This window comes from Medicago sativa, chromosome 2 (genome assembly GCF_051527215.1).
Source record: "Medicago sativa cultivar Bolivia chromosome 2, Bolivia_mono, whole genome shotgun sequence".
Classification (NCBI taxonomy): domain Eukaryota; kingdom Viridiplantae; phylum Streptophyta; class Magnoliopsida; order Fabales; family Fabaceae; genus Medicago; species Medicago sativa.
Genome location: NC_140750.1, coordinates 64,152,758 through 64,224,846, shown reverse-complemented (window position 1 = coordinate 64,224,846; position 72,089 = coordinate 64,152,758). Strand labels below are relative to the sequence as shown.

Genomic DNA, 72,089 nt, shown 5'->3' with positions numbered 1-72,089 from the left:
TGTATTGCAGGTGATTTTTAGCCTAAAACCGAACCACATCGTACTGCGAACACCCCTCCCCCTCCCCCTAAATAGGTGTCATGAGCATGTTGTGCTTGGTGAAGGGATATCTCCTTATTGAGGCTTAGTCTTGGATCATAGTCTAATTGGTTTTTAGAGGACATTGTGGAAGATCTTGGGAATGGGGAGTTGACTTCCTTTTGGCATGATGTGTGGTTAGGGGGAGGATCTGCCTTCAACTTCCTAAGCTTTTTCTGATTGCAAAATATCAAAAGAAGGTTATGGGAGATTTAGGAAATCGAGCTCGTGACACTTGTGTCAGGGTAATAGAAAATCGTTATTTTTTTGGGAAAGTGTGTTATGTAGGTCTAGGCAAGATTTGGCAAGACATCTTAATGGTGACTTTGTAATTTCTTGCACCAAATATGTAGAGTATTTACATGGGTTGGGTGGAAGTTGACAATGCCACCGACCTATTTGTTTTATTCTCATTTTTCTTCTCTTGTGGGAGGAAGGGTAAGACTCAAAGTGTATTAATTAGATTTGGTTTAGCATTCCGTTGTTTGGTGATTTTGAAGTCACTTAATGATGTTATTTTCTCAACCAAGATTCTATGTATCGAAGAAGTGGTGCCGAATTCAGTTATCCTTTGAAAGTAGTTTTTGGTTAAGACATCATATTTTACCTGTTCTTTTTACGAGTTGTCAGTGGATCCCTAGTTATGTTTACCTTGTTAGGAGGTATTCGATATATTTCCCTAATCTCATCTCAATTTGATCGTATCTCTTATAAGGCTTCCTTTTGTTGGGGTTTTCTCTTCCCAATCCCAATTAGTCTATTTATGTTGTTGTTACATTAGGTTATGTTTATTTACATTTTTTGTTGTCTCTTTTGTGTTTTTGTGTGTTTGGACTATTATTGTAATAGGTTTGAGTACCCTTTGTACTTTATATTTATAAAATCTTCTAGACTTTCGAAAAAAATCGAAATATTTTACAAATGGATAAATATGTTATTCGTCCTTATAAATATAACAAGTTTTATCTTTAGTCCCTATAAAAATTTCTTCAAACATTCAACCCCAAAAAAAAATTCGGGCACCAATTTTAGTTCTCGCTTTTTAACAGAAGTCCAAATGGCAAGTGCGTCAACAATTTTTGAATGACGTGACATTGTTAATACATTTTAAACAAATTATTTAATAATTTAAAAATTTGGGAAATGCTAACCGGTGCCTCTGGAGCATTTGCTAAGGATACCAAAAAAGAAAGTTATATAGTAGTTTTTGCATAAAATTGTGTAATCAATCCAAAAAGGAAACTTTTTTGACTTTTTTTTTGTCAAAAAAAAGTCAAAAAAATTTCCTTTTCAATTTATAACTTCATTTTTTGGTATCCTTAACCAGTGCTCCAGAGCACCGATTAACACGACCCTTTAAATTTTTATTCTTTAATTAATGTCAAATCTTTATCAACTAATTTATAGCCTCAAATTAAAATTAAATAGTTAAATTAAGACTTAGTTATTAAATTAATGATATTTTAATATCTCAATAATGTCAGCTCATAAGAAAAATTCTTTTGACACTTGAAACATGGATTTCCATAAAGAAGCAAAGACTATAATCAATAACAAAAAAACATTTGTGTTAAGAGAGAACGAGTGAACGAGAGAGACCGAAGAAATAACGTAGCAATGAATATGTTATATATCAAGTTCAAAATTAAAAAATATGTACTGATTAAAACGATATTGAACAGTGTAACATTATATCGGTATAATTTTATTCCTCCTCAAATATATATAACCCACGTAGCAATAATAAAATATTGGTTTAATTTCATTTTAGGTCCCTTATGTTTATTTTAGATTTCAAGTTGATCTCTTTCATTTTAAAAGTTTAAAGTTATTCTTACTATTACTCACATTACAATAAAGTTAGTCATTTCCGTCACTTGGTTGACTAACTCCGTTTGAAATTCACATGTGACTAACATAATCCACATGTGGACACACACTTGTATAAGAGTAATGATATTTTGACATCCATTTGATGACAACTTTGTTGACAACCTTGTTTTTCTCACTTCTTATTGGTCAAAAACAATGGAGAGAGAAAAATGAAGAGAGAGGATAACAACATCATGTGAGTATGAGAGAGAAAGTTGTCCAAAAGTTGTCAAAAAGTGGTTGTCAAAATATCATTTCTCCTTGTATAATTATTATTTTTTCAAAATTCCACCTAATATTTAGTTTTTTTTTGTTACAATGCTAAAGATAAAACAGAAACGAAAAAACAGACAAGAAGGAAAGAAAAAACAAGGCTAGTGCCTTAGAAAACAGGTTCGTAATTCATCTGTCTTCAACAGAGGCTGCAGGTCCTCCGGTGGAGAAGAGTGGATGGTCAACTCAACATCATTCGAAGCTCCAAGCTTAGCCATGAAGTCTGCACACTGATTGCCTTCTCTGAGCGAATGGAGGAGAGAGTAAGGCCTTGAGCTCATGAGGTCTTTGATATTTTGTATAAGCACCGCATAGACATGAAAATGATTTAACTCCTCCTTAATGAGATTGACAGTGAGAATGGAATCCGAGTAGCAAGTCACTTCGCCAAAATTGAAACTAATAGCCAGCTTTAGACCTTGATAAAGCGCTGTAAGTTCCGCATAGAGGATGTCTTGAGAGTGGCTGATATATCCTGAAAAACCAGCTATGTAAGTCCCTGTATTGTTGCGTAAAACACCTCCAAAACCTGCACGAACCGGATCTCCGCAACAGCTGCCATCAACATTCAAAATAGTGCCCGTAACGTTGTTATTATTCCAACGAATTAGCCTAGGAGGGGGAGCAGCAACTGCTATTTTACGGAAGGCTGAACTGATGCTATCTGCCGTGTTGTAAATATTGATACTGAGCTGAGTTTCAGACATGTTTACGTTGCCGAGGCACATGCTGTTCCTGTGACGCCAAATCCACCATAAACCTGCCAGAAATGCTGCTGATCGCGGGCAGTTTACACCTTCTCTTAGCCAATCAATAATCGAAACAGCAGAGAAAAAATTCACAGAAAAGAAACCGATTTTTCTCCAAATGGCAGCAGAAAATTTGCAATCCCTCAGACAGTGAAATAAAGTTTCTTCTTGGTCACCGCATCTAGAACAAATCGCCGAGTTAATCATGTTCCTGTGATGGAGCAAGGTCAAAGTGGGGACAGCATTGTGACAAGCCAACCAAATCAAGAATTTGAATTTTTCGGGGACTTTTAATCTCCAAATCCAACCCCATGAGTTAGACGCTTGAATTTCAGAATCATGTTGAGCAATTAGCCAGCTGTAGTCGCTTTTTGCAGAGTAAATTCCATTTTTTTGGTGAGGCCAGATGTAAGCATCCACAAGTGACGAGTTAAAGCTTAATCGAACGTTGTTAATTGCATCTGCGATATCCGTCGGGAGGATGGTGTAGAGAGATTGCGTGTGCTGGCCATCATTTGTAATAACATCATGGACGGAGAGATGAATATCATGAATGTCGACAAAAGGAACCTGAATACCAAGGACACCGAGATTACTCCAATTGCTATACCAGAAGGAAGAATGACCTGAACCTGCTCTCCATATGTAGCCGGTTTTAAGGACATTTTTAGCACGGATTATAGAGGACCAAGTAGGCGAATTATTGTGATGGGCTGAAGCGTCGAAAAGGAACTTAGAACCATTAGAATAAATGCTGGAAAGAATGTTTACCCAAAGTTTGTCTGTGTTTTGCACCATATTCCATACCAGCTTCCCTAGAAGGGCAGTGTTTGCATCTCTAGCTGCTCTAATGCCTAGCCCCCCTGTTAGCTTTGGGCTTGCCACTTTTTTCCAATTAACTAGATGAACACCTCTACTAGTATTCCCTTTCCAAATAAAATTGCGAGTTGTCTGATCAATGTTATCGCAAATATTTTGGGGAAGCCAACTAAGTTGCATGTAGTAAGTTGGAATGGAAGATAAGACTGAAGAGGCGAGTGTTAGCCTTCCTGCTTTGTTGAGAAGTTTGCCTTTCCAAGACGCCAACCTGTTTTGCAATTTGTCGATGATAAATAAAAAATCACTTCTCTTAGGCCGCCCCTTAAGGATTGGGAAGCCGAGGTATTTATCAAGAGCGGTGGTGCTGCGGATACCAGAAATTGCGGTGAGCTTGTGAATTTTAGCTTGCGGAGTACCCGAAGAGAAGAAAGCTCTAGATTTAGAGAGATTTATTTTCAATCCTGATGCTTTACTGAAACCATCAAAGATCTCTGATACAACTTTGAATTGGGAGCTTTTAGCCTTGATGAAGAGAAGGACATCATCCGCAAAGAGGAGATGAGAGAGTTGAGGTCCAGTGTTATTGATTCTGATAGGTTCCCATTTCCTTTGACTAACTGCATTGTTGATAGCTGCTGAAAGTTTTTCCATACACAAGATGAAGAGATATGGCGAGAGAGGATCACCTTGGCGAAGACCATGAGTAGGCTTGAATTGCGGTAACTTGTTGCCATTCCATAAAACAGAGAAGTTGGAAGATGTCACACAGTGCATGATAAGTTTGATGGTGATGTCTGGGAAACCAAAATCAATAAGGCAGTTATGAAGGAACTCCCAGTTGACATTGTCAAAAGCCTTTTCTAGGTCCAGCTTAAAAGCCACATAACCTTTCTTTTTTTTTTTGTCCTTCTCATGAAATGAACAATTTCCTGCAAAACAATAGAGTTGTCAGTGGTGCCCCTACCAGGCAGAAAACTGCTTTGATAGGGACCAATAATAACATTAAGTATCGGTCTGAGACGGTGAACCAAGACTTTGGTGATTAGCTTGTAAACAACATTGCAGAGGCTAATTGGTCGGAAGTCTTTGTAGGTATTTGGTGGGTCAACTTTAGGGATAAGTGCAATGAGGGTGTCGGCAATTGTGGGGTCAAAAGCACCTGTTTGGAATGCCGTTTGCACCAAGTTGAAGATATCATCTCCAACGATGTGCCAGTACTGTTTGAAAAAGATGCATTGGAAGCCATCTGGGCCCGGAGCTTTGTAAGGTTTCATAGAGTTAAGGGCGGCTAGGACTTCAATTTTAGTGACGGGTTTAGTTAGGGAATTGATGCCTAGATCATCAATGAGGGGGTGATTGCCAAGGTTGAAAAGGCGGCTATGTTGTGGTTGGCTGCTGGTAAAGAAATTTTTGAAGTATTTGTGGGCTTCATCTTGAAGGATATCACTATCTGTGGTCCTAATGCCATTAGGGAGTTGGAGGGTGTGAATTTTATTCTTTTTTCTACGGATAATGGTTTGGGTATGGAAAAAGGCACTGTTTTTGTCACCGAATTTAACCCACATATCTCTGGATTTTTGGTACCAAAGCATCTCTTCTTGAAAAAGGATATGACTATATTCTTTCTGAAGCTCCTTTTCTAAAAGAGTGTGTCTAGTAGAATCCACTCTCTCAAGGTAATTTTGGATGCCTTTCAGCCTACTCTCCACATGCTTTTTTCTTTTAAAAATATTGCCAAAGACATCTTGATTGAAGGTGATGGAATTTTCTTTGACAATATTTAAAGCAGTGATGGTGTTATGATTGGAAGAGTTCCAAGAGTTTCTTACCAAATTCTCATAATCTTTGTGGTCTATCCAAGCAGCTTCAAAGCGGAAAGGTCTAGGTCCTCTAGCAAGAGGAAGGCCACCAAAGCGGAGAAGAAGAGGATTATGATCTGAGTGCAATCTACATAATACTTCAACAAAAGCTTCCGGAAAAGAAATTCGCCAATCAACATTGGAAAGACCTCTATCTAGCTTTTTGGAGAGGATTCTGATACCATTTTGATTGCGGTGCCAAGTGAAACGACCTCCGGTTGTAGTAATGTCAAGAAGGTTGCATCTGTCCATGAAGGTTGAAAATTGGGCTGCTCTATTGTGTTGGAAAATGCCACCTCTCTGATCACTTGGTAGAAGAGTTTCATTAAAATCACCAATAAGCATCCACGGTCCGGTAAAAGTATGACTGATAGTGGCTAGATAGCTCCAAAAATTGTTGCGCATAGTGTGGTTAGGGCTTGCATAAACGCAAGTACAAATGGTGGTAGCGTTGTTGCGGCTTATAGTGAAAGTGATAGAGTATTGGTTATGGTCAAGGACAGTTGTGGTGTTGGTAGCAGCAGTTTGTATCATAAGCCAAATGCCTCCCGAGTGGCCATTAGCTTCGATAACATGAACTGGAGTGTAACCATTGTTAATCCAAAAGGAGGAGAGGTTAGCAAAAGGGGTATGAGTTTCATAGATAGCAAAATAAGTAGGGCTATACTTTCTTATTAAATCCTTTAGTTGCCTTCTTGCATTGTTATTGTGAGCCCCTCTGATATTCCAAGAGAGGATTGAAGTATCAAGTAGAGCTTCCATAACAACGAAAGATGGAAAGGAAACTTTGGAAGAAAAGACTAAGTTACCATGTCCTCCTTACTGTCATTGGAGGTCTCAAGCTGCTCTTTAGTAGGCGCTGCATTCACTTGATTTGGATCAACAATATCTTGCCCAGACATAGTTTCATCATCCAGTTCAGTGATGGAGGGAGGTTCATTATTTTTACTGGTGTGTTCCTGGCGAGTAGGTGTACTGATGTTGGTAGTGGCAAATTTGTAAATAGCTTGTTGGGTGTGGTTTATAGTGAAACGCTGGTTTTCTTGAAGTGGGGTCTTGCTAATTTTTGATTGGTGGCTTTTTGTGGGTCTAGTTGCGGCTGTCATGACAGGCTCAATGATAGGTCCATGAATGGTTTTATGATTGAGGTACTTTGTGGGGCCGTGTTGATTGGTTTTGGGATTGGTGGTTGGACTTTTGAGGATTGGGTCATCATATTCAGTGTCCTGGCGGCGCCTTTTTGTATCAGAATTTGTTTTGCTTGCACGTGGGACCTCATGTGGATTGTGTTTTAAAGGGAAATTTGTTGGTTTACTTTGGTGGGTCATGTATAGGGGAGAGAAACGGTTTTTGTTAGTGTTTGACTGCTGACCATTGGAAGATTTTTTTCTCCTTGTAACCAAAAGCCATTCTCCATGTAGATCGGTGGGCCCTTCATTAATACTCAATATTCCCCCTTTATTGCTTGTCCCCTCGTGATTATTTGCAATAACATCATTTCCGTTACTGTTGGGAGGAATTGATTGGCTTTGATTGGCGGCTGAAACACGCTGAGCATCCTGGTGGCTGTGTTCATGGTGGTTGGTGGTGGCTTGATGTTGGTGATGCTTATCATTGTCCGTCTTGGATGGGATTTGAGTGCAGCTTCGTCCCAAATGACCGTAGCAACCACAGTTAGTACAAATTAAATGTAGCCCTTCGTATTGAATCTTGTACCAGTGGCCATTCACCCATATCTTTCCGACAACTGGCACTGTTAAATCAACTTCGACACAAACCCGAGCAAATTTCCCTCTTTCAACTTTTAGCGTATTTGTGTCAACTTTAATGGGACGACCAATCGCCGAAGCCATGGCTAGAAGAAAGCTTTCGTCGTAATATACAAGATTTAAGCCAGGAAAACGTACCCAAACCACTGTGCGTTCAACCTTGGCTTCTGGTGATGCAAATTCCGGAGACCAGTGTTTGACCGCTAAGCAATGATCAAAAATCATCCAAGGCCCTCGAGTGATAACTTTTTCCTTGTCTGCTTCTTGATCGAACTTAACCATATAGAAGCCATTATCATTATCCATAATTTCGAATCCACTTTGAAGCTTCCAAACTTTTTGAAGGCGATCTTTCATCGTGTTATAGCCGAGGTTTTTCCCCAACAATTTGACTACCAGAGCATCTTTCCATGGGGTGCATAACTCTTGGAAGATCGTAGGCTCCAAATAAACCTTAGGAAGGAGACGGTTACCATTCTCTAGCTCAATGCGGACGAGTTTTTTCTCGATCATATCTTCTTTCTCACGTACTGGACTTTCATTTGGGGATCCTAATAGCTTATCACGGAATGATATCTTGGTTTTGGGTGGGTCGGGTGGCTTTTTGGTATGTTGCAAGCTTGGTTCACCTTGAGCGGAGAAGACAAACTCAGAGCTCATCTCTCTAGTTTCTCTCTCTAAAAAAAATGTCAACAATATGCGCCTCTCTTTAAAACAAAACAAATATAGGAAAAATAATTGTAAATCTTATTTTGAAAAAGACATTCACAATATCTTTCAAGCATCAACATCATCATCTTCTCCAACAATTTATGAGACTTGAAGATTTTCACCAATCCAATACGTTTACAATGTTTCTAACTCAAGAATCTCATCCACATACCCTCTGCATTTAGCCTCTAAGGTTCCTAAAAGGTACTCATTTGATTTCACCGATTACACAAAAAAGAGTGAGAAAAAGCTTAAATAGAGATCCAAAACCCTTGTAACGAGCCTATCACAAAAATAACAAACGGCGTTGCGCATCGTGCATGAGACAAAATCAAAATTCTGTCAAACAAACACAAACAATCACCAGATAACGACCTTCCTTATAGTCCACCCACGTGTGTATTCCAATCGGGCATTTTTTAAAAAAAAAACTTAATTATACAAGTGTGTAACCACATATGTATTCTGTTAGTTTCATGTGAATTTAAACAGAGCTAGTCAACCAAGTGACTGAAATGTAGCTTATTGCAACATGAGTGACATTTTGGACTAACTTAAAATTTTTAAAACATAAGAGATCAACTTAAAATCTCAATTAAACATAATGGTAGCTTTCTACAAGATTTTGGTTGCTTAGGTGTTGGTGGTGTTGTTCGCAACCACGATGGAGATTGGAGAGCTGGTTTTTCTCACTATGAAGTTGGAGGTGATGCGTTATTAACTGAGTTACGTGTTATCCAGATATGTCTTGATTTTTGTAGTAAAAAAGGATATGTCAACATTATTTGTGAGAGTGATTGTTTGAAAGCAGTTGACTTGTTCTTGCTGGTCGTGATCATACCTTGCACACTTTTTCTACTGACATTCTTCATATTAGATATGCTTTATACAGGGCCGGCCCAACATGTCAAGAGGCCTAAAGCAAATTTTATAATGAGGTCTTTTAAAATTTTTAAAAAATAACGCAATGCTTATTAAAGCATAATAAATCAAGTTTTGTTAAATACGAGATTTGAACTTAAGACCAAAAGGATTTGAGGCCTCAAATTTGATCACCTAAGCTAAATAAATATTGATTATTAGTGTGTCATATTAGATATTTATAGCTAAATTGAATTATTTTAAGGCCTTTTTCTAACCCAAAATCTTGAGGCCTAAAGCCCTTGCTTGGGTGGCTTGGCCCTTAGGTCGGGCCTGACTTTATATAGAAATGAAAATACAACATTGATGCATGTACTTAGAGAATAGAACATGCGTGTAGATTTTATGGCTAATGAAGGATCACATGCAAGGTGCTCGGCTCACTGGATCTGCCCTCCGCCTGGCACGGAGTCTCTCATCCTGAGAGATAAGCTTGGAACTTAATTTCGTCTTCTCCCTTTTTTTCCTTTTTCTTTTTGCCTCGTTACATTGTATCACTATAAAAAAAATCTAAAATAAACATAAAAGATCAAACATACAATTAAACCTAAAATGTTAATAACTTAAAATTGGTAGGATTTTTTTATCGTCAAAAATTTTAATTGAACATTAAACAAATATGTCATTATAGATGAGGTAGTATTTACAATGAGAAATATATCAAATAAACCAATGTGTTTTAATTTTTATTCTCTTACAAACATTGCACTAATGTTAGTGAAATTGACTCCCGTCTTCTAGGGTGTGTTAGCGAGTTGATTTTTTAAGGACTTTCGAGAGTTAAATCTATATTTTGAGGTGGATTCTAGGGTGAGGGTCCAATTAAGTCCCTCACCAGTGTACCACTCATCTTGACCCTTAGATCAAATAAGCACATACTATCTGATTAACTGTTGCCACACATGATTAGCTTCTTTTTTCTATTTTTTAGCACTCTCGCTCGCTCTCCACAGCCTGGACAATATCCATGAATGCTTCAAATGTTCACCAGAAACATTCTTAGAAAACCAAACTAGACTGTTAAAAAAATCATTAAATGGGTGTTTCAGATTGATTCTTCTGTGGATAATTTGTGGGAAGAAAAAAAATGGGTTTTGAGAACCATCAGCCAAGAAATTACTTATGAATAACTTCCTTCCACTGCTTTAGTTCATTGTTCTGGTCATGTATATATAAAATTGAACCTTTTTAACTACAACCATGTTGACCTCAAAGCATTGTTTAAGTCACAATTGTTTCAACAAATTAAAACAATGAAATCTGTTCTCACGTCAAGATTTAGAAGAGCCCTAAATTTTATTTTACCATTTAAGCACCTTGCGAGTAAAATCAATGACAGGGACATGATGGAAAAAGTACAGTTGCAATTTTTTTAAAACATCCTTATCATTATTTTGTTGAAAAAAAAATCAACCCTATTATAACTTTGAATTTTCCTATGAAATCTTTAGGGTGTGTAATGTTGTAAATGCAATTCTCCGACGGACTTTTTTGGTGGCAGTGTCATGGATAGTGGTTGGTGGTAGTTCACTGGATAGTGGTGCATTTGGGTGAGGCTTTGAGACAGAAAACAAAGAGAGAAGAAAGATTGAATGTAGTGTTGTGCATAGTAAAATAGCTGGATGCGTTGGATCTAATGGTCAAGATGAGTGGTACACCGGTGAGGGATTTAATTGGACCCTCACCCTAGAATCCACCATATTTTGATATATATTTGATGTTTTTGAAAAAAAATTAAAAGAACAACATGATATTTGGATGCTCATGTATGTATCATGTCATTCTTTCATTTTTTTTAAATATCAAATATATATTAAATATAGATTTACCCCTTCAAATATTTCTTTATAAACCCTTTAAAATTAAACTCGCAAACTGAGTTGTAAATGTAGACTTAGCGCTTCAAATTTCCCCCTCCTAGGCCCCTCTATTCATTACACTCTCTTCTATTTAATTTTCTTCTTAATAGAAATACACATGAGATACCAATGTTCATGAAGTCAAACCTCTCCATTGGGATGGTCTAACATGCATGCCAACATAAAACTAGTTTTCTACCCTCCATAGAAAGGTTTTTCAACTCGAGAGTTTACCTCAACTTGTTTTACCTAGCTAAACTTCACTCGTAAACTCATATAGGTTTTACCTAAATCTTAAACTATATAAAAATTATTATATAGATTACATATATATACTAATATAATATTGACATTCAATCTTTCTTGTTGAAAACGCTAATGGTGACCTTTTTGTTTTGAATGTGAAATAAAAAAAACGTTGACCTTTTTGATGCTACAATCGCCTTTTTGGAGTCAAAATTCCCTTGGCGGCGTCAGAACCCATCCATTAGGGACTTGGGGTGTCAAATGGAAGCTCTGAGATGGAAGGAGAAGTGCAAACATTATGTTTGAGAAAAGTGCGGGCTAAAAATAATGGTTAAAAAAAAAAGCGCAATGCTATTTTTTCCGATGAAATTTGTCCCGAGCAGTTCACGATCACTCATTTAACCAATACAAATGCCTGCTCGCCAGAAAACAAGGGATGGCATACATGGCCCTAAAAAAAAGGGGGGTTTTTTTCTTTCTTTGTGAAATGGTAAAATCAGACTATTCATGTAAACTTGAGCGAATTTATGTGATTTTTTCGACTTTACTATGTTTTAACTCGCTTAAACTCAGCCGAAAATCCAATTTTACCAAAAAATATATTTTTACCTCATTTAATACTTTTTTTAGGAACCTCATTTAATACTTTTTTTTTGTGAACAAAGAGGGCCAAAGCCCAAAAGAAAAGAACACACTACAAAGTCACGCTAACACTCCTAGGCATGCAAGCCCCGGAAAAGTCGTCAAAGAGGAGATTCTGGAGCTCTCTAGGTGGAAACTCAAGAATGCTCACATCATACGAACTCTGGTTAAGACTATAACTAGCTAGCCAATCAGCGCATCTGTTTCCTTCACGCTAGTGTGCATAGAAATAACATGCCATTGTAACTTTGAGAGGTCTTGGATACGACGAACCAAAATAGGAGTACTGCTATTAAGCTTATAAGTCCCTGCTACCATATGAATCAAAAACTTAGAATCACTTTCAACTATAAGATTAGTGTGTCCTTGTCTTCTCGCCACTTGCATTCCTGTATACATTCCCCACATTTAAGCATGAAAGGCGTCACAAGCTCCAATCCTTTGCATATACCTCTGAAGCCATTGACCATCCGAGTCCCGAAAAAAGACCTCCACATCCTGCAATGTTCAATGAAACCTTGTAAGCTCCATCTTAGTTAAGCTTGATCCAATCCCTATGCGGATGCTTCCAACCGATGTAAATGGTCTCCTTTTGTTTACGTCTTCCAGTCAAACGAGTCTGCTCAAAAGTCTTAATCTCTTTCACCTTCCTCATGATCACCAAGAGTGGATCATTTGGGCGTCGGAAGCCCTCTTCAAAAATGGATTTGTTTCGCCAAGTCCAAAGGTACCAACATGTCACCATGAAAATAGATTGCCAACTTTCCTCTAGCCCCCCAAAGTCTCTGTTGTTCAGGTTTTTGAAGATCCAATCCCTGCAGTCAATAGAAGAAAAAAAGTTAGTAATTTGAATTGACCTAACTAACCTGACCCAGATACGGGTTGCATGGACGCAATCCCTAAGCATGTGAATAACAGTCTCATCCCCATTCCCACACATAGCGCAAGTAGGCGAAACACCCAATCCCCATTTATTTCTACGAACATTGGTTAGAAGACGACCATGAGCTGCAATCCACACGAAAGTTTGGATCCGATGAGGGCCCCTCCAAGCCCAAATCTGCTTCCAACCTCCATTAACATGATTCTCATTTCCGTGTTGCAGATTATACGCACTTTGGACAGTGAAATGACCGGTATTGGTTCCTTTCCAACCAATTGTGTCAGCTCCGTCAGTACCAATATGTGCCGGAATAGCCATTATTTAATACTTAATTTGACCCTTAAAAATGTAAACTCGAGTTTATGAGTTAAGATGCGATTCGTAAAATATTGCTGCATATGATGATTATACAGAGTAATGAATCTCTTGTACGGGTTCCAATGAGCATGTGAAAGCAAGAGGGCCTCGGCTAACATTGAAAGGTGCCACTATCCCACTTTTAAGTACTTGGACAAGACATAAGATGTCCAAGCCATAGTTAGCTATACCAATTTTCTTTTGTTATTTTTTTTCTTTTCAAGTAGCTTAGTGGTTAGAGCTCACACAATTTAATTGTGGAGAAGTGGAGTGTCCAGGGTTCAAACCCCGACCCCTGCATATGAAATACAATATTCCTACCAACTGAGCTAAGCTCATGGGAATTTTTTCTTTTGTTATTTAGCTATAGGTAAAAAGAAACGAGAGCTGTGTTATTTTGACACAAATCCGCATCAAATTTTGAAAATAAATTTGATTGTTCGCATAATTCAAATATATGATTAATTTTTTTTAAAGAACTATGTATAGTTAATGATTAACAAATATAATAGAGTGTTCTTGTCAAAAAATATATAATAGAGTGTTGTAGTTCATTTTTCAGCCACTTAACACAAATAAATACATTTTCCCTTTCTTGTACCAAAAATAAATAAAATTTTGAATGTCATTACTCATGTTTTTTAGACGTCCAAAATACATGATACCAATTATAACCGTTTAAATTGTGTCCAATGTATGATTAATTTCATACTTTTAAATATACATATCTATTAATCACAATTTCTATTCAAATATAATCTTAAAAATTATTGTAGTTATCTCTCTCACAGACACACATATTAAGAGATCTAAATGATATATATATTAATATTAATAGACTATCTTTCCAGCACAAGATGTACCAGAGAAGAAAGCCGAATAATTACAACAAGGGTTCAACAAACCAAAAAATCAATAGGCAACACCCAAGCAGAGAAAAGGGCTTTGGTACCAAGTATGGAACTGATATGGGAAAACAACAAATTTAGCTTTAAACCATCAAAAGGAAGGAAACTTAATATTCTCCAAAAGCTGAGCAGGAGCATTTTCTCTGCCTTTAAAAAACTTGTCATTCTCCAAATCCTATCACCCAAGAACTTGCAAACCAAATTAATAACATGAAAGAACGCTTTGATTTGGCATACCTGATAAGCTACCAAACTATAAAAAATGATCTGTAATACTCGACGGATCTGCTGAATGAACACCAAGCCAATTTCGAACAAGTTGCCAAATAGAACCAAAGAAACTGTAATCCAAGAATAAGTGATGAGATGTTTCCACCAACCCACAACCACAACCTCACACTTGGGACTCCTGAGAAACAATCCCGCGTCAAAATAAATTCCCCTTAGTTGAGCTACCGTCGACAATTTGTTTCCTGATAAATCAAATAAAAGACAAAACCTATCTCGAAGAGGAACATCACCCACCCACCTATCCAGCCAAAATAGAGTAGTAGCACCGTTACCGACATTATTACGTAAATTATCAACAAACCAACCACTCGCACCAGCACCTACTCCATCACGGATATATATATATATATATATATAAAATGTACAAGTTCAAATGCAAAGTTACAATTTTAAACTTCTTAGCATTTGCAAATTTGCACATGATAGAAAAACCCTTAATCAAATTAATACATAATTATATTCATTGATTATCTACTAAATATAAAACCACATATTTAAATTTAAAATTTTATCAACTTTTAATAATTGTACACATAATAGAACTTAAAAGACTTATTCCAGCAAGTGTAGTTCGATGGCAGCTGCTAGAGACATTATTTGTAGATGTTGGAGTTCGAACTTCGATTTCTCCACTTCTCCGCACTTTAAAAAGTGTATGATTTTGACACTAAACTACTTGGAAAAAAAACTTAGAAGACCTATCTTTCTTGTATATTACATACTTGACCTTGAAGTTTTATGCCAAAATATCATTTATTTTCATTCCTCGACAAAGTTGGGGATGAATGCTTAATTATATATGATGTATAATACAATAATATTATGATGAGATGATATAATGGATGCCAAATGAAGAGGTCACATCTGCACGTGGTTGCCGATTCCTCTAGTTATTAAACTACACTGCCATTTTCCCACTAAAACCGTTGAGTCTTTCACCACCTAGCTGTTGCTAGCTGTCTCTAATATCCCTCCCCATGTGACCCTTCTTTCCACTCTCTCTCCAAAACCTTAGGACCTTATTAGAAAACAATACATACAATCAATAACATATTACATTACACACATATACCATAATCTAAGAAAAAAAAATAGAGGGTAAAGAAAAACATATCATCATCATAATTGTGTATTGTACATGACACAATATGGTGCAGGTGTTATTGCCTCTCATCATATCTCTTTAATATACTCCTCTCTCTTGTCTCCCACTACTTTTAGAAGCCCGAGAGAACAAGATTTTGAAGTAAAGATTTGCGGTTGTTTGTGTGTTGGTTAGGTTGTTGAGATTTCTCTCTCTTTTCTTTATCTATTTTTTCTCAAAAACACAAACACTTATAAGATACATAACACTACACAAACCAAAAATTTCGGTTAAACTTCCTCTATATTTGGGGTTCACACATACTCATTGGGATTAATGGCACAGTTACCTCCTAAAATACCAAGTACCATACCCCAAAATTGGCCATATTTTCCTCACCAAAGGGTATCATCAACATCATCCACAATGTCAAACATCACCTCCACCACCACGACCACAACCACCACCCAGAATAATACTTCTGACCATCAACAATCACCACCATCACAACAATTACCATCATGGATAGACGAATTCCTCGACTTCTCCTCGATAAGGCGTGGGGCTCACAGGCGGTCTGCCAGTGACTCTATTGCCTTCCTCGAGACATCATTTCTCGAGGAAGACTGCAGGAGTGGTGGTGGCGGTGGTGGAGGATTTGATAGACTGGATGATGACCAATTAATATCCATGTTCTCTGACAATGTTGCCGGCGTATCTTTCCCGCCTTTGCCGTTGTCATCAACGTCCAACCCATCGTCACCATCCTCCGACCAAAATAGCAATAACAATGAAGAAAAACCAATGGCAATGGTGTTGGATACACAACCTCAAGAGCATTATTTTCATCATGAAGTGAAGCCTAAGGATGAAGCCGTTGATGACGACGGCTCATGTAAAAACGAGGCGGCGGCGGCGGTGCCATCTTCCTCCGGAAACATCACCTGCACTGAAACCGTTGTAGATCCCAAGAGGGTCAAAAGGTAATCTTAGTATAATCTTAACAAATATTATTTTTATCTATGATATGATATAGTAAATGGTTTCACCAATCACCACCACCCATGCACGTTCTATTTATGATATTTCATATAATAAAATAAGGTCTTCATAGAATTTAGTTGCCACAAAATTCTTGCATGGATGGCCCAGTCTTACACGTTAAATTTTAAATTAAGAAAATGTCCATTGTTTTTTCTTGAAGAAAAAAATTCTCTGTTAATTGAGGGTACGTGGCTTGCTGTATGTTACATTTTTCAATGATAAATTAATAAATTATTATAAAACTGAGAAATTCATGAGTAGAATAAATTGAAAGTTTTTGCTGGATATAAAATTGTAGTATAGATATGCATGGTATATATAAGCAAAAGCAATTTATACACTAAATTGTTATAGTAAAAAAACCATAAAATTGTTTTGATAATTATTTAATTTATAAAATTAATGATCAAAACCATGGATATTAATTTGTTTAAGATTCATCAAATGTAAATAATTTTAACATTAGAGATACTTATCTTTGAAAACTTAAACAATTGAATGAAAACACTTGTAAATAATTTTTAGTACGTATTAAGTTTTCTCAACAAGATTTGAATGAAACTATAAAGAGTTTTTACACTTGTCAATCAATCACAACTATAATAACATAGTAAATATTTGACTTTTATGGTAAACACATTTAAAGTCACAGGGGGTACACACATGATTGTCAATTTGTCATTGAAGAACAATTAAACTAAAATATTATACTATATTATATAGAGGGGTAACCTTGGCGCAACTGGTAAAAGTTGTTGTCATGTGACTGAAAGGTCACGGGTTCAAGTCCTGGAAACAGCCTCTTGTGTAAAACAGGGTAAGGCTGCGTACAATACACCAAATGGTGGGACCCCTTCCCGGACCCTGCATATGCGGGAGCTCTAGTGCACCGGGTTGCCCTTTATTATACTATATTATATAATATATACGTATAAAATGAAATTATGTAGATGCCAAATCTAATTGCTTATTATCATTTGTATATATACCAGAATTTTGGCTAATAGGCAATCAGCTCAGAGGTCAAGGGTGAGAAAGTTACAATACATTTCTGAGCTTGAAAGGAGTGTAACATCTTTACAGGTGAATAAATAGTTTAACTATTTGTTTTTTCTTTTCATATTGTATGTAAAATTGGATTTATGCAAATTAGTAATTGTGAAAAATGTAAAAATGAATTGGATTTATGCAAATGAATTAATTGTGAAAAATGTGAAAATGAAGACGGAGGTTTCAGCACTGTCACCACGAGTTGCATTCTTGGACCATCAACGTATGATTCTTACTGTCGACAACAGTGCCATAAAGCAACGGATTGCAGCATTGGCCCAGGACAAGCTTTTCAAAGATGGTACAATACCTAATTTATTATATATATTTCTCCATCTTTATAAGCTTGATTAATTTTCAAACTTTATACACAAAATATCACTAATTAGTAATTTTTGTTAATTAGAAAGGTAAATGTTAAAGACTAATATGATTTTTTTAGTATAATTTTCACAGTAAATTCAAATTTTTAGTGAAATAATGAAGTCATATCCTAGAATTGTTTGTTGATCTTCATGAATAATTTTGATGTTGATAATCACTTAGATTTGGAATTTTTCATATGGAGAATGTCCCTACAAAAACACATTTTTGAAATAAATGAGTTTGAAACTCTTTTATTCGATCCTGTGAGAATTAGTCACTTTAGGAACTAATTCTTCATGCTAGGTGGAGTTTTGTTTGTGTTTTCCCTAAGTATCGTTTTGTAGTTGGATTGGGGTTGTAATTTTTTTTAATATATAAATATATATTTTGCTGTTAAAAAAATCACTTTAGGAACTTTTTATGATCATATTGAGATAGTGGGTGTACATGTATATTTTAAAAACTGAACCAAACCAATATGTTCAATTGAACGAACGAAAACCGTTCAATTCGACATTCTCAATTGTATTGTAGTCAGATTGAACTTAGTTTAAACCAAGATTAAACTAGGATAAACTAGTTGAACCATGGTTGAATCAAAGTTGGTTTAAGTAGTTTTTATTTTTTTTAGTTCAATTATAGTAAACCGGTTGATTCAATTAAACCATGACCCAGATGTCTCACTAGTTCGATCTCCCATTTTATTTCTAAAATATTGATATATACTTTTGAATTTATCAGCACATCAAGAAGCATTAAAGAAGGAAATAGAAAGGTTGAGGCAAATCTATCACCAACAAAACATACAAAAGATGGGAAATTCAGTTAATAGTAACATTAACAATGGTCATTCTCTTCAATCTCCAACACCAACATCACAGCCACAACAACAATCTTTCCATCAGCACAAGGAGCAAATCCTCAGTTAAGGGAAAGAGAAAAAGAAAAGAAAAAAAATAGAAAAAAGTGGATTATGTATTATGTTCCTTGGTCCTAACATGTGATGTGTTCCTTATCAAAGTTGATGTGGGGCCCATGACAAACAGTTATGAGTAATTGGAGGGTAGGAAGTTGACATGTGGATTGGTTTAATATAGATTGGTGATTTCTTTTTTTCAATTTTTCCTTTTTAAGGTGATTATTTGGGATTGGTTTGGAATTATAAGATATAATTTCTTATGATTACACTTTTTGTTTTTGTTTTTTTAACAAAATTATTCTCAATGATTTTCTTTTTGGGGGTGGAATAAGGAGGGACAAAATATAGTGGGTTTGTATTGGGATATATATGTATGGAAATGGAAATGGAAACTATTAGAGATTTATTTTCTCCTATTTTTTGTGGAGGAAGGTGGTGTTTGATTGATGTAATTTTCTTGTATTTTTCTTTACTTGGGACTAATTATCTATTAATTCATATTTCTTTATTTTTTTTGTTCATTTCAATATTGGAAAAATTGTACAAACATGTGCTGCTTTTAAAACCAAACAAAATTAACAACAGTCAACTTTTCTAGTCAAATACATTTTCCTTCAAGTTTTGATGATTATGAATTTTATTTGTTTATGACATGAAGGCTGAAGCTGTCACATTACAAAGTGGTGGTTGAAGAAGAAAAGCATGTAGTAACTTTTTCATGTATTTGGATAATTCCAACTCTGATAGAATAGTTGTAATGCGCTTTTATGTAAATTTTAAACTTTAATGACAGAAGTTAAAGTAGTAGTTGTGTTAGAGCTTTTGGATCCCCATAATTCATTCACCAAAGGTAATGATATTGGGACCTATGAATATTTGTAAAACATAACTATCATCATGACCACTATTATAATCCACATGATATTTGTAAAAGGCCTCATGAATAACCATGTTCTATAATATGCTTTTTATTTAAGTTGAAACAAGTGTTATTAGACGGGAAATACTTCTGTGACTTAGAAATGGTGTCATTTGTGCCATAGCAGAGATCCTGGCCATTGATGTGTGTGGGTCCGCGTGAGGATGTGTGTGTGATATGTGTGTGTGTGGTGGAGATGGAATTGGATGGTGCCATTGGTGCCATTAATGGCACCAAAGTGGAACCCTTGTTAGACGGCATTAAAAAGCTTATTAAAAAGCTTGGTTAATGCTAACAAGCAAGAGTATGCACAGTCGTGCTTTGCACACAAATCTTCAGAAAATTTTCTTTTCTCCTATTTACATTATTTTCCTCCAATCTACATAAAATATAACAATATCATATTATGTCATAATGTCAGTGCTTCAGTTACTCTAAAAATACCTCGAAAATATTCTTGAAAAGTGCATTAGAGGTACTTATATATTACTCACTAATGCTGACAAAGGGGCTCAAGTTTTTTGGAATTTGAGCTGAAAATATTCTTACAAATTGAACTAACTTATATTGTGTCAATCTCTATTATTTATCTCAATTTAATTTCAATCAAGGAATCAACTATCTCAGTTTCACCGGTCTCCGTTCGTCTTGAACAGAGATCTGGTTGTTTAATAAAATTTGTTGTTTAAAAAAAAAAAAAACAAAGATAGAATTCATATTAAGTATTTTGACTATGAAGGATCACACAATATATTATCCAATAAACCACATCTAGGGTTTTTTATTTCATTTTGTCTTGAAATCAAAATTAAGGACATTACATGTAATTGAGAACATCTTTAAGAACAAAAACCATAACCAATGATATTAGATACAAGAGGTATGTTGGGAAGGATGTCCACAGAGGAAAAGTGGAACGAAAACTAGTAGTGAGACCCATCACAATACAAACAATTGCCACCACCAATACATCAGCTGAAAATTCCCAAGTGATATCTCTCATATATATGAGAATAGATATCACCACAAAGCCAAGAATGTTGTTCATAAACACTGCTCCATAAATCTGCATTGACCCAAATCTTTACATAAGTATTTATTCATAGACTAAATGTTTAATAACTATAGAAACCTTCAAATTATTTTAGGATTTATAAATAAGTCTCTAAACTAAAGAAAATCGTAATTAGGTCCTTGAACTTTTTTTTCAAATGATTTGTAATTAGATTAGAGGTTAAGGATCCAAATATAAATTACTTAAAAGTGTAGAGACTAAAATTATAAACAATCAAGGATCCAATTAAAAACAATTTTAGTTTAAAGACCTATTTATAAATTATTGATAATTTTAAGAACTTAATTTTTTTTATAGTTATTAAACCTATTTAAAAATATTCAAATAATATAATTTAGGAAATTAAAAACAATTTTAGTTTAAAGACCTATTTATAAATTATTGATAATTTTAAGAACTTAATTTTTTTTATAGTTATTAAACCTATTTAAAAATATTCAAATAATATAATTTAGGAATCCTCGGAGTATTTAAACCAAGGATAAAATAGTGAAGAAGTTATTTCCACAGATAAATAATGTATTTGTTATTTTCATCATCAGTCAATTTTAGCTTCATGCAATCTTTAAATATCTTAATATATTAGTGATTGATCTACACTAGTTATTTACTCTCTAGAAATATTTATGCAAGCAGATTTAACTACAAATTAACTACTAAACATATATCATTTTTTAAATGGTACTGGAAATACTTTCAAGTGTTTCTAAAACTATTTAGCAACAATTTGTATACTCAATAACATTTTTCAAATATTACTAAGGTCCCGTTTGTTATAGCTTTTTTTAAAATAGATTTTGGCAGTGTAATGTATTTTTGTTATAATTTTTTTAACAAAGAAATTTTCAAGGAAAGCTTCAAATGAAAAATCAAATTTGAATAGTTTATCTTAAAATGCCATTCTAAGTATTTCATCATTTGGTTATAATTTTTTTGGATACTAAAATTTTGAAAAAATCTCTAAAAAAAAGCTATTTCAAATAGCTTTTCATAAAAATCATTTTTGAAAGATGCCATTTTGAAAAAATATGTGATTTTTACTATGTATAATCTCAAACAATGAATATTTAAGTTAGTGAATGACAAAATCTCTTTTTTAACCTGTATCAAATGAGTTTGAAATAACTTTTACTATTTTTGAGTAATTTTTTTTAAAAAAAAATCCATTTTAAAAAATACAAAGAAAAATCCATTTTTTAAAAATCTAAAACAAACGGGCTCTAAATCTCACATATGTTGTAGCGGACTGAGAGAGGAACATGACTAACCTCATACATTGTGTGAGAAGTATTACTACTTTTTTTGTGGCTAGCTTCTTTGATTGCTGAGGTTGCTTCTCTAAAATTTGTAGCCAAAGGGACTAAAATGAAAGAGATGAAAAATGATGAAATTCCTGCAGCTTCAGAGAATTTTTGAACACTTGCTATTAGAGGCTCTGCAAGAAGTGACAACATAGTAATTCCCAACACCACATATGCTATAGCTTCCAACCATGCAGTCACCCCTTTGGTATGTTTCTCTTCCATTACCTTCTCAACATCTTCCCATGTCTAATACACAATCATTTCATTAACCGTTGGTAAAAATAATAGAAAAATTGAAGACTCGTGTTATTTTTACAATAATTTGCATAGTTAATGCATTTCAAATGCATGGTTAATTGCTTTCAATGGATGGATAATTGATATAATAAAATGTCGTAACTCATTAACCATCAGTTGAGCATAATTAGCCATGATTTTGAATCTCATCAACCATGATTTTTAGGTGTATAACACAAATCTTGACTAATGAATGTTGTTTATATTTGTGCACCTGAAAATCATGTTTATTTAAACACAATTTGAATAGTTAATGGATATTACATATATGTAAACACTAGAAAATTGTGGTTAATGATGCTCAATATCGTAATTAAAGACGTTTAGTGGATGATCAATAATTTTTTGCACCTTTTAAATTCATTAACCATTCACTCAACACAATTAACCACATATGTAAACCGCGTTAACTATCCAATTTATTGTCAAATTGATGTGTCAAAACGCAGTTTGTAAAAATTGAATATGACAAGATATTTGAGTAAAGGAATAAGGGAAATACTTGATGAGTTTCATGATGAGAAGGAGATTCTGAGCTATCACCTTGTTTAAAATATGAGTTTATCAATTCAGTTATACCATCAACAAATTCATTCTCACTAATTTCATCGTCTCCGTTGGCATCAAGAACTTGAAGGAATTTTGTGACTGCTTCCTCTGCAGTCGTACCAAATTTAATCTTCTTTACTGCATTTTCTAACTCAGATCTCGAAACATGTTTATCGTCATTGCTATCAATTTCCTCAAAGAACCTATTGCATCATAGTTGCCAAGAGAACATGCATAAAAAACATTTAGATTTTTTTTTTCATTACTAGATCATTAAATATTTAATTTAATTCATATATAATGTAGTGTAAAAATGCAAACATGTAAACCTTTTGATAGCATCTTTATCAGGTGTACCATCATCTTTGAGCAGCCTACCAACCCTATCACTCTGAGCATGACTTAAGACTCCAGAAATAAGATGTTCTTTCAATTCGCGCTCTTTTCTCGTGTGTTCAATCCATGGTTTGATAAAACTCTGTTCATAAAACAATAAGTTTGAATTGGGTTATTTGAGTTTATCTACTAACATAAACACATGTGAGACTGTTTGAGATACCTTATAGAAAATAACTTATGACATCCACAATCTATTTTCAGCTTATTTCCATATGCTTTTTGAGATAGCTTATGAAAACAACTTGTAACTTACATAAAAATAATTTTATTTTATTTTATCTTTTCTTATGAAAATATCTTATACATCGACACTTATGTGATAAACACTTATGGTATAAGCGTTTAATTAAGTTGTTTATCCAAACAAGGTATAAGTATCCGCTTACTTAGAAAAGGATTAAAATCCTGTGTTATTTCAAATAGCAGTAGATTGTGCAAGGAGAATATGATTCATAATGTCTATCAATTATGTCACATTTTAAGTTACAATAAATACCTGATACATTCTGCTCATATTTTCTTTGGGAAGGTACTGTTTATCCAAAGCATGCTTTGTTTGCTTAAAGTATTCTGTTACGCCATTAACAAATTCTTCCTTGGTTATAATTTGGTCACCATCTTTGTCAAAAACTTTTAACATGTCTGTTATTTGTTCATCTCTTATATCTGGGTTTGTTAAATTGTTCCCAAGCAATAACTCTCTTACATCAGAAGGTGATAAGTGTTCTCTCCCATGTTGACTGAATTCATGGTATAGCCTGTATGATGAAATACACTATTTTGGTTATGTACATGAAAATTTAGGGAAATTGTTTTCCAATAGCGCTTATCATATAATTGGTTATATATAAGTTTTTCTATAGCAAACGATAAACTAAAATCAAACTATTTTCATATAAGATAAAATCAAATCAAATTTTCCATGAGATGTTAGCTCACACGTAAGAGTTTAAGCTTGTAACCTCAAGAGAATGAGTTCAAATTCCCTAAGAGCCAGTTGAAATTGGTGATTAGTGTCATTTAATTAATAACAATTTCCTCCTTAAAAAAAAGTGATAGCTATTTTCATAAACTACTCTAGAGAATAGTTTTTGGAAATAATTTGAAAAATACATATGAACATGTCATAAGTTATTTTTTTAAGTTCTCTTAAACTGTATCACAAGTGCTTATGCTAGAGGATGAATCAAAGAAACTAATCCGAACATACTTTAACATGTTGAGAAATGTTCCTTGAAATTTGACTCACCGATCTATGGCAGCTACATCAGGAGTTCCATCCTCGGTTAGGATCTTTTGTAGGGTTTGCTTTTCAACACGTTCAAAGATTCTTAAAATTAAATCATCATGCTTAATGTATTCTAATCTTGTTTTCTCTATCTGAGGTTTAAAGATCTGCACATTTCATTGGATAAAAGTAAGAAGGCAATTTGGCATTGAAAAATATCAATAAGTGAATCAAACTAGTCTATTCCAAAGTGGATAATTAATTGAGAGGGACATGCTTCATCTTCAATTCCAAATTATTGCACTGTATAGCTTGATACTAGTTTTTATAAAATAGTATACAACTGCGATATTTTGTGACATCAAGATTGGTATCATATAATGTTTCTGACACTGCGATTGAGATTGTACTAGTTGCATTTAAATGTGATTCCCTACAATATTATACGAAATGGCAATAGCCACTAAAAAATTCATACAAAGAGCTGAAGTTTGAACCCTAGTCATGGCATCCGACCTAGCAATTTCACCATTTTTACCAATGGAGCAAACACTTGTGGACTATTGTAATGGTATTTGAGAAATAGACAAAGTGAATTTTAGGATTAACTTATATGCAAATAGGAGTAAGTGGATGAAGAACCTGGTAAATGAAGTACGATACGAGAAAAGTGACAGCAATGATGAGAGAAATCATCAAGGTCACATTGTGTAATGTTGTAGAGAAGTGGAACAGTGTAGGAATCTGCATTATAAGGAGTGGTATAACAGAGAAAAGCATAATTCTTGCCATCTTTCTAGTGTCTACATCCATAGTAATACCATAACCTATAATAAATCCAATAAAGAAGCGTATACATTAATGATTCACATCAAACAACTAAAAAGGAGTCTAGGTTATCCTAATTGAATAATTTGAAACTTCAAGTATGAAATGCATATAGGTTTGTTTTGAGAATGCATGTAAAATTGTTTTACACATACGTCAAGTTTGAAATATGATTTAGTTCATATGCATCATCAATATAAAGTTATTTGACACTTTCAATCAATAGTAGTTGCCATATATTAAAACATTTGACTTTAATCGTAACTACTTATAAAGTCAAATATGTGATTTCTTGATAGTGTAAAATTTTACGTTTGCACTATATCAAAATTAAACTCTAGAAAATAATGTTGTGACATATTTACATAGTATGATTGGATTAGTGCATAAATATAAACATGTGATTGTTTAACTATTAAGGGATTTAAATATAGAGATAGAATTAAGAGCAAACCAGTCAAAGCTTGTTTTATTCTTCCTCTTGATGAATTTGAGGTATTAGAAGAATGGGAGTCATTTCTGAAGCTTTGCTTGCCAACAATAACACAGGTCCCCCAAACAACTGTGAGAAGCAGGATGGATGATCCAGCCAACAAACCAACTCCAGTGGAAGCATATTCTTGGGCACTCTCCTTATCACTTGAAAGTCCAGTAACTGACATATAACAAGCATACACATAATTAAGTTAGTGTGTGTATGTGTGTGTGTCTATACATATAGAATAAAGTCTGCTAATATAACTTAATATAAATAACTTGTGTGTATGTGTATGATATATTTAGAGTGATGTGTAGCTCACTTGGTTGAGCTAAGAGATTAAAAGTGTTAAAGGTTCATGGTTCAAATCCTTATAATTGATAAAATACTAACCTAACAATCAACATATTAACATTTGTCATTAAAAAAAACTTCCAATCCGACCTAATTTTATGCGGTTTAATTTGGATATATTTTTGGACATCCAAATTACAATTTTGTGGAAAAATCTATTAAAATTAATATTATAAGAGACAGTAAAATCTTAAGTTTGATGCAAAATATAACATACTAATATTAACAACTATGAATGAAAATAATCGATTATGTTTAAAACATGAAATAGTAACACATAGATTAAATTGAACTAATAAATATTATTAAAAAATTAGTAACCATAAAATAATAGATTAACACAATATATTATACCAATGATGAAATAAATAAGTATTAATATTTATGATTGTAGTTCGGGTTTGTTTGGTTCTGTTTTATAAAATGAATCTAAAATATGATCCGGTCGAAACAGTTGATACAAAAGCACACCTAATAAATTTTAGTTTTGTGCATTTTTTGTTTTTTTTTTTTGTGTGTTTTCAATTTGCGGTTTTATTTTCAATTGGTTTAGATGTGATCACCTCTACGGTCTACAAAGGAGATGGAATAAGCACATGGCCATGTCATGCCATTGTCATGAGTCTCTCCAATTTGGTACTCGTATAATTTTCTTGTGTATACTTTTTTTTTTGGGTACATATGAGGTATTCTTTGATTTATGAGAAACAATTTCAATTTTGGAGGGTCGAAAGTGATTATAGACGTTGTATATTTGATTTTACCATCTTTGAATGATTTAAAGGATAATTGATTTTGTTTGTAAACTTGATTCTAGTTGAAGTTAAAATTTGTAGTTTTCTGACTTCTACAGTTGATTTTAACCTTGAATTAATTTATAGTTTTCTGACTTCTACCATTGATTTTAACCTTCAATTAAATTTATTGTTTAATCCACGTTACATAAATACATCTAAACATAATCATTTTATTTAGATAGTAATGTATTTAACATGTAAAATATGAGACCAGCTTTATTTTTAGTACGAATAGTAACAATATAACGAGGTAATGTATTTAGCATGTAAAATTTATAATACAATATAAAGAATATTATTATAAAAATATATAAAGCAAATAGGAGATTTTGGGTTGGATTTTTCATTATTCAAATTATACTCTTAAAGAAATTTTCTTATATAAATGTTATATTTTTGGTGTCATTGAAAAGAAAAGGAGTTTATATTATATTTGCAATATTGTTCTATAACTAAAAAAGACAGACAAAAGTTATGGTGCATAAGTCATTTCCTTATGCACCGTGCATAAACACTTCACAACCATTGGATTCACATAAGAAAAGGCAGTATAAAAACAACTTCAAACAAAAAAAAAGTCATAAACCAACACTCTTTCTCTCTCTAAGTCTGAAACTTAGAGAGAGATGCTCTGCAAAAGAGTTTCTTCTCCGACCTCCTCTTCAAGCGCCGGCGCGGTGGCTGCCGACCCAACAGGGCGGCGGCGCCGCGCCGGAGATAGCAAAAACCTCCGTTTTCAAATTTTTTTCAAGAATCTGACATCCATTTTCTTTCTAAACTCAAATTCACCTTTAAAAATTTTGAAAACCAAACACATATGCCTAGATCTAGCTTCAAAGATTAAAAAAAAAAGGACACGGAAGAGAAGAATTCGTAATTGATAGAAGAGAAGAATTCGAAATTGATAGAAGAGAATAGAAGAATTTGAAATTTGTAGTGTGTTTGTGATTCTGATGATTGTTTGCTGGAAAAGTGTTTGATGGATTTGTAGTGAAAATTCAAAAAATGAATTGCTGGAAACCATTCCCACAACAAAAATTTCTGGAAACCATTCCCACAACAAAATGGTTTTGGAGTAGAACACACAGAAACCATTTCCACAGCAAAATGGTTTTGGAGTACAACTCACAGAAACCATTTCTTTCCTCCTCCTCCAATTGTGTCAGTCCAAAACTGAATGATGGCAATGACTCTAGGTCCTTAGTTTTTTTCACCCGCTGGAAACCATTAAGTACTTCTAATGGTTTTGGAGTACAACTCACAGAAACCATTTCCACAGCAAAATGGTTTTGGCATAATTTTATACAAAACATACTATAATAAGGACATTTGTGACTGTCATTGAACCAAATCAACACTCTGAAATCATCATTGAACTAAAATGATGATTTCCACGGTTGTAGTGTTGTTTCGTTTTGTTTCGTTTGGTTTCACTTGGGGGTGTAGGAAGCAATTATATTTCAAATGGGATTTATGCACGGTGCATAAGGATTTCCTTATGCAGCATAACCACTCCCAAAAAGACAAGCATAATTTGTTACAATAAGTCACAAACATCTATAAATATATTTTAATCAAAATCTAAATTTTACAATAAAATTATTTATAATTTACACACTTGTTCTATAACTAAAAAAGACAAGCATAATTTGTTACAATAAGTCACAAACATCTATAAATATATTTTAAACAAAATCTAAATTTTATAATAAAATTATTTAGGCCAAATGCATCTAAAGGTCCTTTAAGTTTTTCATTTTTCCCAAAGTAGTCCTTTAAGTTTCAAAAGACCCAAACAAGTCCTTTTAGTTTTTGAATCGTTCCAAACAAGTCCTATTGATAACATAGTTGGTAATTGCTTCCTTGAACTCATCTTTAGTACCAAATCTGCGTCCTAACACCCATTTAAAATTAGTCATCTTTTTAGGTATGACAAATGGTGGATAATGCTCTTTGTTGCTATAATCTGAATTATCACCACCATCCTCTAAAATGACTTGTTTGAAACGATTCAAAAACTAAAAGGACTTGTTTGAGACTTTTGAAACTTAAAGGACTTGTTTGGGACTTTTGAAACTTAAAGGATCACTTTGGGAAAAACGAAAAACTTAAAGGACCTTTAGATGCATTTGACCAATTATTTATAATTTACACACGTTAGCGCAATAAAAAAACAGATAGACGGGCACACGGTGCATGTCAACCGCTAATATGCATATCTATACTGTATATAAAGAAAATAATATGTTTCGGCTCTTTTGGGCTGACTTTTTCTCTTTCCTAAGTTACCATCAATTTTCAATACAAATAACACATATAACAAATAGATAATAGTAAATTCAAATATTAAAATAAAAGTATAACAACCACGATATGAGTATATATATGTCCAATTTTTTCCTTTATCCTTTAAAAAACGTAACAAACTAGATGGGTATATTTATGCTTACTTTTTCATTATCACAATTATATCGTTAAACAACTTTTTCTATAATAAAGATTGTTTTTTTAGGGAATAATAAAGATTGTTCTTTGTGTCGTTAAAAAATAAGAATTTAGATTATATTTTTTTTGTTTTATTGTTGGTGTCATTGAAATGGATAATCATGATTAGTTTGATTTGTTATAATTTAAAAGCCACAAACATTTATAGTTTTAGTTTTAATCAAAATTAAAAATTCATAAAAAAAAATATCGTTCATATTATTTCACGCGCAATAAAGAGCGGAAAGGCGGGCACGTGAGTGCCCGTCTTCTCGCTAGTATATATAACGCATATGTGATGAATTCCCCTAAAAAAAACCAAATGTAATAAAAAATGCTTTGAAATTGAAAGTAGGAAGCAACTAAAGAGATTTAATTTTAAATAAAAATAAAAAAGTATAGCACTGCTAGCATACCAAGAAGAATTAAGGATTCAGGAAGGGCATCAAGAATATCAAAAGCACTAGCACCAAAAACACCTGGACCAAGAATCTTGAAGATTTGTTCACCTCCAGCAGCCAAATATGATTCTCCATGGAACAACAAGTACTCATAAACCAAAATCAGAAATAAATGACCAAGAATGTTATTAGAACATGGCAAAAACCCATACATTTGTTTACAATACTCCTCTGGATTAGAAGAAGATTCAATAACAACCCCTTTGTCATTATCAATGTTAAGAAGTAGATAAGAATCTTCTTCTGCTTGAACATCATCAACTCCATTGGAAATCAATTTATTGGGAAGAAAACGACATTGGACATGAAGTGATACTATAGAAAAGAAGAGAATGAAGCATGATGCTTTTGTAATGTTTCTCATTTTGTTCTATCTATCTATGATGAACTGAGAAAGGAGAATACCGGTTGTAGAAATATATACCTCAATGTCTTCAAAAAAGAAATATATACCTCAAGCAAAACCCAAGAAACTTCATTAGGTCAACATGGCTAGATGTGAAATGAATATCTTAATATTTTTATGTAAAAATGATAAAATAAAAAGCACGTCGCATGATGATTTATTTAACTTATCCATATGCACATTAGAGAAGTAATATAGTATTGACTATTGACTTAACAACAGTTGCATTATGGCAGAGAACATATCATCAAAGATATCCTCATCGAGGCTAGGTCGTTTGACAACGTGTACCCTCTCTAATTATTATAGTGGTTGTAGAAATAAATACCTCAAGCAAAACTCAAGGCTTCGTTAGGTCAACATGGCTAGATGTGAAATGAACATCTAAATCTAATAGTTTTACATAAAATGATAAAATAAAAAGCACGTGGCTTAATAAATTATTTAAATTGACCCTAAAATTAAGGACCATACAAATCCTTCATAATATAAATACATGTTATTAAAACTGGCATGAGATTAGAGAAGTAATATAGTATTGAATATTGACTAAATTGCTGCATTATTTATGGCACGTCCAATTAGAGTGTGGCACGGTAGTTGATTAGTTAATTTTCTTATGTGTGGAAACTCATAGTAAGACTAAGACATATGAGATATTTCCTTCATTGCATGCTAGATGATCTATTTGATAATGTGCACTATTGACTTAACATACTTTGATCATATTTTTCTACTAATATATAAAGATAAAAAATATCATATAAGATGTTGGATTTGTCTCAATGAGTATTTTCAAAATATTAAATTTTCATATTTTTTCTAATATGTAATTAAAGATATTAAAAAAGATATTAGGTGGAGGTGTTTTCGTGAAGGAGTCTGTTTTTAGGTGGTGATGTTTATTTGGTGGGTGTTGTCCTCATGAGTGTTGACGGTAGGGTATGGCTAAGTGTTGTGTGTATGAGTGTCTTTTATGGTGTTTTGTTGTGTGTATGGTGTTTCTTTGATGTTAAAAATGTGTTATTTCTTGGAGATGTAGAGGAAGACGTGTGTATGGAGATTTCATCCGGATTTGGTTTCAGAGGTGGAACCAACAAGGCTTATTGATTGAAGAAGGCCTTGTATGGTCTAAAGAAATCCTTAGGAACATGGTTTGGAAGATTCAAAGGCAAAGGTGTGCTTGGGTTATAAACAAAGCTAAAGAGATCACACTATTTTCTTCAAACGTTCACAAGGAGGAAAATTTATTGTACTTCTTGTTTATGTTGATGATATTATTTTTATAGAAGATTTTTTTTAGACAACAACTCAAAGAGAAGTTATAAGCGGAGTTTGAAATTAAGGACCTTTAACGACTCAAGTATCTCTTGGGAATAGAGGTAGAGTACTCAAATAAAGGAATTTTTTTATCTCTCAGAGAAAGTGTGTGCTTGATCTGTTCCAGGAAACAGACAAGCTTGGACGCAAACTTATGAGTGTTTTCATTGAGCGAAATCAATGGATAATCTTTTTTATTATTCCAGTTATACAAAAAAATTTGGATGCAAACATGTGCTTGATCTTCAAGGATAGGACTATTGCTTAAAAAACGTGGAAACCTAACTATGGAGGCTTACACTGATGCTTATTAAGTAGGTTTGTTGACTGATAGAAGATGTTACTTTGGGCTATTGAACCTCCTTGTGTGGGAATTGTTTTGTTTGGAGTAAGAAGTAAAGTGTAGCTACTCAATTAAGCGCTGAGGTAGAATTTAAAGCTATGTCACTAGAATTGTCTTGCAAGTTGATAATGATAGATATCTATTCCTTAGTTTGTTGGGGTGTATTGTAAATATTGTAGACTGTAAATAGTAATATTAGTAATTACTTTTATTAATATGTGGTTTGTTAAGCAAGCCCAATAGATCTTGATATTTCTTTATTTATATAGAATAGCTATTAATATTGTAATTACACATTTGACGTAAACCAGTCTCTTTTCAACCGGTAGCAATTTAAAACCTCATTTCATACATAAGGATCATTTTCATAAAAATGTTAATAAATGTCTTAACCCATAAGTATACCTTCATATCTTAAATACTAAATCACATGAATGTCACTCCTTATTAGTGAGAGACATTCCCATTTTTGGGACCATGAATTTCATAAAGTTTCTGATACGAAATCAGTAGTTAGATTAACCTAGAGTACAAGCATGGACAACCTAACTAATGGGTCTGATGTCTCTTTTTTTTTTTTTGAGAGAATGGGTCTAATGTCTATTATTTTGAAGGAAAAAAAATCTATTGTTATTCATTCCCTTTAGTATATTTTAAGGCGAAATTAATCCAGGGGATGACCAAGGTCAAAGAAGCCTAAAGGCTTAGAGAACAAAGATCGAGGAGGGTTTCATTAGTATTAGTATTTTATTATTTCATCCCAATTTTATTATTTGTTTATTTTTATTTCAGTTTGTTATTTTCGATCCATTAGGGTTTTGTTATTTTTCTATTTAAGCTTAATAGTTGTAGCTAAGAGAAACTTTTATTAATTCAATAATATTTAAATATTTTAGAGAGTTTTCTCAATTTCTAGTAGATTTCGGAACCCTGTTTTCACAAGTTTGTCGCTTACAAATTTGTTTCTTATCATTTGTTTCTTATCATTTTAGGTTTAGCGCTTGCTAGCCTACGCTTCCTTACTGGGTCAGTTGATATCATAGCAGGTTTCTCCTGTTCTTTTCCTAACGTGATCAACCATGGAAGATCAACTGATGGCGAGACTCTTACCGCGACCATCAAGCTCTGTCAGATCAGATGGCGGCGTTGACAGCTAAGGTTGACGACCACATGAACAACAACAACAGAAATAATCCGAACAGGGGAGGTAGACCAATTAGGGTTCCACGTGGTGGAGACAAAATAGTGCAGAGCTGTGCCGTAGTCCTTATGGAATTTTACGCCGAACTAAACATATTGGTCTCCTAGATGACACCTCTTAATTTACTCAGGTACATAGTGTATGCGCAAGTCCTTCTTTGTCACTTTTAGAACTGATGACGAGGGCAGAGTTTACTGGCATAACTGCGACTCTTACCATGTATGTGCAAGTCCTTCTTTGTCACTTTTAGAACTGATGACGAGGGCAGAGTTTACTGGCATAACCGCGACTCTTACCATGACCATCAAAGCTCTGTCATATCAGATGGCGGTGTTGACAGCTAAGGTTGACGACCACATCAACAACAACAGAAACAATCCGAACAGGGGAGGTAGACCAATTAGGGTTCCACGTGGTGGAGACAAAAGAGTGCAGAGTTGTGTTGTAACGCCCACTTTTTCATAATTAATATTTAAGCGATTTATGGCTTTTTTTTTTATTAGAATATTATGTGAATTATTATATATATGTATATATATATATTGGTAGAAGATATGTTAATAATATAAGTATTTTCTTAAGTGGGGGAGAAATATTGTTATTAGTAGAAATAATTAAATTACTAGGGGAAAGAGTAAGTTGTGGTGAGAAGAGCAATTAGGGAAAGAATAAAAGTCTGTAATTGGGAGAGAAAATTAGAACGCGTACAACAGAGGAAAGAAGAGAGAAAGAAGAGAAAACCAGAGAGAACCCTAAAGAACGAAGAACGCGGCTGTTGGATTTCAGAATCATAATCTAAGGTAAGGGTGAGACTAACTCTCATTATTAACAAGTTTTAATTCATAGAAGTGATCAATTGTTGTAGGTTTAAGGGATTGGGATTAGGTCAAAAATCATTAAAAGTGGAAGAATTAGGTGAATTTTGATGTAGTTTGATGTAGACAGATGTTAATTAGTCATAGAACACGTTTAGATGCTGATTGGTGATGAATTAGAGGGCTGGGTAGTGAGAATTCGAGTGCTGAGATGTGTTGCAGAGCTCCGACAGAACCCTGTTCTGTCATCGCTCGCAACTACGAGCGTTCCTACTCGCACCTGCGAGTAACCCTTTTAGCTCGCCACTGCGAGCAATGTTGTACGCAACTGCGAGTTGCCCCGTTGAACTCGCCACTGCAAGTTGTTTAGCTCGCAACTGCGAGTTAGTGCAGTACAGACCTGATGTTGTGCGAAATTGTGTCCTTTCGCCCGTATCTTTGATGAATTAGTTCCTGATGTTTATATTATAGATGATGTTGCTAAACACGATGTTCCAGTGATGCTGTTTTGATGTAATGAACTGATGTGGATCAATTGCTAATTAAATTAACATTAAAAATGAGATTGTTGCATTTAGAGTCGAGTTGTTGCATAGTCGGCGATGGGGGCTTAATGCCTGACAGGTTTTTATGACCTTAGCGATGGGGGCTTAATGCCCGACGGTCCAAATATGACCTTAGCGATGGGGGCTTAATGCCCTGGTGGTACCACATGCATGTTGTTGTTGTCTAAGTTGTTGTTGATGTTGTTGTTGCATTGTAGAGTCATCATAACTAAAAATGAATGATGAATATTGTGATGATGTTGCCATTTTGATGCTGTTGTTGCTGTCCCATTATTTATAATGATGTAAATGGAGTGAATTAAGATGAATATGTTACCTTCGAATAACTATGAAGTTGTGGATTACTTAACCTCGTTAAATGATGGCTAAATGATGATATTAATGTTAGATATATGCTGTTGGTTATCTTTTATGAATTATTATTTGTTTTTAATGAATGTGAAATCTCACCCCTTCTGCGTATATGTTGCCTCGACCGTGGGTAATGTGCAGGTAATAAAGACTAGCTGTGTTCGTGAGTAGACTCCTCACTTCGTGTCGTCTAGGATGCTCTGATACGTAACGGGATGGGGGTGTCTGATGATTGTTTTCCTTGTTACGTATTTTGTTTAATAAATGTTGAACATTTTATGAAGACTATTTGAGATGTTAAGTTGTGGCCTTTTATGCCAAGATTTTATGTGACGTTGCGAACTAAATTTCCGCTGCATTTGATTATTGAATTTTATAAAGACAGGTTGCTTAAATAAATAGTATTTTCCCATTATTATATTGTTGTTAAATGGTGTATTGATGTATGTGATGCTCCGTTATGTTGATGAACTCTGATAATTTTAATGAATTTTTTAAGTTGGGAAAACGGGGTGTTACAATTGGTATCAGAGCAGGTCGGTCCGTCCGGCCAAGTAGTGAGTCAAGTTGTGTTATTTTAGCAATTGGAATACCATTATTATGTTATTCTAAACGTTGTGTGTTGTGCAGTAAAGAAGAGTAGATCTGGAGGCTGCAAACCTTATCTGTTACAAGAGGACTAGAATGGCTGGAAGAAATGATGCTGCGATTGCTGCTGCTTTGGAAGCTGTAGCCCAAGCTGTAGGACAACAACCAAATGCTGGTGTTGGTGTTAATGCTGATGTAAGGATGTTGGAGGCCTTTCTGAGAAATCATCCTCCCACTTTCAAAGGAAGGTACGACCCTGATGGAGCACAGGCATGGCTCAAGGAGATTGAGAGGGTGTTCAGGGTTATGCAATGTACTGATGATCAGAAGGTGCGTTTTGGTACGCATATGCTATCTGAGGAGGCTGATGACTGGTGGGTGGGTCTTTTACCTGAATTAGAGCAAGGTGGTGCGGCTATTACTTGGGCTGTGTTTAAGGGAGAGTTCCTAAACAGGTATTTTCCTGAAGATGTTCGTGGAAGGAAAGAGGTCGAGTTCCTTGAGCTGAAGCAAGGAAACATGTCGGTGACAGAGTATGCGGCAAAGTTTGTGGAGCTGGCTCAGTTCTATCCACACTATACTGGAGACAATGCTGAGTTTTCTAAATGTATCAAGTTTGAGAATGGTTTGCGTCCTGATATTAAGCGAGCCATTGGTTACCAACAGATCCGTGACTTTTCTGCATTGGTGAGCAGGTGCAGAATCTATGAAGATGATTCGAAGGCTCATTATAAGATTATGAATGAGAGAAGGGGTAAGCAGCAACAGAATCGTGGGAAGCCTTATAGTACTCCAGCTGATAAGGGCAAGCATAAAGTGAATGATGAGAGGAAGCCTAAGAAGAATGAGACTCCTGCTGGGATTGTTTGTTACAAATGTGGAGAAAAAGGTCACAAGAGTAATGCTTGTGGTGCTACTGGGACGAGAGGGTGCTACCGTTGTGGTGTCAAAGGGCATACAGTTGCAGAATGCAAGCACGATGACACTATTTGTTTCAATTGCGGTGGGAAAGGACATATTTCTGCTCAGTGTACTGAACCAAAGAAGGCCCCGGCCAGGGGTAAGGTTTTTGCTTTGACTGGTACTCAAACTGAGAATGAGGATCGTTTGATCAGAGGTACTTGCTACATTAATGATACTCCTTTAGTTGCTATTATTGATACTGGTGCTACACATTGTTTTGTTGCTTTTGATTGTGTTTCTAAGATGGGCCTTGCTATGTCTGATATGAATGGAGAAATGGTTGTCGAAACTCCAGCTAAGGGTTCGGTGACCACTTCTCTTGTCTGTTTACGTTGTCCCCTGTCTATGTTTGATCGTGATTTTGAGATTGATTTAGTATGTCTACCTTTGAGTGGAATGGATGTGATTCTTGGTATGAACTGGTTAGAGTACAACCATGTTCTCATTAATTGTTTTAGTAAGTCGGTGCGTTTCTCTTCTGCTGAAGAGGAAAGTGGCGCGGAGTTTTTGTCTACTAAGCAGTTGAAGCAGCTAGAACGCGATGGAATCCTAATGTTTTCCTTGATGGCATCCTTATCTTTGGAGAATCAAGCAGTGATCGATAAGTTACAAGTAGTGTGCGATTTCCCTGAAGTTTTTCCTGATGAAATTCCTGATGTGCCACCGGAAAGAGAAGTTGAATTTTCTATTGATCTTGTTCCAGGAACGAAGCCTGTGTCTATGCCACCTTACCGTATGTCAGCTTCTGAGTTGGCTGAGTTGAAGAAACAGTTAGAAGATCTACTCGACAAGAAGTTTATTAGACCAAGTGTTTCACCTTGGGGAGCTCCAGTGTTACTGGTTAAGAAGAAAGATGGCAGTATGAGGTTGTGTATTGATTATCGACAGTTGAACAAAGTAACTATAAAGAATAGGTATCCACTTCCAAGAATTGATGACTTGATGGATCAGTTAGTGGGTGCACGTGTGTTCAGCAAGATTGACTTGAGGTCGGGTTATCACCAGATTAAAGTAAGAGATGAAGATATGCAGAAAACGGCTTTTAGGACGTGATATGGACATTATGAATATAAGGTGATGCCTTTTGGTGTTAGTAATGCACCTGGTGTATTTATGGAGTATATGAATCGCATTTTTCATGCATTTTTGGATCGCTTCGTGGTTGTGTTCATTGATGATATTCTGATTTATTCTAAGACAGAGGAAGAACATGCTGAGCATTTGAAGATTGTCTTGCAAGTGCTGAAAGAAAAGAAGTTGTATGCTAAATTGTCTAAGTGCGAGTTCTGGTTGAAGGAAGTAAGTTTTCTTGGCCATGTTGTTTCTGGTAGTGGTATTGCAGTTGATCCATCTAAAGTTGAAGCGGTATCACAATGGGAGACTCCGAAGTCAGTTACAGAGATTAGAAGCTTTTTGGGTTCAGCGGGTTACTACCGACGATTTATTGAAGGATTTTCTAAGTTAGCACTTCCGTTAACGCAGTTGACGTGTAAAGGTAAAACTTTTGTGTGGGATATTCATTGCGAGAACAGTTTTAACGAATTGAAGAAGCGTTTGACGACGGCTCCGATTTTGATCTTGCCGAAACCTGATGAACCTTTTGTAGTGTATTGTGATGCGTCCAAGTTGGGTTTGGGAGGTGTACTTATGCAAGATGGTAAGGTGGTTGCGTATGCATCAAGACAATTGAGGACTCATGAACGAAACTACCCTACTCATGACCTTGAATTAGCTGCAGTTGTATTTGCACTTAAGATTTGGAGACATTACTTGTATGGTTCGAGATTTGAGGTGTTTAGTGATCACAAGAGCTTGAAGTATTTGTTTGATCAGAAGGAATTGAATATGAGACAGCGAAGGTGGCTCGAATTGTTGAAAGATTATGACTTTAGTTTGAATTATCATCCGGGTAAAGCTAATGTTGTTGCAGATGCCTTGAGTAGGAAGACTTTACACTTGTCGGCATTGATGGTTAAAGAGATGGAATTGCTTGAACAGTTCAGAGACTTGAGTTTGGTTTGCGAGATGTCGCCAAGGAGTGTGAAATTGGGGATGTTAAAGATCAACAATGAATTTCTGGATAGTATCAGAGAGGCGCAGAAAGTAGATGTGAAGTTGGTGGATTTAATGGTCGCAACCGATCCTGCTGTAGACAGTGACTTTAAGGTTGATGACCAAGGAGTGTTGAGGTTTCGAGGAAGAATTTGTATTCCTGATAATGATGAGATGAAGAAGATGATCCTTGAGGAAGGCCATAGAAGCAGTTTGAGTATTCATCCAGGAGCTGCTAAAATGTATCAAGATTTGAAGAAAATGTTTTGGTGGTCAGGTTTGAAGCGCGATGTGGCACAATTTGTGTATGCATGTTTGACTTGTCAGAAGTCAAAAGTTGAGCATCAGAAACCTGCTGGGTTATTGACACCGCTAGAGATTCCGGAATGGAAATGGGATAGTATATCCATGGATTTTGTGACGAGTTTGCCGAATACCAACAAAGGGAATGATGCAATTTGGGTGATCGTAGATAGATTGACGAAGTCGGCTCATTTCATTCCGATTAATATTACTTTTCCTGTGTCCCAGCTAGCAGAGATTTATGTTAGAGATGTCGTGAAGCTACATGGTGTCCCATCAAGCATTGTGTCGGATAGAGATCCGAGGTTTACATCGAGGTTCTGGAAGAGTTTGCATGAGGCCTTGGGCACTAATTTGAAGTTAAGTTCAGCATACCACCCGCAGACGGATGGACAATCGGAAAGGACAATTCAGTCGCTGGAAGATTTGTTGAGAGTTTGTGTGCTTGAGCAAGGTGGAACTTGGGATAGTTATCTACCCCTGATAGAATTCACGTACAACAACAGTTACCACGCTAGTATTGGAATGGCACCCTTCGAAGCATTGTATGGTCGGAGATGCAGAACTCCGTTGTGTTGGTTTGAATCCGGTGAGAGTGTGGTATTGGGACCAGAGATTGTCCAACAGACTACTGAGAAGGTGAAGTTAATCAGAGAAAAGATGAAAGAATCACAGGATAGACAGAAAAGTTATCATGATAAGCGCAGGAAGGATCTTGAGTTTCAAGAAGGAGACCATGTGTTTTTGAGAGTCACTCCGGTGACGGGTGTTGGACGTGCATTGAAGTCAAAGAAGTTGACTCCGAGGTTTATTGGCCCGTATCAGATTTCAGAAAGGGTCGGAATGGTTGCTTATAGGGTGGGTTTGCCACCACATCTTTCGAACTTGCATGATGTGTTTCATGTATCGCAACTTCGGAAGTATGTGCCGGATCCATCCCATGTGATTCCAAGAGATGATGTGCAGGTAAGGGATAACCTTACAATCGAGACCCTACCGGTGAGAATAGAGGATAGAGAAGTGAAGAGGCTTAGAGGCAAGGAGATACCTCTTGTGAAGGTTGTTTGGGAAGGAGCAGCCGGTGAAAGTTTGACTTGGGAGCTGGAGAGTAAGATGCGAGAATCTTACCCAGAGTTGTTTGAACAAGGTACGTTTACGAGGACGTAAATATTCTAAGTGGGGGAGAGTTGTAACGCCCACTTTTTCATAATTAATATTTAAGCGATTTATGGCTTTTTTTTTTATTAGAATATTATGTGAATTATTATATATATGTATATATATATATTGGTAGAAGATATGTTAATAATATAAGTATTTTCTTAAGTGGGGGAGAAATATTGTTATTAGTAGAAATAATTAAATTACTAGGGGAAAGAGTAAGTTGTGGTGAGAAGAGCAATTAGGGAAAGAATAAAAGTCTGTAATTGGGAGAGAAAATTAGAACGCGTACAACAGAGGAAAGAAGAGAGAAAGAAGAGAAAACCAGAGAGAACCCTAAAGAACGAAGAACGCGGCTGTTGGATTTCAGAATCATAATCTAAGGTAAGGGTGAGACTAACTCTCATTATTAACAAGTTTTAATTCATAGAAGTGATCAATTGTTGTAGGTTTAAGGGATTGGGATTAGGTCAAAAATCATTAAAAGTGGAAGAATTAGGTGAATTTTGATGTAGTTTGATGTAGACAGATGTTAATTAGTCATAGAACACGTTTAGATGCTGATTGGTGATGAATTAGAGGGCTGGGTAGTGAGAATTCGAGTGCTGAGATGTGTTGCAGAGCTCCGACAGAACCCTGTTCTGTCATCGCTCGCAACTGCGAGCGTTCCTACTCGCACCTGCGAGTAACCCTTTTAGCTCGCCACTGCGAGCAATGTTGTACGCAACTGCGAGTTGCCCCGTTGAACTCGCCACTGCAAGTTGTTTAGCTCGCAACTGCGAGTTAGTGCAGTACAGACCTGATGTTGTGCGAAATTGTGTCCTTTCGCCCGTATCTTTGATGAATTAGTTCCTGATGTTTATATTATAGATGATGTTGCTAAACACGATGTTCCAGTGATGCTGTTTTGATGTAATGAACTGATGTGGATCAATTGCTAATTAAATTAACATTAAAAATGAGATTGTTGCATTTAGAGTCGAGTTGTTGCATAGTCGGCGATGGGGGCTTAATGCCTGACAGGTTTTTATGACCTTAGCGATGGGGGCTTAATGCCCGACGGTCCAAATATGACCTTAGCGATGGGGGCTTAATGCCCTGGTGGTACCACATGCATGTTGTTGTTGTCTAAGTTGTTGTTGATGTTGTTGTTGCATTGTAGAGTCATCATAACTAAAAATGAATGATGAATATTGTGATGATGTTGCCATTTTGATGCTGTTGTTGCTGTCCCATTATTTATAATGATGTAAATGGAGTGAATTAAGATGAATATGTTACCTTCGAATAACTATGAAGTTGTGGATTACTTAACCTCGTTAAATGATGGCTAAATGATGATATTAATGTTAGATATATGCTGTTGGTTATCTTTTATGAATTATTATTTGTTTTTAATGAATGTGAAATCTCACCCCTTCTGCGTATATGTTGCCTCGACCGTGGGTAATGTGCAGGTAATAAAGACTAGCTGTGTTCGTGAGTAGACTCCTCACTTCGTGTCGTCTAGGATGCTCTGATACGTAACGGGATGGGGGTGTCTGATGATTGTTTTCCTTGTTACGTATTTTGTTTAATAAATGTTGAACATTTTATGAAGACTATTTGAGATGTTAAGTTGTGGCCTTTTATGCCAAGATTTTATGTGACGTTGCGAACTAAATTTCCGCTGCATTTGATTATTGAATTTTATAAAGACAGGTTGCTTAAATAAATAGTATTTTCCCATTATTATATTGTTGTTAAATGGTGTATTGATGTATGTGATGCTCCGTTATGTTGATGAACTCTGATAATTTTAATGAAATTTTTAAGTTGGGAAAACGGGGTGTTACATGTGTCGTAGTCCTTATGGAATTTTATGCCGAACTAAACATCTTAGTCTCCTAGATGACACCTCTCAATTTACTCAGGTACATGGTGTATGCGCAAGTCCTTCTTTGTCACTTTTAGAACGGTGTTATTCTTATGGCTTGTCATATAAATCTGAATTTTATTCATCGTCCCTCTCTAGCATTTATGGCATAACAGACAATTCAATCCCAAATTCTCCAGATATTCATAACAATATCAAAATATCTCAAATCGAAAAAGAGTACAAAAAGGAATTGTCATCAAATAGATTTATCATGCCATCTGCCTCCTCACATGTAGGAAATAACAAAGTATTAAAGGAGGTAATGATATCGGGTGGTGGAATTGGTTGCCTTGTAGGGATTGTGATTGAAAGGTTTGTCCAAAATTTTTTTTTTTTGAAGGAGTCCAAAATATTATTTATTCTTTAGTTCCAAAGTTACTCGAATCCACAACTATGTTAGATGTACAAAATGTGCTTTAGGAAGAAACCATGATGCAATAGTTACGAAACAAAGGGAAGTGTACTGCTGGGGTCAAGGGAAGCGTAGAAGGTTAGGGCAAAAAATTGATATGGACATTAGCACGCACCAAAATAGTTGATTCTCTTAGTGATATTCGTGGAAAAAGTGTTGTGTGTGGTGAGTATCATACATGTGCTTTGAGGGATTCCAGCAAAGTATATGCGTGGGCGAATGATGTTTCTTGTTCAGATATTAGCCTCGCCAACCTTCGCTTCCAACTGCGTCAGGATATATAGAATATTGTTAAACAACAGTCTCCCATCGATGCCATCTCTGCCACTGAAACCACGGGTCTCCAATCACCATCGTCTCTGCCGAAGTAACCATCAGATCGACGTGTTACAACATGTATCGACCAACCTTCTGATTGTGTTACTTTACAAAAATTCGCACCACTCATGGACTGGTCATCTAGTACCACATTTAAAGTTGAGGCTAAAATGATGGATCTAGAAAGCATTTAGAATGCTACTACATTTCTTCAATTGCATAAAGGCAGCTGCTATATTCTCCAGATCAAACCATCTTTGCATATCACTCAATGGGATCTAGGAGAGTGGTCTCTTGTTCATTAGAGGAGTCAACATGCATGGGAAACTCTTTATCAGAATGAGAACTCGGGGTCGAGTTCTTTTGAGGTCGAGGAGACTGATGTAGGAGGGTGATGACAGGTCATCTTACATTATTCTTAGCATTTTTTCAGTTATTTTAATTAGGTTTTAGCAGCAAAAAGGAGGAGTATTAGAACGATTGCCTATGATTTTTGGGACTTTTGTAATGTTTTTTATATTTGAGTTTGTAATTCTAATTTTCCCGAAACATAGCAATTTTAGGGGGTTTTTGAAGTAATTCGCGAAGAAATCATGCAAATCAGGAACATCCGAAGAATTGTGAAGATTCAAGGAAGCAGAGAGTGAAGATTCAAGCGGCCTCGGAAGACTCACAAATGGGAGGAATTCTGTTCCCAAGTCCTGAGGCAAGTTATTTGAAGACGAAGACTTAAAACGATAGAAAATCGGAGAATTTGGGCCCAGGAAGGAGATGTCATGCGCCTAGCACATGAAAAATGTTCCTAGCACATGGATAAGCATCCATGCACCTATGGCATTGTTCATGCGCCTCGGGCATGGTTTTGCCCTCTCTCTCATGCGCTAGGCACACTAAGCATGTGCCTCGTGCATCTGAAAATGCGGGGCACAAGCGTCTTTTCTTGTTATTATTTTGGGTAAAGCCCACACTTTTAGCCCAAACCCAAGTAGAAACTCTCACTATAAATACCAGCCTTTCTCATTTAAAATTTTTCGTTCAGAACTGTGGCAATTCAAATGGAAGACATCTTTGGAGCTTAGGGAGAGTTTCTATCTTCTCCTTGATTTTCTAGGGTATGTTTTTATCTTTAGTAATTTGTTTTTAGTTACCATGTGTAACTCAATATTTTTAGGTTAGAGTTCTAAGATGAACCTCTGTATATTTTTGTTGGATATTTATTTAATATAGTATGTCGTTTATTTTATTTATTCTTTTGTTCGCTATTAAGTTTTATTAGGAAGTAGTTTTATTTCTGTGAGAGGTGCAACCCTAGATTATGTACTTAGGTTGTGACAGTGCCTAATATTGCAACCCTAGATTATGTACATAGATGGGTAGACCTAAGGGAACCTTTGCCTTCATTGCCTTGGGAAACACTAGAAAACCAATATAAATTTATGTTTCAATTACCTTTGAATTAGCAAGACCCCGCACGTAAGGATCACCGTGCGATCAGCAAGTGCAGTTAGCCATCGGAGGGATAAGCCTAATTATGTACTCAGTGGCTAGAATCCATTGAGTCAGGTGGTGCCTTACCTAAGTAGGAACGTCCCAGCGGCCTCGTCACTTGTATAGTCTACCTAAGATAAATAAACGCGACATATTTATTACTTATTATCCAACAACGAATATACAGAGGGGATTCGAAGAATCCTAATCGCTGCTTACTTTTCTGCAACCAAAAACATGTAAATTGTTGCAAACAGATAAAAATTGCAACCTAACTCTTATACCGTCAACTTACAAAAATAAGTAACGCAAATTGTTTGGACTAAACGACAATCTCTGTGGATACGATATTCTACTTATCACTTTATTACTTGGTAAACGATTTGGTACACTTGCCTAATCTGATTCGTTCCATCAGAGGGTTTCATTAGTATTTTATTATTTCATCCCAATTTTATTATTTGTTAGTTTTTGTTTCTGTTTGTTATTTTCGGCCCGGTTTTGTTACTGCAACCAAAAACATGTAAACTTGCTCTATTGCAAACAGATAAAAATTGCAACCTAACTCTTATACCGTCAACTTACAAAAATAAGTAACGCAAATTGTTTGGACGAAACGACAATCTCTGTGGATACAATACTCTACTTATCACTTTATTACTTGGTAAACGATTTGGTACATTTACCTAATCTGATTCGTTCCATCAGAGGGTTTCATTAGTATTTTATTATTTCATCCCAATTTTATTATTTGTTAGTTTTTGTTTCTATTTGTTATTTTCGGCCCGGTTTTGTTATTTCCCTATTTAAGCTTAACAGTTGTAGCCTAAGAGGAACTTTTATTCATTCAATAATATTTTAGAGAGTTTTCTCAATTTCTGGTGGATTCTGAAACCCTATTTTCACAAGTTTGTAGCTTGCAAACTTGTTTCTTATCATTCTAAATTTAACGCTTGCTAGTCTACGCTTCTGTACTGCGTCATATACTTATATATTATCCCCTAATATTGACACAAGGGCTCAAACCTCGTGGGATATAATTTGAGCAGAATTCATTTAAGTATTTATCTCAATTTAATTTCCATCAAGATATCAACAAGGTTAGAATTCATATCATACATTCTGACTATCAGACAATATTTTCCAATGAACCATATCTAGATTTTTTATTTCACCTTGTCTTGATATCAAAATTAAGGACACTACACATAATTGAGAACATCTTTGAGAACAAAAACATTTCACCTTAGCTTGATATCAAAATTAAGGATATTACATGTAATTGAGAACATCTTTAAGAACAAAAACCATAACCAATGATATTAGATACAAGAGGTATGTTGGGAAGGATGTCCACAGAGGAAAAGTGGAACGAAAACTAGTAGTGAGACCCATCACAATACAAACAATTGCCACCACCAATACATCAGCTGAAAATTCCCAAGTGATATCTCTCATATATATGAGAATAGATATCACCACAAAGCCAAGAATGTTGTTCATAAACACTGCTCCATAAATCTGCATTGACCCAAATCTTACATAAGTATTTATTCATATACTAAATGTTTAACTCTTATGGAGATCTTCTTATTATTTGAGAATTTATAAATAGGTATCCAAACTAAAAAAACGTAATTAAGTCCTTGAATTAATTAATTTTTTTAGTTGGGTATCAACTTTCAAATAATTTGCAATTAAGGTTGGAGTTTATGGATACAATTATACAATTAAAAACATCTTAAGTTTAAGACCTATTTATAAATCATTGATAATTTTAAGAACTTAATTTTTTTAGAGTTATAAGACCTATTTAAAAATATTCAAATAATTTAGGGATCCTCATAGTATGTAAACCAAGGATAAAATAGTGAAGTTAGACTGAGATAGGAACATGACTAACCTCATACATTGTGTGAGAAGTATTACTACTTTTTTTGTGGCTAGCTTCTTTGATTGCTGAGGTTGCTTCTCTAAAATTTGTAGCCAAAGGGACTAAAATGAAAGAGATGAAAAATGAAGAAATTCCTGCAGCTTCAGAGAATTTTTGAACACTTGCTATTAGAGGCTCTGCCAGAAGCGACAACATAGCAATTCCCAACATCACATATGCTATAGCTTCTAACCATGCAGTCACCCCTTTGGTTTGATTCTCTTCCATTACCTTCTCAACATCTTCCCATGTCTAATAATGCACAATCGTTTCATTAACCTTTTGTAAACAAATTTGTTATTGATCAAGTGTAGAAAAAAATGGAAGAAATTGGTTTAAATGCAATTTTAGTCAATTTAGTGTCCATGTCCCTAAATTTTAAAATTTTGACAAATTTTCTCCACCACTTAATTTTTGACTCATTTATCATGCTGAAACTTGTCATCTCATTATTCAAGATAGTGCATCAAGACAAATAAACTTGAAATTCAATGTGAAATTGTTTCCATAAATTTCACAAATTGGGAGACTATATTTTCTAATTTAAAAAAGGGAAGGCCATAGTCGTGTTTTAGTGAATATGCCAAGTTATTGAATAAAGGAATAAGGGAAATACTTGATGAGTTCCATGAGAAGAAGATTTTGAGCTTCCTGCTTTACTAGAATTTGAGTTTATCCATTTGGTGAAGCCATCAACAAATTCATTCTCACTAATTTCATTGTCTTTGTTGGCATCAAGATCATGAAGGAGTTTTGAGACTGCTTCCTCTGCATCTACAGCCTTACCAAAATGAGTCTCCCTCACTACTTTCTCTAACTCGGATCTTGAAACATGGTTATCGCCATCGCCATCAACTTGCTCGAATAACCTATTGCATCACAAGGAGCAAGAGAATATGCATAAAAAAAAAAAAAAAAAACATTTATATATACTGTCGGTACATGTAATCGAAGATATAAATATGCAGACCTTTTGATAGCATCTTTATCAGGTGTACCATCATCATTGAGCATCCTACCAACCATATCATTTTGAGCATGACTTAAGACTCCAGAAATAAGATGTCCCTTCAGTTCACGTTCTTTTCTCACGTGTTCAATCCATGGCTTGATAAAAGTCTGTTTAGAATACAATAAGATTGTATTGAATTATTCGAACTTATCAACTGACATAAGCATTTGTGAGACTGTTTGTAAGAGCTTATAGAAATAGAGAACATGTCCATCAGTTGTTTTCAACTTATTTTTATAAACTCTATAAGATACAACTTATAGAATTTATTAAAATAGTTTGACTTTATTTTATCATTTGTTACAGCAATAGCTTATACATACGCGCTTATGCTAGAAGCGTGTTATATCATGTAATAGTAGATTGTGCAAGAAAAATATCATTATAACATATAACAATCATGTCAGGCTTTGAATTGCATTACTTACCTGATACATTTTGTTCATAGATTCCTTAGGGAGGTACTTTCTATCCAAAGCATGCTTTGTTTGGTTAATATATTCTGTTAAGCCACTAACAAATTCTTCTTTGGTTATAATTTGGTCGCCATTTTTGTCAAAAGCTTTTAACATGTCTGCTATTTGGTCCTCTCTGATATTTGTGTCGGCTAAATTGTTCCCAAGCAACAACTCTTTTACTTCAGAAGTTGATAAGTGCTTTCCCCCATGTTGACTGAATTCATGGTATAGCCTGCATGATGAAGTACACTATTAGGTTATGTACGTAGAAAACTATGGGAAATTGTTTTCCTATATTGCTTATAATATAAGTGGTTATATATAAGTGATTTCTATAACAAAAGATAAACTAAAATCAAATTGTTTTCATTTAAGATAAAATAAAATCAATTTCTCCATGAGGTGTCATCTCACACGTAAGAGTTTGATCTTGTAACCTCAAGAAAAGAAGTTCAATTTCTCTCGATGAGCCAGTTGAAAATGGCCATTAGTGTCATTTAATTAATAACAAGGCTAAACTGCACTTTTCGCCTCCTAGGTTTCAAAATGTTGCGATTTTGGCCCCCTATTAAAAAAATGGCAATTTTGGCCGCTTTCGTCCCAAAGTTGCTGAGAAGACGCCACGTGCCCTAAAACAGGGGCCATAATTGCAACTTTTTTAGAAGATAAGGGGTCAAAAGATCATATTTCTCTTATGTTAGGGGGTCAAAAGAGCATATTTCCCTAAACATAAGGGGTCACTTTTGCCATTTTTTTAATAGAAGGCCAAAATTGCAACATTTTAAAACTTAGGGGGAGAAAAATGCAGTTTAGCCTAATAACAACTCCTCCTTAAAGAAGTGATAACTATTATCATAAACTATCCTGGAGGAGAGTTTATGGGAATAATCTGAAAACAACATATGGAAATGTCATTTTTGTTTTTATAAGTTCTCTTAAACTGTATCACAAGTGTTTGTGCTAGTAGATAAGTTCAAATAAACTAATTCAAACAGCCTTTAATCAGTTGAGAAATATTCCATGAAATCTGACTCACCCATTTATGGCAGCTACATTAGGAGTTCCATCCTCAGCTAGGATCTTTTGTAGAGTTTGCTTTTCAACACGTTGAAAAATTCTTAAAATTAAATCATCATGCTTTATGTATTCTAGTCTTGTTTTCTCAATCTGAGGTTTAAAGAGCTGCATATTTCATTGGATAAAATTAAGAAGACAATTTGACATTGAAAAATATCAAAAAGAGAGTCAAACTAGTCTATTACAAATTGAGTAATTAATTTATATGGATAATTTCGCCTCCCAATTCCAAATTACTATATTGTATAGTTGGATACTAGATTTTATAAAATAGTATGTGACTGCAATTTGAGTTGTGACATCAAAGATTATCATAATATAAAATTTGAGTTGCAACCGAGATTGAGATTGCATCAGTTGTATTTAACTGCGATTTCCTAAAATATTAAGGTTTACAAAACAACTTCCATTTTAAACTTGGTTGTATATTATAATGGTATTTTACTACTAAACATAGTTATTTTAAAGATTAACTTAAATGCAAATAGGAGTAAGTGAAAGGGGCACCTGGTAAATGAAGTATGAGATGAGAAACGTGACAGCAATGATGAGAGAAACTATCAAGGTCACATTGCGTAATGTTGTAGAGAAAGAGAACAGAGTAGGAATCTGCATTATGAGGAGTGGAATAACAGAGAAAACCATGATTCTTGCCATCTTTCTAGTGTCTATATCCATAGTAATGCCATAACCTATCATAAATTTTTTTTAAAAAAAAAAAAAACTACTCATTAGAATTCAAATAAAAAAAACTATAAAGGAGTTAAGGTACTCCTAATTGAAGAATTTGAAACTTCATGTATGAAATGCATAGGTTTCTTTCAAGAATGCATTTAAAATTATTTTACGCATACATTTAGTTATGTTTTATCATTTAGATATTTGTTTGAATGTTAGAAATAAGATTTAATTCATATACATCATAAATGTAAATATTTTATTTACTTTCAATCAATCATAATTGTAATCATAATAACTACTTCTAAAGTCAGATATATGATTGTTTGTGATTTGTTAATAGTGTAAAATTCTACATTTGATGTGTATAAAAATTAAACTCTAAATAAAAATGTAGAATTCTACATTTTACGTAGTAAGACGTGTATTAAGGGATTTAAATAAAGATGTAAAATTCAGAGCAAACCAGTCAAAGCTTGTTTTATTCTTCCATTTGATGAATATGAGGTATCAGAAGAATGAGAGTCGTTTTTAAAGCTTTGCTTGCCAACAATAACACAGGTCCCCCACACAACTGTGAGAAGCAGGATGGATGATCCAGCTAACAATCCAACTCCAGTGGAAGCATACTCTTGCGCACTCTCCTTATCACTTGAAAGTCCAGTGACTGACAACAAGAAACATACAAAAAATGAAGTTGATGTGTGTGTCTATATGTATATGTATATAGTGAGATATTAACGTCTACAAATATATTTGAATCTAAATAATTTGTGTATGTGTACCTCTCAAAAAAAAAATGTGTATGTGTCTGATATATACAGTTAAGAGGGAATAGGGATAGGGCTATGTCATGTCATATTCATGCCACTATTATTTGATTCCCTTAAAAAAAAGAGGTATTCTTTGATTTAATATTTGATGGCCTCAAAAAAAAGAGACACTTATAAAAAAATCTATTCTAGTTTGGCCTCTACCGGACATTTAGCATGTAAAATATGGCATCACCTTTATTTTAGTGGCAATTCAACATGATTGATATATTATAAGAACTAGAACAAAATAATGAGATCTAGTAGCATTTCTTTATTTTTCAATGACTCAAATGAAGAGAAAAAAAAGAAGGTGTAGAGACTAAAATTACAAAGAGACGTATGTTCATAAAAAAAAAAAAAAATTACAAGGAGACATATAATTCGTATGTATGAAAGTGTGACTTATGTTCATATCGACAAAGATAACTATATAGTACATACATATACAAACAAAACCACAAGAGAAAAACCATTTTTAAATTCGGTTTATAATTTTGTGAACCGGTTATATTTTTATAATGGATTTTTTTATAAACCTGGTTTTCAAAAAGGATTGAATTTACAAAAGATTTAAAAAAAAAAAAATGGAAGAAAAAGAAACAAAGCTTATCTCAAACATTTGCTCCCATCTTACCAAGTCTGCTGAGAGTTTAAGTAAAATGCTTTGAAAGTATTAAACAAAAAACAAGAACTACACAATTAGAAAAAAGTATGTAAATAGCAATTGCTATGAAGATAAAACAAAGTATTTAGGATGTTCAAAAAATGTTTTGAAATTGAGTAGCTAGCTAAAGATATTTATATTTTGAGAGTAAGAAGCATACCAAGAAGAATTAAGGATTCAGGAAGGGCACCAAGAATATCAAAAGCACTAGCACCAAAAACACCTGGACCAAGAATCTTGAAGATTTGTTCACCTCCAGCAGCCAAATATGATTCTCCATGGAACAACAAGTACTCATAAACCAAAATCAGAAATAAATGACCAAGAATGTTATTAGAACATGGCAAAAACCCATACATTTGTTTACAATACTCCTCTGGATTAGAAGAAGATTCAAGAGCAATCCCTTTGTCATTATCATCATTATTAAGAAGTAGATAAGAATCTTCTTCTGCTTGAACATCATCAACTCCATTGGAAATCAATTTATTGGGAAGAAAACGGCATTGAACATTAAGTGCTATTATAGAAAGAAAGAAAATATTGAAGCATGCTATTTTTGTAATGTTTCTCATTTTGTTTTATCTATCTATGATGAACTGAGAAGAGAAATAGTGGTTGTAGAATATATTATATTTTGAGAGGTGGTGGTTGTAGAAATAAATACCTAAAGAAAAACTTAAGAGACAATTCATTAAGCCTTCATGGCCATATGTGAAATGAATATCTAATAGTACATACGAATCACGTGGCGTATTAATTTATTTTAATTGACCCTAAAATTATGAACCATATCAATCCATCTACCTATGCATAAATACAAATTATTAATACGGACATGAAATTGGAGAAGTAATATAGTACTGTTGAGTTGTCTAAACTAATTAATTGCTCTCTCGGTCATTTTCATAAACACATATTTTTATAACGAGGAAATAACAATGCAAACTAAGGTTCGATTATTTTCGATGTCAATTTAGATATGCTTTAGCTTCTTAAAAAAAATGCAAGCTAAGGAATAAGAGAGGTAAAATAGGTCACTCTACAATCATCAGGATGCAACAACGGTAAGATAACAAAGGTAGAGGGCTTGACAAATCAACCAAATCCATATTCTCACTATGACCTAACTTTGCAAGGAGATCAGCACACTTGTTTGCCTCATGAGAGACATGTCTTATCTCGCAATTTCAATCTAAACGATCCAAAAAGACAGCACTTCTTGGAGAAGAGCAAGTAGATGAAAATTAAGGGTCTTTCTAGACTTAATCATATTCATAAACAAGGAGAACAACTTAACCTAAACTAGATGTCAAGTACCACTACAAGAATTCCCAATACTACTAACCAATTCAAAATTGCATTACTGAGGGATTTAGGCCCTCAGTAATTACTGGCGGAATAAACCTTCAGTAACATTAAAAAAAATCCTCAATAACGTTACTGACGGATAAATCCGTCAGTAATATCAATAAAGAACCTACGATGTATTACTGGCGGAAATATTCCGCCAATAATGTAAACGCACATGTCTTTGCGTTATTGAGGGATATAAGTCCGACAGTAATAGTATAACGGATTAAATATTCCGCCAGTAATGCAATAGATCCGCCAGTAATGTGTCTTTGCGTTACTGAGGGATATAAATCCGACAGTAATAGTATAATGGATTAAATATTCCGTCAGTAATGCAACTTATCCGCCAGTAATATTGCTACATGCGAATCCGTCAGTAAGACACAAATTCCGCCGGTAATAATGTTGCATTCTTTTCTTGTATTTTCTCCCATAACCCTTTTTCTTTCTCTCCACAAAGCCAGAGATCGAACCCTTTCTTCCATTCCTAGAATACTTCCTCCTTCTCTGATCGATCGCTCGTTGCTTCAATTCATCTCCAAGATTGTTGCTTCCTTCTCCGTATCTGAATCCCTAGAACGCATCTGGAAACCTAGAACGCATCCATCTTCGTCTCAAACCCGTAGATCTTTATCAGGTATTGCTGTTGTTTGCTTAACTAATCATGTATTGCTAAAACCCATGGTTAATTTAACTAAATATTTGTTCTTGAAGGTGGATTCAGGTTGTTGAAGACACACTCGTCGTCACTGCTTAAAGATTTGTGCCGGTAAATCACTAAATCTTTGTTCATTTGATTTTTTTAGTGATTTATTTCCTCTCTTTCTGATTTTTTTTTTTGGATATTGAGAAATAATGGAAACTGATATTGATCTGGGTATTTTTTTTCTTTATTATAAATTTACTTTCTTTTTTGTTCTTGTTGGATATGGACACTGTTGATATTTGATAGATGTAAAATTTATCCACTTGATTAATATTAATGTACATTTTAGTTTGGTTTCCTTGGTATCGTTCAACACTCACATTTTAAGAGGACAAAAAGGGTTTGTTTTGATTCACATGATTCCATTATTTTATAAGATAGTTGGAAATTATGATATAAAGATTGGCATCCCTATGATTTGAAAGCAAAAACCTGTCATGTTTAAGTCATTCTTTATTTTGACTTTTGTGTTTGTGACTGATTAGTTTTGTTTTTGTCCCCTGATTTTGAGGAGGTGAACAACTTCAATTGGAATGGGGAAAGGAATTGTTATCAGATTCGCGATTGGCCAAAAAATCTAGTTCTTGCAGTAATATGCCTCAGTAATGCTTTGTCAAAACTAACTCCCCATTACTGAGGGAAAATTTCGCCAGTAACATTTCTGACGCTCATATTACCGAGGGACTCGAATCCGCCAGTAATGCATATTACTGAGGGATTTTTTGCATTACTGGGGGATTATTTCCACCAGTAATAAGGAAAATTCTTGTAGTGTACAAGCCACGAACTAAGCTCCAGAGTTTGGCCATAATTGACGTGGATCGACAAAACATGCAAGAAAAACCTCGTAGAAAATTGTCTATGGAATCTCAATTGAGACCATCACAAGAAGGAAAAACATGTAGTTATAACAATCGCATGATTTGGTCCGTCAAATAAAGAAGGAGGATGGAAGAAAAAGACGATGGTGGACGGAGTGAAGATACCTCTATAATTTACAAAAAAATTGCTCAGGGTCAAAAGACATTACTGAGAAAACAAGTTGGTTTTTAATATACAACATGTTAGTCATGATACCGAAAAGAATACACCAATTCCAATGGATGGATCAAATATAAGTAACTTTGAAACTGAACGCACTCATTGCAATAAACCAAGACTAAAGAAAGAACTTCATCGATCATTCTCCATAGAGAAAAAAAATATTCACACAACTCATTTGCAACATCATAATCATAATCCGTCAAAATATGCATAATAGTCTCAGGAGCTCGGGATGGCAGCGTTAGCAGCTGCTTTTCTTAGACGCTTTGTACTATAGGATGACTTTTCCCCTTCTAAAACACCTTGAAATTATTAGAAAGAGAATGGGGAGGAACGTCGTCTTCCAAAGCATGGTAAGCCGATTCAATACATCAAAAACCATTTGAAGTAAACTTCCGGATGGGAAATCATCATAACCATGACGAGCTTATTTAATACTTTCGATTTTGATACAAATGTGATGAGACGTGGTTTGATTATAGAAAGGGGGTGAACTTATTTTTTGACAGAAAATAACTATCTCACTTCATTAATAAGAACATCTTGAATACAATCAGGTAAAACAGTGAAATAGTGGATACTAGCATAAAATGTGGCAGCCCTGGCAAGTCTACAAGCAACCTCGTTTGCTTTTGTCCTAATAAACTCTATCCTTGAGTTTGTAACCCTACATTCTCTGATAATAGCTCCTAAATCAGATACATCATTTCTAGTGTTATGGAAGCTATTTACTACCCTCTTAGAATCGAGCTCAAAAACGACATTATTGAAATTATGCTCTTTTGCCCATCTTATAGCATATAAAATAATACCCAGAGCCTCTCCCTCGGATACATCTAAGAGCAGCGCTGACGAACTAGTTATGGCTTTCACTAACCTTTTGTGATCATCCCTAATGCATATCCCTATACCAACCCTGTTACTTTCTTTGAAGAATGCAACATCCACATTGCATTTGAAATGACCTTCATTTGATTTTCTCCAAACTGTATCGTCAATACGTTGTTGCTGTACACCCGCTCTATTACAGCAGAAAGGGGGTAAACTTAGAGGAGCCAAAATCGCACAATTGAAAAAGTAAGTGCAATTAAGTCCGAACTTAAATACAAGTAATGACACTATATACTAATTATTAAATCTAAAACTACTTATGATTAAAATATTCATATTTTAGAAGAAATAAAAATTAACGGACATAGTATTATTTTTTGAAAGAGAACTGACGACCGGCATATTTTAAAATTACTTTATGACAATGATACATAATTACAATAATTTGAGAGAAAGACAGGTGGCTGCTACATAATATGAATTAAATAGTATCTTGTAAGCATAATTCTTTAAAAAAAAATAGTAAATATTTGAAAATAATTAAACTATGCTACCTAGGACATATCCAAAACATTGGTTTGTCCATGTTTTAGATGGAAATGGGTTCTGGCATGATTTTATCCATTAAAATAAGCTAAGTGGTTCAGATATCAAAATCTTATTTTTAACAAGGGGTGTTATATTCGTTTCCTTTAGCTCAGATTTGTTTAACCATTGAAATTAGAACTTTATGATTACAAAGAATCTGATTCGACTTTAAACAAAGCAACACATCTACAAAGAGTACTTAAATATTAAGCCTAGTAGGGAAATGACAGAAAGAATTCTTAGAGCACTAGTTAAAAGAAAAAAATAATATTATTGTGTTGAGAAATGGTGATTTTAACTTTTAAAAGGTTTTTCCTCAAAAAAAAAAATTAAAAAGGTTTAAAAATTGTTACTTTCAATTTAGATGTATCATTTTTGGTTCTATAACAAATGTCTTTATTTAATCCATTCCAAAAAAAAAAAATATGTCCTTAAAGCCCTAAATATAAGTATAAATATACATTCATTTCATTTCAAAAAAAAGTATAAATATACATTTTAGAGTGTAATCCTCTCATAAACTTTGAGCCTCTCATTCGAAAAATATATCCTACCCTATCTATCCTAAGATCTGTTCCCCATAGAGATGTAGTCGTATTCACGTATTTGTCGTACTCTACCTGCACCATCAGTTTCGTTTGGATTTTGAATAATTTGAAAAGCATAATCCAAACTCAAATGGCAAAAGATCAATGTTTGGTAATTTTAGTTTCACATAATTTTTAAGTTAATCTTTTAAGTTTTAAAATTTTTAAATAGATTCTTTTAATTTGATAGAATTTTCAAGTTAGTCCTTTAAGTTTTAAAAGTTTCAAATAGGTCATTTTAGTTGATAGACTATTTCACCGTTACCCTGCTGTCAATTAATAATTAATTGATGTTGATGTAGTTGTTAAGTGTTTGACTTGAATCAAAAAGTTGCCTTTTAAAAGCTCCAGTGTGTCAAAATGTTACTTTTTATAGTCACAAATATCATTTTAGCACTATAAATGTCGTTTAATAGTGTTAGAAAGACATTTGTTGTTGTAAATAGCTGTCTTTCTAGCACTATAAATGATCATTTGTGACCATTAAACGTAGCGTTTTATCACCCTGAATCTTTTAAAAGACAACATTATTGATCCAAGTCAACAACTTAACGACTACATCAGCATCAGTTAAACGGATACTGACAGCAGGGGTAACGGTGAAATAGTTTATCAACTAAAAGAACCTATTTGAAACTTAAAGGACTAACTTGAGAATTCTTTCAATCTAAAAGTACATAATTGAAACTTTCGAAAGTTAAAGGAATAATTTGATAATTATGTCAAACTAAAAGGATTAAAAGTGGTATTTAACCTAAAAGAAACGATTTTTTTTTTGTTTACGCCTAAAAGAAACGATTGAATTTGAATAACAAAACATTTTTACGAAAATACATTAATAAATTACAAAATGATTGGTTTGAGTACACTTGTTATACATTCAATTTTATAATTTGAAAATTAATTAAAGGTGAAAGTATTGACAAAATCAGATTTGTTGGGTCAAAGCCTATTCATGTGTCTTTTAATCGATAGTTCAAAGGAGACAAGATCAAAAACACAGACAAAATTATTTATAAATTCTACATGACTTATGTCAAATCTTATAACCCCACCAACACCCTCTCTCATTTATTTATTTTTTATTGTTTTATTAATTTTTTTGGTTTATGTTAACAAATTTTAAAGAATTTGTTTGGAGGAGGTAATTGAATATTTTTAAAATTTAAATTTAAATTAGATAATTTAAATGATTTAATTGAATTGTCTTTATTTTTTAAATGTTTTTGTTTGGATAGATTAATAAAAAGTTTTATTGTTAATATTTTTGGACTAATTTTATATATATATTCGGGTCAAATTTGAAATTGACAAATATGGGTCAAATTGCAAATTTTTAAATCTTGAGGGGTCATTTTGTTATTTTTGAAATTTTGAGTGGCCAAATTGTAATTTTTAAAAAATAGGGGTTAATTTACAATTTTTTAAAAATTATATAGGTGTCAACTTGAAAATAATGAAAAATATGAAGAAAAAAAATTACAAGAAGAAAGAAATTAAAAATTTATAACTCTTAGGTGTCATTTAAAAATCTTTAAATTCAACTTACAAAATACTTCATAAGTTTTTTTCGTGGTGTCCGGGATTCGAATCCGGGACCTTGCATATATTATACATTGTCCTTACCATTTGAGCTAAGCTCACGGAGACAAAATACTTCATAAGTTTCTATCATTTTTAAAGCTCTCCAAAAAATCTTCCAAACAATGAAATTTACATAGATGTATTACAAGTATTTTTTTTTTGTAAATAGAAATATTACAAAAAAAAAAACAGATGTTACAAACTTCATGGAATCAAGAAACAAAAAACAAAGAACCTCTAGTCAAGCTCTCACAAAACAAGAAAAACCAGAGGAATTGGTTGAAAAATACATGTTGTGATGATGTAACAGTTGAATTGCTTATCTTCAACCTTCATATTTCAGCAATGGTGTGTGGTTTCCAAAAGACAATGGTTCGGCAACTAAATTTTGTGTGACCATAATCTCCAGTTGTAGATATGTGTACCTTTTGAACTCAGTTGTGGCATTATTTTTGTAAAAAAATTAACCTCACAGTAAATTTTCAAGGGTGACAGCTCACTTGGACTAAAAACACCTCAAGGAAACTCAAAGTTTCCATTGATTCTCTCACTTAAGCTCAACTTTGGATTTGGAGTCTTGATCTGATGCCAAAATGGCTCAAAGTCCTAGAAAAAATCCACTATCGGACTCACAAGATAACACTCAATTTTTATAACTTTCAAGATGTAAAACAAGCAATGATTAGCCATGTTTATAGTAATCTTGGGGTCTTTCATACAATTGTAAATAAACTAGAAATGCTAAAAATAATGAAAATGCAAGAAATGAAATGTGAAAAGCTGTAGTCATGTAGTTGGAGGTCAACTATGGTGACTTGCATGATATAAGGGATGATGCAACTTTTTCATAAGGTTAAAGACAGGGGCGGTTTTACCCCCAGCTAGCCTGGGCACAAGCCCGGGCTCAACCCATACTCGGGCGGATTTCTTTAGGGTCTGATGGAGCCATGGTATCCCCTAAATAATCTATAAATATTATATTAGCCCTAGCGTATCATATGTTTCCATGCGTTGCAGTGGTAAGCGAAGTCTTTCTTCTCCACAAGGTCGCGAGTTCTCGAACGCTGTTGCTGTTGGCTCCTTTTTTTCAATTAAAATGAATTTTTATTTTTATTTACTAAAAAAACGTTAAACAGGACTCGAACCACAAACAAAATGGTGGAATCATGCAAACTCAACCAATTGGACTACTTACAGTTTGTGAATGCTATATGTAACAGTTTATATATATTCTAAATATATTTGGCACCCCCAAAATTATCTTTTTTATTTTGATTTTTGACTATTTATATTTTTTTTTTACAAGATTTTGACTATTTATATATTATGTCACATGTCAATTTACGGTCAAAATTTCGCCCAGGCTCTATAAAACTTCTGGCTCCGCCACTGGTTAAAGATGTAGTTGTAGCTATATCGAAATGACAAAATCTTAGGGAAAGAGGAAGAAGAATATATATCTTAGCCTCCAAACCAACTTACAAACCAATATGGAACAACATGAAAGCATTTTCGAATCCTATTTATAATTTAGAGATAAAAATATTTCAAGCCTAATATGAAATTACATATGTTGGAACACTAGAATATACAAGTGCGCGAGTTGAAAAATTCTAGAAATTCCTCATAGAGCTCACACAATATTAATGTTTATAAGGTGGAGGTAGGATACTTGAGGTGTGACACAAGGGATGTTCATTTTTATGAAAATTTTGGTTTCAACATTCAACCCATGTCAAATCCCGTCACACATTTTGCTAACATCATTGTGCGTTCGACCTTCCATTTTCTAATGTTCGTGCAATCTGAGCATCTAGTTGTTGACTCTTATGGTTTTCAACGCAAATCACGCTTCCAAGATTTCTCTTTTATCTCTTTTGCTCGTCACACTTCTGAGGACACTTCTCCCATTTCTTTTTTGTCCCTAACAATAAGTTGCCCTGTTGGGATTTTGTTCCAATGGATATGTTCAAGAGTGTGTTACCTTAGATTATGTTAAATATGTAATTCAAATAATGAACTATGTTGCTTTTTGAATAGATATAGGTTTGGCTTAAATGCTCAATTGGTCCCTTAACTTGATTTCAAGTATAGGTTTAGTCTCATAAGTAATAAAAGGTCCGTTTAAGTTCCATAACTTTATTTAAAGTATCGGTTTGGTCCTTTCTGTTAATTTAATTCAAAAAAATAACAAATTGGTAGAAGGCAAAGTTATGTTTTTCATTGACAGTGAGCAGAGTCATTTATACACAGTGTACACATACTACCGTTACAAAGAATCAGGAGTTAATTATGCACAAGAGATATTCTAGGAGCTAATTATGTACAAGAGATATTACAGGAGCTAAATATGTTCAGGAAAGCTTCTAGGAGGTAAATGTGATATGCAATCACATGCTGTCATGCTGATATGTAGTTAATTATCTCAATACTCCCCCTCAAGTTGGAGCATGAGGATCTCGAATGCCCAATGTTTTATCTTGGTTTTCGGGTGTCAAACATTGATTACGTTTGAACCTTTCTAACCGGTGATATCTCATTTTTTCTTGGGAAGGGAAAAAGTAAGCAAAACCCTTGAGAATCGAGGTCCGGGAGTTGTTTTCGCTACGGGAAGGTGTTAGGCACCCATAACGACTATAGTATCCTATAGGAACCGTCTTTAATTTCTACGCGTGCGCTTTATTTTTAAATGCTATTTTGAAAGATGTTATTTAAACCTAAAAGTATTCTAAGTGAAGAATTGGAGGGAGAAGAATGTTTTTGGATTTTTATTTTAGTTGAATTGAAGGAATTTTGTTCCTTGCCTACGTACCCGATTAAGGGATCAAATCCACCGTAGTTCTCTTCCAAAAGTGTTTTTGTTTTTGTTGGTTGATTTTAAGTTTGAAAATGGGATTTTGAAGAATAGAAAGAGGCCTCAAGGGCATGAGATTGGAAAATAGTGAGGTTGAATTAGTGAATTGCAAAATATGGTCAAAGTAGGATTAGAGTTCATTGAAATTTGATTAAGAAAATGGAAAAGAAAATACAATGGGATATTGGATCCCAAGGTTTATTTGGAAAAGATTTGAGTGAAGTTGTTCACATTTGTTTGGAAAATTGGTTTTTTCTAAGTATAAATCCTAGGCATTCATCTAAACATACAATCCTAAGCATACATCTAAACATGCATATTCTAGCTATATAGTGATGTGTGTGCATGTGTCGGTGCTTGTGTCGGTGTACATCATTAGAGTCCATTGTCCTTTACATTATACCCTAGATACATTCTATGGCCTCTTTGCCAAGCAAATTAAAATGACATGAAGGTAAAATATTACAAAACTCCTAAGTATTTACATTTTAAACTTGGCATGAAATTGAAACCTAAAGTGCAAGAAATTAGATGAAGAGGGAGATGAAGTGGGAATGCTTATGATGAATATGAAACATGAAATGAAAAGGTTAGTAGTATAAGGCAATATCAAAGGAAATAAAGCAAGAGAAACACTAGAACATAAGGGATAGAAAATAAAGGCAAAATGAGTGCAAGTATGGCTAAAATTTGTTCATAAAATGCAAGAACCAAGTGACCCATAATTCTCACATTCCAATACATTTTAAAGGTTTAGAATCAAATCTTGGAATGGGATTTAAGGCAACATGGTTTACTTGGCATTTTAAAACAAACCCTAAGCATTTTTGCATTATTTAACTATTCAACTAACTTGTCAGCTAAGTAACTAACCAAGGTTCCTACTCATGCACTAATATCAAACACAAACAGTAGCTAAACCCTATGGAATCAAATAGTATAGGTCACAAGTGCTCATCAAGCAATTAGGATTGAAATCAAGCAAAGTTTCATTCATTTTTAGCACAAAATACCACAAAATAGTAGGAAAATTAGCCACATTATGTTCACCAATTTTTAATATGCAAAATTATCACAAGAACACCACAAAGTTATCAAGAAATGTGTATGAACTTTTTAGAATCTTTAAAGCATTTTTAGACACAAAACATATAAACTTTCACAATTTTTAACAAAAAAAATAGAAAACAATTGACAAGAAAATATCACACACTTTTTTAACCAAGATTCAATATATGACAATATCACAAAAATATCAAAAAAATGATTAAGAACACATAGGAAATTTTTAGGAATTTTTAAAGGACTTTTAAGCTCAAAAATGTTCAAAGCTCTTCACAAATTTGACACAAATATATCACATAGGCAAGATTTTAATACACATTTTTTTTTATCAATTTTCTCATGCAAAACCACTACACAAACATTACATATGCATCAAAAAAGACTTAGAAATTTTTATAGGATTTTTTGCAAGAATCTAAAAGCAAGGCAGGGGTGTATCTAGTAAGAAACTTATCAAGAATACACAAAAAGGGGGGTGTGAGCAGCAACACGTGTGAAAACAAGGCAGACTGGGCCTTAAGAGGCCACTGGAGCGGGTTGGAAACGGGTTGCACCGGTTCACAGGCCTATATAAGGCCTTGAACCGGTTTCTTGAACCATTCCAAACCCTAACTTCTCTCTCTAAGTTTCTCTCCCTCTCACTCTTACTGCAGAACTCGCCAGGACGAAGGTAGGAGGTGACCTGAGCAGTTTTCCGGTGCGGTGGCTGCCGGAGGCGCCGCCACACCGGAAAACAAAACTTGTTAATTTCAACAATTTTTTGTACGAAAATGATTATCTTCTCCTCCTACATTCGAATCTGAAGGTATCTTTGAGAAATACGTACGCAAACTGGCTAGATCTAAGCAAGAACTTTCATACAAAATCACAACAACACAGAGAAATAGAGAGAAAATGTTGTTACCTGTGAATTGAACGAACTGGAATCCTCGCTTGATTCGCAACCTGTTCTTTCTCTTTCACTTCACGTTGATTTTCCTTCTTTTCACCCTTTTTGCGATCTCGTACACGAACTCTATCCTTGTGATTGTTCCTTGATAATTTGTGTGGATCTCTTGATAAACTGTGCGGTGGTGATTTGAACGGAACTAGATTCTTGTTACGGACTCCGATTTGAATCGTTGTGGTTCAAGTGGAATTTGTGACGAGTTACAGTGATTTTGGATCGGTGTTGTTATGAATTGATGACTGCTGTGGTGGTTGTATCGTTCTGTTATGGTGGTTTTGAGTGGTTGCAGGTTCAGTTACGGTGGTTTTGAGTTGTTACCGGTTCAGTTACGGTGGAGCTTGTTGAAGTTCTTGATGAACTTCAAGCAAGTTCTTCTGGTTTCTGGCATTTGATTCGTTCTAGTGGAGAGAGAGAGAATGAGAAGTGTTTTTGATGATGTGTATTGTAATGATTGCTTCTGCAGAATTTTGGTGAGTTAGCTTGCTTTATAGCTGACACATGTGCTTGCTGGACCAATAGAACACTGCCACGTGGCGCTGGACCTTGTAACAAACTCTTGGACAAATGGACAAATGAGAAACTGACACGTGTACAGACCTGATGACTTGGACAAAAAGGACTAAAATACAATTTTTTAGGAATTTTAGGACTAAAAATAAAAATAAAAAATGAATTAAAATTGGTAATTGGAAAATAACGTAAAGTGAAACGATTAAAATTTGACAAAACGGACTAAAACGAACCAATGGCCCAAATGAGGTACTTTAAAGTACCTCTCTGCCGAAATTTCGTGTGAAATGACCAAAATGCCCCTGGGGCTGAAAACGACTAAAAATGACTCAGATGCAGTTGAAAAATGGATCTTTGACAGAGAAATGAAACAACAGTTTATTTAAACCAACTTGAAAAACTCAAAGACAATTTTTAAGATTTGAACAGAGTCTTGACACTTGAAAAGACTAAAATGCCCTTAGGGGCAAAACTGACTCGAAATGTCTTCAAATGCAATTTTTGAAATGGATTTTGACATAGAATAAAACAGAGACTTACCCAAACTACTTGAAAGGACTTAAACAAATTTTTAAAGATTGAGAAAAAACTGACATAGGAAATGACTAAAATGCCCCTGCATGTGAATTTTGCAAATAACATTGGGATAAAATGCAGAGAAAGATGCAATTGATCAAAGACATATCAAATGACTTGAAATGCAAGAAAGGGAAGATTGATTAGTATTTTTAGGTCCAAAATTAGGGTATAACACCCAACTTGCGAAGAAGAAATTGAAATTGTTGCTTCCCGAGGGCCTTTGTGAAGATATTCGCTAGCTGTTCATGTGTGCGAACATGAAAAGTTACAATGTTGCCTGCTTGGATTTGATCTCGCACAAAGTGATAATCAACCTCTATGTGTTTGGTACGTTCATGATACACAGGATTTGCAGCAATATGAAGTGCCGCTTGACTATCACAGAAGAATCGCATTGGCATCGAATGATGAACACCAAGAGATTTTAACAATGATTTGAGCCAAATAAGCTCACAGCTAGCAGTAGCCATAGAGCGATATTCAGCCTCAGCAGAAGACCGAGAAACAGTTGGTTGTTTCTTAGTTTTCCAAGAAACCGGAGAGGCCCCCAACATAATAAAATAGCCGGTAAGAGAGCGGCGAGTCAAAGGACAAGTCGCCCAATCTGAATCACAATAAGCAGTAAGACGTAAAGCACTGTCCTTAGAATGAACAAGACCTTGGCCCGGATGGCTTTTTAAGTAGCGAAGGACACGAAGTGCAGCATTCCAATGGTCTTCTTTTGGCGTTTGCATAAATTGTGCAAGAGTATGAACAACATAACAAAGTTCTGGGCGAGTAATAGTGAGATAAATCAAGCGACCAACAAGTCGTCTGTAACGATCAGGATGAGCAAAAACAGGGCCTGCAGAAAGAGGCAGCTGATGGTTATGTTCCATGGGAAAATCACAAGGTTTTGCTCCAAGTAAACCAGATTCAGAAATTATATCAAGCGCATATTTACGCTGAGAAAGAAACAAGCCATCTGGTCCCCTAGCTACCTCAATACCAAGAAAGTACTTCAGCACACCAAGATCTTTCATCTGAAAGCAAGTGCTCAGATAAGCCTTGAAATTAGAAATTGCGCCAGAATCATTTCCTGCAATGATCAAGTCATCCACATATACCCGAATATGAAGAATGTGACTGTCTCTTTCATAGGAGAACAACGAGTAATCAGCATAAGACTGAACAAATCCAAAGGACTTCAAGGCAGAAGAGAGTTTAGAAAACCAGTTACGAGGGGCTTGACGAAGACCATAAAGCGATTTTCGAAGACGACATACTCTTCCGTGAGAAGCACCAGAAAAACCAGGAGGAAGAGACATGTAAACCTCCTCATCCAAATCACCGTGTAGGAAAGCATTGTGAACATCCATTTGATGGAGTTCCCATCCACGAACAACAGCTACTGAAAGGAAAACTCGAATAGAAACCATCTTAGCAACAGGAGCAAAAGTCTCATTGTAAACGATACCTTCAACTTGATTGTTACCAAGAACAACGAGTCGTGCTTTATGACGTTCTATAGTGCCATCAGAGTTGTACTTGATTTTGTACACCCACTTACACCTGATAGCCTTCTTTCCAGGGGGTAAATCTTCAATGATCCATGTGCCATTATTTTCAAGTGCTTCTATCTCCTTGCGCATGGCACCACGCCATTGAGGATCTTGGACAGCTTCAGAAAAACATGTTGGCTCATGTCCGACAGTTACTGCAGCTAGAAAACGAGCATGGGAAGCAGAAAAATGTTGGCAAGTGACATAATTAGCTATAGGATAAGGTGTACCTGAGGACATGGATTGATCAGATGAAGCAGAAGGGGGTCTAAGCAGTGTGTCGTATGACAAACAAAATCTCCCAAAAGCACCGATGGTTGACGTTCTCGTGAACTACGCCGAATGTCACTTTCAGATGGTGCAACTGGATGATTATTGTCATCAAGAGAAACAGTAGTTGATGCTTCTAATGTAATAGGATCACTCCCCCTTTCTTTGATAGGTGCAGAAGCTAACAACTCATTTGTCCCCCTAGATGATGAGTTCATAGGAGGTGCTGGTTCAACATGTGTATCAGGAGCTTCCAATGATGTTGTAGGAGTTACAGAATCCATTTCATAAACAGTAGGGTTCATAGAATCTGTAACATTGGGGTTAGATGTAGAAGGCTCACTATAGGGAAAATGATTCTCATAAAAAACAACATCTCGAGAAACAAAGAAATCTTGATTTTCAATGTCGTATAATCTCCATCCCTTTTTGCCATGAGGGTACCCAACAAAGATACACTTCCGACTACGAGCTGCAAACTTGTTTCGGTCACGAGGAATCTTGGAAGCAAAGCAGAGACATCCAAAAGTTTTAATATGATCATAGATAGGAGGGTGACCAAAGATAATTTCATATGGGGTTTTACCTTATAGTATGGTGGTAGGAGTACGGTTGATAAGATAACCGGCTGTAAGAATCCATTCACCCCAAAACTCAATAGGTAAGTTGGCTTGAAACCGAAGGGCACGGCAACATTGAGAATATGTCGGTGTTTTCGTTCTACTCGTCCATTTTGTTGGGGGGTTCCAACACAAGATGTCTCAAATAAAATACCCTGTTCAGCAAAATAATGTTGGAGGCATGTGAATTCTGTCCCATTATCACTTCGAATACATTTTACTATCTTATTGAATTGGGTTTTAGTCATTGCACAAAAGTTCTTAATTAATTTTGCAACTTCTGACTTATTAGCCATCAAGTAAATCCAAATGCCTCTGGAGCAATCATCAACAATAGTTAAGAAATAAGAAGCACCAAATGAAGAAGAAACACTATATGGACCCCACACATCACAATGAATCAACTCAAATAATTCATTTTCATTACTTGAACTAACAGGAAATGATACACGAGTTTGTTTTGCTTTAAAGCAAATATCACATGGCTCATCTTTATTTTTTCGACAATCACTAATGCTAACCAAAGGAAGTAAACTAACTATTTCTGGAGACGGATGACCAAGTCGTCAATGCCACACTTGATAGGAATCAACTTCAGTCACGTGACATAGGTGAGTATTCGGCAACGTTGCACGAAACCAATAGACCCCATCCCTCTGTTCACCCAGTCCAATCACCATCCTCGAAGTGCGGTCCTGTATCACACACAACTTGTAAGTTAAAGTGACTACACAATTTAAATCTTTGATCAGTTGTGCAAGAGATATCAAATTGCAAGTCAATCGAGGAACATATAAAACATGCTTAATAGTCATATTTTCACCAAGAGCTATTGTCCCTTCTTGGACAACATTTGTATGTGTTCCATCAGGCAACACAACAGGAGAAGGAAAAATATTTGAGAGATCTTTGAGCAATCTCTTGTCACCAGTCATATGGTAAGATGCCCCTGTATCCAATATCCATGGAGAAAAAGACTTACCCGTCAGCTTTTCATTTGAAGTGGAGTTATTATTATTTAAACTCTTTAACATATTCATGATTGTTCCCCATTGATCATCTGTCAAGGTTGGACCAACAGCATTTCTGTCATGGTGTGTCAAGACAGAATTTGGTGCAAAATGAGCAGCATTGGGAACACCAAAAGGAGCCTTGCCACACCCACGTCCTGTACTAGAATCAACACCTTTACCTTTGTTGTTACCTTTGCCACTCCCTCGCCCATTATTCCACCACTCCGGATTGCCAATGATCTTGAAGCAAGAAGTTACATCATGTCCGGTTCTTCCACAACTTGAGCAGATAGATTTATCGCTTCTTGCTTTCGTTCCATTGTAAGTTGAAGGACTGCCATGGACAGCAAAAGCAACCGCCTCAGTTCGTGCGTCACGCTCTTTGGTCATGTTCTTGTGACGTTCCTCCTAAACCACCAATGCATAAACTCGGTTCAGCGAAGGAAGCGGATCTTGAGCAATAATGCTGGAACGAAGCATCCCATACAAATCATCATCCAATCCCATCAGAAATTGATGAACTCGTTCGTCCTGACGTTCCTTGCTCAAATCAGCAGCCCAGTTGCAAGTACACTTCCCACAAGTGCAAGCTCTATGTAGACAACTCATCCCAAATCTTCTTTAGGTTTCCATAGTAAGCAGCAACACTCTGACCACTTTGCTTACAACGAGCCAATTCTGATCTCAATTGAAGGATTTGTGGCCCGTTGCCAATAGAAAAGTGTTGTTGTAGGTCATCCCACAACTCTTTTACCGTATCATAGTAGGTAATAGTAGAGCGAAGGGAAGATTCAATAGATTGAAAAATCCAAGCTACGAGCATGGAGTTAACACTCCACCAATCCTCGATCTCGCTTGCATCTGGTTGTGTCACAGTACCATTCAAGCCCAATTTGCGTTTTGCGCGAAAAGCATTACGCATACTGGTCTCCCATTCCTGATAATTATCACCCTTCAATGTAACAGGACAAATATTCATACCAGGATGATCGGAAGGATGCAGATAGAATGGTGAGGTCGAATCGATACCGACATGCTTCTTTCTGTTTGAATCACCATTTGGCTTCTTCGACCCATTCTCTGTATCATCGATCTGGTTCTTCTCATTCTCGTTTTCCTCTTTATTCCCAGCCATGGTATGTTGTTAGATACCAGCAAAAAGAAATATAGCAGCGGAAAAGAAAACAAAATTGGGTTTTTTTTTTTTGGATAGAAATCAATTTGGGGTTTTTGTAACCCGCTCTGATGCCATAACAAATTGGTAGAAGGCAAAGTTATGTTTTTCATTGACAGTGAGCAGAGTCATTTATACACAGTGTACACATACTACCGTTACAAAGAATCAGGAGTTAATTATGCACAAGAGATATTCTAGGAGCTAATTATGTACAAGAGATATTACATGAGCTAAATATGTTCAGGAAAGCTTCTAGGAGGTAATTGTGATATGCAATCACATGCTGTCATGCTGATATGTAGTTAATTATCTCAATAAAAAACGTTAAGTTTAGGGACCAAACTAATACTAATTAAATAAGTTAAAGGCCCAAACTAATACTAATTAAATAAGTTAAGGGACCAAAATTTAACGTTTTTTTGAATTAAATTAACAGAAGGGACCAAACCGTTACTTTAAATTAAGATAAGGGACCTAAACAGATCTTTTATTACTTATGAGACCAAACCGATACTTGAAATCAAGTTAAGGGACTAATTTAACATTTAAGCCATGGATATATGAATTGTTGTGAATCTGTTAATGTTCGAATCCACTTCGTTCAGTGATAAAAGAAGCAAAAACCAAGCTTCAATTATTTTAAAAAAAGGTCATTCTCGTACTACATTTATAAGACTTTTTTTAGTTATTTTTGCAATATTACAACTATATGATCAATGACTAACTTTATACACCATTTTTTAGTGTGTCCTTGTAAATAAATAATTTTTATTCTAAGACAATATATATAGGGTTTACATACATCAACTTTCACTCATTTTACTTTTTTATTTTAAGAATCAAAAATATAATATATTACCAAGGATAGTGGATCCTCCTTAACACAATGTGTACTAAAGAGACCACCCCAAAAAACAATCTGTCAGTCATATATACAAGTTTTGATGGTCAAACCCCAAACATAACAACAGGTCTGACCACCATCTCCGAGAGCCATATACAAAAGAGGCATTATTCGCCTTCAACCACCAAAATGAATTATGCTTCACTTTTTCTAAAAGAGCTACAATGGGAGTTTGGATATTTTTGAACAACCTGTTATTGCGCTCATTCCAAACTATCCAAAATTCACTCATTTTACTTATATTTCATTTTGACTTAGAGAGTACTATTTTGATTTCATTGCGACCGAGAACGCAAAATAAAATTCATTGCAAACAAAATCAACAACAAATTACGTTAAAAAGATTAGCACAATGTTCAGACTCTTGAAGGAGTTCATCCTCCTCGCTGTGCTTCCTTTCCTCTACTTCATGCTTGTTCTTGTTTTCCCGCTTTAGTGCGCTTAAATCAAAATAAAGTCACCACAAATTTTGTAAAGAAAAACAAAAGTCAGTTCCATGGTGAACACGTTCTAGATATTAAGTATTCAACACAAAAGATGGTAATGAAGCCAGCTGGTTTCATACCCAAGCAACAACCTAATTTTTGGTATAGATATTGAAAGAATAATTTAGGACATGTGTTCTTATCATGAGTATGGTTGCAACTTGCAATTGTACAGAATATACATATAGCTTTAGAATTAAAATATTTATAGATTTGTAAAATAAAAATGATATATAAAAAATATTGCTTGGATGTGGACATGAATTTTTATAGCGTTAAAAGCTCAAAATTAAAACAACAGAAACATTGACCTATAATTGAATTTTGAATTGATTGTTTATAGATACCTCAATAAAAATACATAGAAATGATCTATAAAGTTTCATAGTATTTTGAAGATGACTCGATTTATTTTGATTGTTCTATCAAAATTTATAAAATCGCAATTTTGTTTTGAGTAAGCAGATACCCATAGGTCAAATTTTGTTCTCTAATTTTGCAAACATGGTTAGAACATCAAAAGAACATCCAACACGAAATTTGAAGTTTTTAAAAAAGGGATAAATGAATTGTGAAATCTTAAAAAATTCATAATCATGTGGAACCAAAATTCATAATTAATTCGACCATTGTTTAAAACTAAAAATTTGGCTTATTTACATTTTTAGTCCCTTAACTAATTATGTGGTTTCATTTTGGTCCCCTAACTAATTAATGTTACAAACTGGTCCCGCAAGTCTATTCCGTCCATCAGTTAAGTCCCTTCCGTCTGTTTTAAATTTGAAAACGTTAATTTGTGTTTGTGGCAGATGACGTGGCAAGTGTGGGTTGGGGATAAGGTTGTGACATGGCAAAAGTGGATCTTTTAGAGAGATTTGTAGAGAGAGGAAACTACTACTTCATCTTTCTCTCTTCTCCCGTCGTTCCTTTTCTTCTTCCTTCTTCCTTCATGCGATCCGAGTTACTGAAGTAAAAAGCTGCGATTTATTGATGTTGTTGTTTGCGCGATTGAACGACGGCGACGGTGTTAGATATTCTTCTTCTTTCTATTGTAGAGTTAGGGTTTGTATTGATTCTGTTCTGCGATTTAGAGTGATTCTGTTGTTGTTTGCTGCTGCTGTTGTTTGATGCTGTTGTTTGCACTCTAAATGAGGCTTTATATGTTTAAAAGTTTGAATTTTGATGCTTTTATAATGTGTTTGATGGGTTAACAACTGTAAAGTGATAAGATTGTGGTCCAATTTGTATGCGAATATTGTATAGTTGTAGTGGTCCCTTTGTTCCCTCTGTTGTCGTTTTCGCTTTGTTGAATTGTGTGCGTGACATTTGTTTATTAGGTATTAGATATTCTCTGATTTGTACGTAATGGAAGAAAAATTTGAAGTTGTGGTACATCATAATGGAGAATTTGATGGGTTTACACACTCAAGTTACTATGGGCTTCAGGACAGTTGGATCTGTGACCCTAATGTGTGGTCCTATTTTGGAGTGTTGGGGGATTTGAAAGAAATGGGCTACAATAACTTAGAGTCTTTATGGTATTATGACCCTGTGCTTGAGGATGAAATAGTTAGGCTAAGAGATGATGTAGGTACAAATAGGATGAAAAACATTGCTTATGATGAGGGTGAAGCCCATCTGTATGTGATACACACTTTGGAAGAACTTGTTGTTGAGGAGTATCCAACATTAGCAAATTTTATTCAAGGGCCAAATGCAGGGGGTAATGTTGGCCCAGCTGATGTGCTTGAAGATAATGGGCCAGATGTAGTGGAAATGGAAGAAGCTGAGGTGGGTGTGGACAATTATGGGCCCAACAATGATATTGTGCAAGATATGAATGGTGGGCCCATTAGTAACACTGTGGAAGATAATGGTAGTGGGGAAAATGTGGTGGAAAAAGAAAGTGGTCCCTCAAATGCTTTTATCCCACCTGATGCAAATAATAGTGATGAGGATAGTGATTTGGGAAGCACTTTTGACTCAGAAGATGAAATTGAACTAGAGGATTACTTTGATGATTTTACACTAGCACCTGAACCTGAACCTTCCCTTAATAACAACTCACAAATTGTGTTACCAGACATCCCCTCACAAACTTTCCAAACTGCTACCTCCCATAACTCAACTTTACCTCCCATAACTCAACCTAACACTAATTCAGAGGCTGCTAGTGGAAGTAAACCCAAAAAGAAGAGAGGAAGACCAAGGAAAAATACTGTTACTGATAATGTTGTAGTGGAAGAGGCTGTAGGTGCTGATAATGAAATTGGTGAGTCTAGTCAGGCACCATTATTTGGGTTAAGTGATGTTGAGGATTACAATAGTGACCAGCTAAACAGTGATTGTGATAGTGAGGATGATAATGGTCAAACTAATACCAAATTCCAAACATTTAAGTTACTGGATTCAATGCTTGACTACAAATGGGAAGTTGGTACTTTTTTGTGACTAAAAAGGCTTTTCAAGAGGGGATTAGAACATATGCCGTGCATAATGGTTATGACTTGAAATTTAGAAAGAATGATAAGAAGAGGGTTAGAGTAGTTTGCAAAAAAAGGACTTTGTTCATGGAAAGCATTTTGTGCAAAGATAGATGGGGAAGAAACTTGGCAACTCAGGAAGATTATTGATCATCACACGTGTGGTAGGGAATTTAAAGTTAAGATGTTGACTTCTAAGTGGTTAGGTGCTAAGCTGAACAACACAGT

The 72,089-nt window shown here is 34.8% G+C and overlaps 4 protein-coding genes, 1 long non-coding RNA gene and 2 pseudogenes across 6 annotated transcripts in view; 4 read left to right on the top strand and 3 right to left on the bottom strand.

The window, feature by feature from the left end:
* Window positions 1-6,450: 6,450 nt before the first annotated feature.
* On the bottom strand, window positions 6,451-8,079 carry LOC146949650 (uncharacterized). Its single transcript, XM_085748546.1, has one exon. It carries the CDS (start codon window positions 8,077-8,079, stop codon window positions 6,451-6,453), a length of 1,629 nt encoding a protein of 542 aa, XP_085604672.1.
* Window positions 8,080-15,287: 7,208 nt separating this feature from the next.
* LOC146949649 (basic leucine zipper 19-like) lies at window positions 15,288-19,208 on the top strand. Its single transcript, XM_085745594.1, has 4 exons — window positions 15,288-16,304; window positions 17,358-17,448; window positions 17,590-17,716; window positions 18,523-19,208. The coding sequence occupies exons 1-4, from the start codon at window positions 15,658-15,660 to the stop codon at window positions 18,708-18,710; spliced, it is 1,053 nt and encodes a 350-aa protein (XP_085601720.1). The 5' UTR covers window positions 15,288-15,657; the 3' UTR covers window positions 18,711-19,208.
* Window positions 19,209-20,372: 1,164 nt separating this feature from the next.
* On the bottom strand, window positions 20,373-30,263 carry LOC146949648 (sodium/calcium exchanger NCL-like). Its single transcript, XM_085745593.1, has 9 exons — window positions 29,829-30,263; window positions 25,754-25,954; window positions 25,114-25,298; window positions 24,493-24,638; window positions 23,740-24,001; window positions 23,174-23,322; window positions 22,798-23,047; window positions 21,963-22,244; window positions 20,373-20,685 (listed from the first exon to the last, which is right to left on the bottom strand). Exons 1-9 carry the CDS (start codon window positions 30,235-30,237, stop codon window positions 20,437-20,439), a joined length of 2,133 nt encoding a protein of 710 aa, XP_085601719.1. The 5' UTR covers window positions 30,238-30,263; the 3' UTR covers window positions 20,373-20,436.
* Window positions 30,264-33,828: 3,565 nt separating this feature from the next.
* On the top strand, window positions 33,829-38,402 carry LOC146949647 (uncharacterized; annotated as a pseudogene).
* A 6,815-nt stretch (window positions 38,403-45,217) lies between these two features.
* On the bottom strand, window positions 45,218-51,316 carry LOC146949646 (sodium/calcium exchanger NCL1-like). The gene is made up of 9 exons (XM_085745592.1): window positions 50,876-51,316; window positions 49,703-49,903; window positions 49,066-49,250; window positions 48,518-48,663; window positions 47,452-47,713; window positions 46,982-47,130; window positions 46,628-46,880; window positions 45,982-46,263; window positions 45,218-45,599 (listed from the first exon to the last, which is right to left on the bottom strand). Exons 1-9 carry the CDS (start codon window positions 51,288-51,290, stop codon window positions 45,351-45,353), a joined length of 2,142 nt encoding a protein of 713 aa, XP_085601718.1. The 5' UTR covers window positions 51,291-51,316; the 3' UTR covers window positions 45,218-45,350.
* A 1,155-nt stretch (window positions 51,317-52,471) lies between these two features.
* On the top strand, window positions 52,472-53,359 carry LOC146949645 (uncharacterized). The gene is made up of 3 exons (XR_015025434.1): window positions 52,472-52,708; window positions 52,786-52,840; window positions 53,292-53,359. It is a non-coding gene; the product is annotated as an uncharacterized LOC146949645 (long non-coding RNA).
* Window positions 53,360-71,625: 18,266 nt separating this feature from the next.
* The window catches only part of LOC146949644 (uncharacterized), a 2,586-nt pseudogene continuing 2,122 nt past the window's right edge, over window positions 71,626-72,089 (top strand). The window contains exon 1 of the transcript XR_015028077.1: window positions 71,626-72,089. This exon is cut by the window's right edge and continues 550 nt beyond it. The product of XR_015028077.1 is annotated as an uncharacterized LOC146949644 (transcript).

Excerpts from the sequence above, each read along its gene's own strand:
- LOC146949650 (XM_085748546.1), bottom strand. The coding sequence starts at position 8,079 with ATGAGCTCTGAGTTTGTCTTCTCCGCTCAAGGTGAACCAAGCTTGCAA.
- LOC146949649 (XM_085745594.1), top strand. The coding sequence starts at position 15,658 with ATGGCACAGTTACCTCCTAAAATACCAAGTACCATACCCCAAAATTGG. Across the intron at positions 16,305-17,357 it reads GATCCCAAGAGGGTCAAAAG|AATTTTGGCTAATAGGCAAT; the intron begins GTAATCTTAGTA and ends TATATATACCAG. Across the intron at positions 17,717-18,522 it reads GGACAAGCTTTTCAAAGATG|CACATCAAGAAGCATTAAAG; the intron begins GTACAATACCTA and ends TGAATTTATCAG.
- LOC146949648 (XM_085745593.1), bottom strand. The coding sequence starts at position 30,237 with ATGAGAAACATTACAAAAGCATCATGCTTCATTCTCTTCTTTTCTATA. Across the intron at positions 23,323-23,739 it reads ATATGAGCAGAATGTATCAG|AGTTTTATCAAACCATGGAT; the intron begins GTATTTATTGTA and ends TTTTATGAACAG. Across the intron at positions 20,686-21,962 it reads CTTCTCACACAATGTATGAG|ATTTATGGAGCAGTGTTTAT; the intron begins GTTAGTCATGTT and ends GGGTCAATGCAG.
- LOC146949646 (XM_085745592.1), bottom strand. The coding sequence starts at position 51,290 with ATGAGAAACATTACAAAAATAGCATGCTTCAATATTTTCTTTCTTTCT. Across the intron at positions 47,714-48,517 it reads AATGTAGCTGCCATAAATGG|GCTATACCATGAATTCAGTC; the intron begins GTGAGTCAGATT and ends TTCATCATGCAG. Across the intron at positions 47,131-47,451 it reads CTATGAACAAAATGTATCAG|ACTTTTATCAAGCCATGGAT; the intron begins GTAAGTAATGCA and ends TATTCTAAACAG.